The following is a 72089-nucleotide window of genomic DNA, read 5'->3' as shown; positions in this document are numbered from 1 at the left end:
TATATGGACTGTGAGAAAATTTTAGCTTTTGACCAACATTGTATCAATAAGTGTGTGCATTTGATATCTTTGTTATAGTAATTATGAAAAATGTTATCAAATCATTATTGGCCACAGCCCAAAACAATTTGTAAAATTTTTTTGTGGGGAGCATGGGGGCTACGTAAGTAGGCTGTTTAGGTTTTCTTATTGGTAACGCCGCTTAGCGCTCGGTATGAAAAATCACTGGCTGTGCTGTGCGCAGTGTATGTTTAGTTTGCATTGTTGTCTGCCATTGTAGTGTTGAGCAGAGGCAGCTGGATGCTAACAGCGCGTAGCGTTGCGCAGTTGGAGGTGAGCCGAAAGCAGTGGTGGACGTGGGGAGAGAGATGGTGGAGTTTTGAAATTTGTAAGAATTGGTGTCATGAACTGATATATATATTGTGACTATAAAGGTAAATACATTGTTTGTTCTCTATTAAAATCTTTCATTTGCTAACTGTGCCTATCATTAGTTAGCGACTTCCGTAGTTTGAAACTTTTAGTTAGCTGGCAGTAGTGGCGCTCGCTGTATTGCAGTAGTTCGAGTAACGAAGATTTTTGTGAGGTAAGTGATTTGTGAAAGGTATAGGTTATTGTTAGTCAGGGCCATTCTTTTGTAGGGATTTTTGAAAGTCAGATTGCGTTGCGCCAATAATATTGTGTGTCAGTTTAAGCACAGTCGTGTACAATTTTTCTAAGGGGACGTTTCATTACATCGCCTGCTTAGCATTTAATTTTAGCCACATTCATTTTGTAGACGTGGATGTAGCATTGGGCCACATAATTTCGAAGTCCACAGTTGTGCTTTAGGCGGCATGTATGTGTTAACCTGTAACTTAGATCTGTTGTGCCAATAAGTGAGTCACATGTATCTTTATGAACAGTAGACACATTTCAGTTGTAGAAATAGACCTATTTAAACTTGTGGTCAACCACATATTTCTCCATGTTCCGCACGAAGATACAACTTAAATCATTGATAAGAGGGAGTACAGAGAAAAAGACAGCTGACTCTGGTATACATACTGATTGGCTGTTTCATTTTAATGCCTGACAAAATACTGAACTGTGATTGGTTATTTTCTTTTAATAACTGGCAAAACTCTAAGCTGTGATTAGAGGAGAACAGAAGATGTATATTTGAGCTGTGATTGGTCTAATTCCAAGAGAAGGGCATGGCTTAAGAATGAGTTAAGCAATGTCTCTATTATTGGAGGGGAAAGGAAGGGTGGGGAGGGCACACGATGGCAGAAAGTGTGGTGATGCCATGTGTTCAAGGTTATTAATGTGGCTCCTGCATGTAAGCAATCTGGGACGGAAAGGTCAAGGTTGTTGATTACATAATGTCTTCAATGTTAATGACTGCATTCAGGGTTAACCGGCATCTAGAAAGAACTTTCCTCTTCTACTGTAAAATGCCGCTCATACATCTTGTAATGGTACTTGAATTACGCAACCATTCCGGCACCTCACCTGAACTAATCGATACCAGTAATATTTTACTGTGTTGCTGTTAACTACTTAACATATTTCGGAGACAACATTCAGATTTGATTTCATTTGTGATACATCGATATGTTTATATTGCAATGATATTGTTCTTATGTGTATTCTTTCTTTTGTCACTATGATCTTTGACGTACTTGAAACTCTGATTATCTGGAACCGCTCGACCGCAACGGTCGCAGCTTCGAATCCTGCCTCGTGCATCGATGTGTGTGATGTCCTTAGGTTAGTTAGGTTTAAGTAGTTCTAAGTTCTAGCGGACTTATGACCTCAGAAGTTGAGTCTCATAGTGCTCAGAGCCATTTGAACCATTTTTTTAACTCCGATTTTTGGACGCGTAAACGATTATTAGTTAGTTGTTGAGTTGTTAGAGAGAAGGTCAAGTGTTGGACGTCATGTAGGAAAGACGCGTATTGTAGGCCGCTTATAAAATGTGAACTTTACCAGTGACTGTGAGGAAGATGTTTTCAAGTATGTTTTGTATTGTGAAGTGACGTTTTGTGTTTACGTGATATTGCAGTTCAAAGGAAGTGTAACTTAAATTCGGAGTGCTGATTGATTTTTTTTACATCACCATTGTCCTGCAAAAGTGTAATCTTCAAGAATGATTTGTGAAGCGCATCTACAAAACTTTTGAATGTAGCAGAATAAAACCTAGGCCTCTTTGCCTCCGAGTTTGGAATCATAACCACCTAGATTTTCAACGATTGAGCCATGATAATACGAAACCAGAGTGGGAAACACAAAAAGGTTAGTGCCTAGTTTGGTCATTATTACATGAAATGACTATTAACTGTGCTCTAATGACACCTGCCACATAATATGACTGTTGTTGCCCGAAAACGCAGTATTTAGCAGCGTGAGCAACACCACAATCGCTATTAAATGATGACCTTTGTTGTGGTAGGGTTGTTAGACTCTGGAATTATATCATGAAACCAAACAGACTGCACTCATAGTGACTGTGTCACATACAGAAGGCAGTATCATCTTCTAATGAAACATCTTTCACTTTTCAGATTGTTTTACTGAATAGAAATTACTATATTATCAGGTGAACCTAAATACCTCAAAACTTATTAGTATTATCATCTGTGTCGTAATTAATGATGTGAAATAAATATAGTATAACTCAATTTATTGTCTACTGTTCAGCAAACACTTGAAACGGTTCCAGAGACGAATCGCAATACCGTGTCAGAAAACGGTGAAGAAGGTAGGTGTAACTTTAGGTAAGCACTTTAACTGGGCTGAAAATACTGGCACTAAGTGCGCAATATGTCCTCCAGAAATTTCGGAATATATTTCTTCAGGATGTGAAATGTACATACATCTATTCACTCATTCACCATAAAAACGAAGGGGAAGCCTAATGCACCGCTGAAACACGCACATCGGGAAGGAGTATGGCGCCAGAATAACTTTGACCGGTGAGTGCAGCACCTTCAAAGAATCTGAGATGCACTGCCCCCTGACTTCATTTTTATGGATTACAACGTACGAGCGAATCGAACACCACGGGAGGAAGAGCTGTGGCAACCAGAGGGTATTCGCCGAATGTACTGGCCTGCCCAAGCCCCTACGTAAATCCCACTGGGGACGAGTGGTACGTATTATAGCACGTCCATATGAACCAGCGTTCTTTCTGTGAATGTCAATCGCGCTTGTGGAGGAATATGAATCCTCACAGCAAGAACTCCTTACCAATGTGTGATGGGAGCGCGTCGGAGAGCATGTCTTGCCGTGCGTGCTGGCCACTAACCCTATTAAAGATAATGTTACGTTGCTTTTAATGTCCAGGGAACTATCATGGCTCGTGGTGACTTCAATGTAATTGTTGTCTTTGAATAAAAGTCCCAATTCTTATTTATTTCAGTTACCTTCTGTCCTATGATGTAGCACGTTTCCTATGTAAGATCCATGTTTTATTGGGGAATGTTTCTTAGCAGCTACTTGTCATGCAGATATTTCTAACGTTTTTTTTTTTTTTTTTTTTTTTTTTTTTTTTTTTTTGAGTTTTACACTGTTCCGGCACTAAAATCAGTAACGATGCAGCAGAAAGGGCTGTGAGATTATTTGCATGTCGCCAACTGCTTGTGATCCATCATGAAGAAACGAAAGTTAAGTATTGTCCAATTACTGTAATAAACTTCCTTAATATGATTTGCTTCCAAGTTGTCTAGTTATCCGAGAAAAATGCTTGCTAGGCACCCTATAAGAGATGATCAGGCAGCATAGCACATACACACCAGTGTATCTTCTGGTGTGTACGTCGTCTGTTTGTTAGTTGCAATTGTACTGTCTACACATTCCAGTGTACGTGAACAAAATGGTGAACAGTTGTGCTGAATTTTATTGGACGAGTAAATTGGAGAAACGAACCAACAGTATCTCTCAGAGGTTTGGACTATCGGTCATAGTACACACGTTTTCTGAAGGGATACATCACTAACCTTACATCATTTTCTTCAATAGTATCCTCCGTCTTTCACAATCCTGGCAGACATGAGACTCAAAACATTTCATTCTGTTGTGCCGTAAAGTCGCTCAAATGTTGTACGAACACCACACAGTCATATATCAGAACTCACCTACATATTGCACAAAATGGCATTGATTTCGTGCACCAGATGCCTCAAAAACCATTTGATGATATATACGTTTCACTTCAATAATTTGGAGGATTAAACAACGAAATGCCACAATTAGCGCTTATGTTAACATAATAAGCTGCATGTAGTTTTGAAGAAATAGGTATGGCAGTATTCTTCTGGTACGCCAAAGCTGTACGTTCATAAATTAAACTACTATCTCATAGTTACATAGTTAAATTAATGAAATAACTCAGAAGAAGATGTGCTATACCCATAGGCCCTTACGTTTTCCACCGGAATGACCGCCGAGGCGCCTTCAAAATTGTACGCTGTTCACTGAAGACCACATACGGGATTGCGGGCCATCGGTGTTCAAAAGCCTCGTAAAACGTTGTACCGCCATTTCTCGAAAACACGTAACGAGTGCGTAAAAGTAGAGCAGCATTTGTTACTCAAAGAACGTGCTGTAATGGTGTGAAAGATGAGCGAAATCGGTGATCTGCTGAGTGTAAACTACCATTGGTAGGATAAATACTGTAACTGGCAGGTTGAAGATAAAAAACAGTGATGTAGATGTCTCCTAGCTATCAACTTAACAATGACAACATCTAATATTCTAACGATTGATTTATCATTAACTTGAAGAAATCATGTTGCGATTTGGTCAAATAAACTTTCATGACCTACAAGGTACAGTTTTAGGCATCTAAAAAAGGCATGTGCAGGAGCCACAAACGCTTTCAGGAAAAGTATATAAATATAGAAGTACAACCTCACAAGTAGGCATAAATTACTGTGTTCTATTTTTATATCGTAACATACGTAATTGTACTTTAGTTTGAAAACAATTCATTAGTAGCTGGTAAAATCATAACAGGTTAATTCACAAATATTTTGACGTGTCGATATTTTGCCGAGTCGCTAGATAGTTAGATAGTTAATTATAATTACTATATTAAATTTTTGAAATGTGTTTGAAATCTGTACAGAATTATGTTGGCTCTACAGTTACCGAGCTACACGCTAAATGGACGGATATTAATAATACAGAATTCAAATAACCTGCTTGTGCGTAATATGTCCACATCAACCATGAACCATGCCAAAGTGTAATGGCTTTCGTGTCTTAATCATACGTCCGTAGGTGCAACCATAACGGAGGATCTGCGGAGAGGCCAGACTAAGTTCCTGAAGAGGTACAACAGCTTTTTCAATAGTTCCAGGAGCAAGTCTGGATGATCGACTGATCTGATCTTATAACTTTAGCCAACATATCCTTGTTGTGCTGCAACTGAGAACAGCTGAAAGCAAGAGGAAACTACAGCTGTGATTTTTTTCCCCCGAGGGCATGTTGCTCTACTGTGTGGCTACACGATAATGGCATCCTCTTGCGTATAATTATCGAGACGTAAAAAAGTCGCTCATCCGGACCTCTGGGCTTGGACCACTGAGAAGGAGGGCATCACCAGAACAAACAACATTGATTTTCTATGGGTCGGAGCATGAAATATTAGATCCCTTAATCGTAAGACACAAATTTGAGTGTTAGGAAGAATTTTTTGAGGGTATTTGGACTGTCACGTTGTTTAGCAGTCAAACGTAGATGATGAACAGTTTAGTCACGAAGACGCAGGAAGACTTGAAATGTGGTGCTACAGAAGAATGCTGTAGATTAGATGGGTAAGCCGAATAACGATCGTATTAATAATACTGCAAATTAGTTGTAGGAAATGCTCAGGTGGCCGCGAGTATACAGTGTTTTCCCGTCCCGTGCGGGCAAAAGTCGAAGACATATCGATTTAAGTTACGTACAGCCAGTTAAATCTGCAATAAAAGACACTTAATCCTTTCATTGTTGTTAAATCATTCATAATTTGTTTTCTTTTCATTTACTTTCTAATTAATGATGAATTCAATTGAGGAACACAAGCAGCTACAAATATTTTTCAAACAAACTTCATTTGAATGCCACAGCCGATTTTGGCCATCAAGCCCATCTTGAGATCGCTAGCGTATCTGCTTTTATGTCACTAGTATGTCGTCCTCACCTGCACTGCACAAGAATATTTGAAACTGTAGCGACACTTTCTAACTCGTTTCGATAGCAAAAACATGCTAATGTTCCTGTATTCGATTAGATATAACGTGAAATAGTTGTATGCACTTATATATGTTCCAATGGATGGCGTTTTATGTGGTTTTGGTTCTGATGTTTTTTCAGGACATGTTCAAAACGCTGCAATGCAAACAGTACAGATAATCTGCTTTACATTCGATGTTCGACTTGTTTCAAAACAGCTTTTTTTCCAACAAATCATTTCAGCGCTATCAGTCTCATAATAATTCATACTACAAGTTACAGATGTATGCACACACACACACACACACACACACACACACACACGCACACACACACGCACACTCACACACACACACACACACACACACACACACACACACACACACACATATATATATATATATATATATATATATATATATATATATATATATGTGTGTGTGTGTGTGTGTAGTAGTAGTAGTAGTAGTAGTAGTAGTAGTTACTTGAGGGCACACCAATTTCAAGCAGTGGAGGGGACAGCATCGCATTTGCTCTGTATTACAGTTTACATTTGATTAACTTTATACCGTCTACATAAATAGGTAGTTTCCAATATAAATATTTCGAAGTTAGAATTAAAGAATGTTTAACGAAAAATTTAAAAATGAATGGTTGTATTGTCATTGCTAGAATATCTGTTATTAGGCTATTCCGAGTGCCTATCTAGTGTCTGATTTTGGTCTCTGTCCCTTTCCTTCCATAGTTTTTATTAGCATGTTAAGTAATGTAGGAGCTGTCCTGTTTTAGTGAAGATCTTGTTCTCATTTCAGATTCTTGTGGGTCGATATTGTGGTTAATTTTATGTGAAGGGCCCAAGAAGAATATGTAGTAATTGTTTGTTAGCTAACTTCAGTTGCTCATTTAGCAAAAATTGGGGTGAAAAAAAAAGAGTTGAATGTACGTTTCAAGTTCTCCTATGAGATCCTTTCTGTTGCCTTTGTTGATATCTGTAACATATCTCTAATGTTAGAAACAGAGTCCACATTGATGGATGGGAGGTTCAATTGATGATACACTTAAATATTGTAGTCTTATTGTGTCTGTGTGTTTAAAGTATCTTATAGTACAGTATGTGACAGTCTGGCAAAGACGAAAGCTAGGGCAGTTTTTGGAAACATTATGTAAGTTCCTGTATTATGTCTAGGAAGGCAATGTACATGAAGATTTCCTTTGCTGCTGGGGTATGTGAATTTACTGAAGTTAATTTTATACTTTTAATTTTGTTGCAAAGATGATCAATTGTTTGTGGATTACATCCATTCCTTTTAGCTATTCTTTTGATAATATTGATTTATTTTCCTTTGACAGATATACTGAGCAGAGATTCATACATGTAATCTAACATAGATCTTAAATAGTGCATTGTGTTTATTTATTTCAGTGCTGTCACGGATACGAATATTTTTTACAGGTTCGCAATGTGCATGGATGCAAATCTGCCATTGTGTGGTATTTGCACTTCAGTGATGTCATTAATAATTTCTTGCAGAATTCTCTTGGAAAATTCATATGTGTCTGAGGAAGTCTTTAAGCTTCTTTGAGATGTAGTATGCATGTCTGTTTCTTGAATTAACATAGGGATGTGTTGCGCAATGAGGATTATAGATTTTTAGTTGAAGTCTTAGTTTAGGTGGTAAGAGTTTCGTGATTGTGCTATGTTCGACACCGACATCCGATAAAAGGTAAGTGGAATTTTCTAACATGGGTATTTAGATGTGTGGCCAGTCTTCACTTCCTTTATGTAACTTTGAAGAAAGAACTGCTATGTGTTTTTATGTAATTGTTTTTATACACAAATATAACAAGAGCTTCGTTATTGGCAAATATTTTGTATATTTAATACTAGTCAGAACTTTGAATCAGTTTTCCCTGGGATGTGTGTATATTGTAGATTTCTTAAAATGATTTTTTTTTGCTTTTGAACGTCGAGAATTTCGTCACTCGGGCCTAGTTCTGCTGTGTCATGTGCAGATTTTATGCTGACAACTAATTCTTTGACGCACTTGCGATTGAGTTTATGTATAATATTACGTTTGAGATGATAATTCAGTAAACCAAATTTAGCTGCCTCAAATAAATTTGAGATAGAGTTACTACTCTGCTGTAGAGTTCAATTTGTATTGTGAGTGTCAGTAGAACATTGTGTTAATTTTGAAGTAAGTGACTGAACTTCGGTTTACGCCTTGTGGAGATGACCAGCTGTTCTTTGATGATCTGTCTACTGAGGTTGTATAAGATGCGCGATAAATAGGTGGTTGCATCTGGTTGCTGAATTCGAGGTGCAGTTTATATATTTGCTTGTTTAGGCTGCCTCATTGCTGGTGGAGGAACTAGATCTAAGTTTCTAAACACATTTTTCGCACTTAGGCTTCGTACTCTGTGAAGATCTACTCTGCCTCTTAACTTTAACTTCAGTGCAATTAAGGATACAATGGAAGTGTAATATGTCTTGTCAAACATTACAGCCTGAATTACTATCATAATCTTCACTTTGCAGCTTTTAAATGTATTAACATTTCGGCATGATTGGCAAGGTAATTTTATTCATCCTTATCTCATGAACTCCACGGCGACATAGAATTGTATTTGAGGAACACAACGAGCAAAATATTTTTAAATAGATTTTGTTTCAATGCCATATCCTATATAAGGCTATCATGCTCATCTAAGATGGACTGCGCTTCTGATTACCTTAATGTTTTCGACTCCAGCTAATCGTCAGGTCCTGTACTGAACAAGAATTCTTGAATATTTAACGCCACTTTTATACGTAGCTTCGACAGCAAAAACATTAAAGGTATCTGCATTCGATTACGTACAAAGTGAAACAGCTGTTAGTCAGGTTTCCCAGAGCGAGGTACAAGCTTCTGCAGTGTAAAAAGCTCACATATTCTTAAAAAAAAACGCTTTGACGCATAGGAACTTCATAATATTCTTCGAACAGTGACCTTGTGTTACACGATGATGTCCAACATAGCGTAGTCTTGATCCCCCTACACATAAGCTAAGACTTCATTTAAAAATTCGTAGATCTCATTGTCCAAAACATCTAGTTGTAATTCGAGTTACAATTATTTTGTGTTGGCAGAAGAGCCAACACTGTGTTACTAGAGGAGGCCGAAATGAACGCGTTTTAGCTTAAGCAGGCTGGCGTGAGGAGGGAAGAACTATACTGACGTGAGGTCTGGAACATCACAAGGAATGAGATTTCAGAAAGCGGACGTAATTAGTTTGATAGTTAACTTTAATCCATTAATGATGAACGTCGCTCTTGACAGTACATGATTCACAATATTATCTGTTAGTAACTGAACATGGCACCTTGCTAGGTCGTAGCAAATGACGTAGCTAAAGGCTATGCTAAACTATCGTCTCTGCAAATGAGAGCGTATGTAGTCAGTGAACCATCGCTAGCAAAGTCGGCTGTACAACTGGCGCGAGTGCTAGGGAGTCTCTCTAGACCTGCCGTGTGGCGGCGCTCGGTGTGCAATCACTGATAGTGGCGACACGCGGGTCCGACGTATACTACCGGACCGCGGCCGATTTATAGGCTACCACCTAGCAAGTGTCGTGTCTGGCGGTGACACCACAAATTACATCTCAAACAAGCTTAAAAATAGCTTCTGCCAATTGTGTAAATTTAAAAACAACTTTTCCATTAGAAATCTGCAATTGAAATTCTTAAGTGTAATAAAGTAGAAAACAAACATCTTCAGTATGCAGAGATATACGAAATAATAAAAATTTCAGCATTAATGACAGTACTTTTCTACGTGTCACTGATCGTGGAAATCTATATGCAGCCGGATGGTCTAGCAATGGGAAGAATCTTGCTATATATACATATAGGGTGAATCACCTAAAACCTGCAGCGCAAATATCGAGGAAATGGAAAGTGGTATTGATGTGAGGTTTTCACACAGTAGATTGGTAGTCAGAGGATCGATGGTATTGTTACCAAATCTACCGATTGTAATAATACTCACAAAGAATATTTTTGTGCACACATACAGTGCTCTTAAATGGAACAATTTCTGTGGACATTAACAGATTAAAAATAGGGTAAATTAGAATTTAAGTGGTGTTTTTTGAGGATTCCAGTGCAAGTCGCTTACGAGATATAGTGTTTCGAAAATTTCCCATACCGACACTTGTACCGAACAACAGAAGTGCATACGCTAGTCATGTGGATCTAACCAGTTGCGAGACAACTGACCATCACAGTTTGTTTTCAAAATGACCACGGGCAGCGGCAGTACACGCATCCACTCTGGTATGGTTCAAATGGCTCTAAGCACTATGGGACTTAACATGTGAGGTGATCAGTCTTTCTGTTCTGTGACATCTGTGGTACAATACATGAAATTGAACCTTCCAAAGTTCCATGAATAACATGTATCCCAATATTAAATTAACCATTGAGCATCAGACAGATGAAAGCAATCATTTTGTTGATATTAGGATAGAGAAGTTGAATCCAGAGCATGGTTTTGAATTTCATAGACAACGTACCACCGCATATGTAAATGTAAATAATTCTCCATGGCACACTACACAGCACAGAATGGCTAATTTCAGATCCGTAGGTGCATAAAACGCTGCTTAGTACATCTTCCCAGGAGAAAGGAATCAATGTTATCAAAAGAGTAGATAAAAACAACAGATTTAACCCACAAATAATTGACCTGCTCTATAATAAAATTAAAAGTATAAAATGACCTTCAATAAACTCAGAGTGTGCTGCTGCGGTCGCAGGTTCGAATCCTGCCTCGGGCATGGATGTATGTAATGTTCTTAGGTTACTTAGGTTTAAATAATTCTAAGCCTAGGTGTCTGATGACCTCAGATGTTAAGTCTCATAGTGCTTAGAGCCAATTGAACCATTTTTGAAACTCAGTGTCTCGTGCAGAATAGAAAATATTTGCGTGGATTTCCTTCTTATGCTCAGTTTCATACCGAGTTAGAAAATTTTTCTGAATGACAGGTGTTCAAATACGTTTCCGCACTAACAACACTGTGCGACATAAAACAGTACATAATTTCAAAATCACCATCCTAGACCTTGAAAAATCAGGACTGTGTGTGACTGTTGCGCAGCGCAAGCATTATCATTGCCCGACCGTTAGGTGCTGTAATATACGATACCTTAAACACATGGACACCTTTAGATTACAGAATTTGAGTAATTATGCAGTCGCCACTCATGTGGATCAACTTCAACACTGTTTTCTTTGAGTCATCACTCTTCTAACTGGTTTAATGTGACCTGCCAAGAGTTACTCTGCTGTGTGAAACTTTTCCTTTCAGATTATCCCTTGAATGCAACCTAGTCCCTTAATTATCTGCTAGATGTATTCCATTCTCTTTCTTTCCCTACAGTTTTGGCTCCCTACAGTTCCATCTAGTACTATGAGTGTTATTCCATGATTCCTTAACATATTCCGTATTAAAGATGTCTTACGGATATTAGATTCCACAAATAAAGGAAAGAAATTGATCTCCTAGAAGAATTACAGATATACATTGACACTGTCAGTTCTTCCAACAAGAGCAACTAGCTATAACTAACAAACCATTTCTACATCCACAAATGAAACACAATATAGACCAGAATCTGAAAAAAAGATCGTCACTAAAACAGAAAAACAGTTGCACTTCTAAACATGCTAACAAGTGCTGTAGAAGTAAAGGAACAGCGGCCAAAATCAAACGTTAGATAGAATACCCTAATGACAAATACTCCAGAAATGACAAAAACTATTAATTTTTAAATTTTCGTAGAGAATTCTTTAAGTGTAATTCACGTTTATTTGTATTGGAAACAACCTGTCTATGAAGTCCGTATAAAGTTAATTAAAGCTAAACTGTAATATCCAGAAAATGTGTTGCTGTCCATTCCAATTTTTGAAATAGTTATGCCCTCAAGTAACTTCTAAACTACAAGAGTCGTTATCTGAAGCGCCAAACAAACTGGTATAGGCATGCATACTCAAATGCGTACTGAAATGTGTAAACAAGTAAAATACGGCGGTGCTGCGGTGGGCAATGTCTATATAAGAAAAGAGTCTAGCGCATTTATTATATCGGTTACTGCTACTAAAATTACAGGTTTTCAAGATTTAAATGAATTTGAACGTGGTCTTATAGTCGGCGCACTGGCGAAGGGACACAGCATTTCCGAGGTAACCATGACGTGGGGATTTTCCCGCACGACCATATGGCGAGTGTACCTTAAATATCAGCAGTCTGGTAAAACATCAAATCTCGCACATCGCTACGGCCCGAAAGAGCGAGACCAACGAAGACTGAAGAAAATAGTTCAACGTTACAGAAGCGCAACTCTTCCGCTTTCGGAGCAAAAAGCCCACCCTTGTACCCTCGATAAATACACGACACAAAGCTTTATAGCTCCCCTAGGCCCGTTAAAACCGACATTGAACTGTTCGGATGACTGGAAACATGTTTCATGGTCGTTTGAAATTGTATAGGGAGGATGGACGTGTACGGGTATGGAGATAACCTCATTAATCCATGGCCCTTCAAGTCAGCAGGGTGGAGGCTCTGTAATGGTATGGGGAGTGTTCAGTTAGAGTGATATGGGACCCCTCATGCGTCTAGATACGACTCTGACAGGTGACGCGTACGTAGGCGTCCTGTCTGATCACTTGCATACGTTCATATCCATTATGCATTTCGACGGACGTGGGCAATTCCAGCAGGGCAATGCGGCACCCCACATGTCCAGACTTGCTACAGAGTGCCTCCAGAAACACTCCCTGAACTTAAGCACTTCTGTTGTCCACCAAACTCCCCAGATATGAACATTATTGATTAAGGAATATGAGGTGATGGCCCTCAACTACGTACCCTCAGACTCAAAGTTGAAATATTAAAAGTTTTGGCTCGTTTCGTCGCCTAGGGGCTGGGATACGTAGTTGCCACATTACAAGTCAAATACTGCTGAGTCTACAGTATACAATATGAATATATACATGAATCGAATGGTCGAAGTTTCCTATCACTTGGCAATTGCGAATGTAACGTAGAAATTTATAAATGAAAGATTGCAATTGAATAAAATCTGCAGTTACTATCTTAACGACTTTAAGGGGGGTAGGGGGGCCGACTTGGAGCAGGAAAGGCACCACAGGACATTTTAATTTCCGCTGTCTATAATTTTACAAATAAATTCATAAAACTTTAACAAAATGACCAGGAAGGATTCAGGATTCATACTCATAGCAGTGGAAGCTCAAAAACGTAACAAAACACATTTTTTACATGTGAAATTTCATCATATTTTCACATACTACTGGCTCCATTTGTTGCTATAGGTACACTTCTCTTCCTAAGTAAGAGAGACTCTTCGATGACTTTTGTACAGCATACAAACCATAGTTACAGGTGTATGGAACTGTAGAAGTTATTTAATTTATGAAAAAATTAATGAACTGTTACTTTTTAAACTTAATGTTTGTGTGTAGTGTAAGCCATGAAATAGTGCGAAAGTTTTCAAATGGCTGCGAGTCGTGTAACTGAGACGGGACATGGTGACCAGCTCGGTATTCACCTAGTGGGATGTGGAAAACCGCCTAAAAACCACATCTCGTCGTTAATCCTCCAGGGCCGGCGTGCTTATCCAAGTCCAGGAAGCAATGCATTTGCGCCCTCGGCTAACCTGGTGGGTCGATGTAGAGATTTTTCTGCGTTATACGTTTACATTATGTACGGGTTTCTTTAGATTTATAGGAGAGAATGTAGCCAGAATGCAATAAGTAAGTATTTGAACATTGTTGTTTCAAAATTTAGTATTTACTCCATGAATAGAGCTTTTTGTTTGAAAAGAAATATTTAGAGAAGGTATATTTGTAGGGCGAGTGTCATTAAGGCGTATAGTGGAAGTTCAAACAGCTCTATCTCTTTGGCAATATGCAGCAAAAACAGTAACAAAATTACACAAAATTAACAACAATTAGTTTTATTTTTCATTAAGAGTACAAACACGAGCAGTCTTACTATCTGCAGTCGGTAAGTTGAAAAATTTTATTTTTTTAAAAAAGTTACAAAACAATCTTGCAGGGACACCCAAATAACCATCTGTAATCAATTCTAATGAATGTCTGCCAATACGACACGACTGAGAGGCAAGTTCATTAATCGCCTCTGGCCATACTATTACGGAATACAAACGGTGTCCGGTGTTCCACAATCACAACAGTCGGGCAATACTTTGATACCTCACTGTCTGATGTTGGAGTTCGGTGAAGCTGGACACGGCAGCGAACCTCATTCCTCGGAGACATTGAGCTCCTTCATGCTGCGATGGAAGATATTCGCGTGCTCTACGTGCGCGTTCGGCACGGTCTCGAGCTCCCACATGAAGAGCCTCCGGTCCATGGGGAAGAAGGGGTCTCGGTGGTCGGTGATCCTCTGGCCCTCCCAGCCGTTGCCCTTGGAGTCGGTCACGACGGCGACGAGCGTGACCGGCAGGCCGTTGCGGCGGCCCTGCGGCAGCAGCAGGCGGTGGGGGAAGCCGTCGTACTTCTCCTTGTCTGCCCCTGGCGACAGCTTCTCCCCGCCTTTCAGCGACGCCTCCACTTTCTTCAGCATCTGGCGGAAGCCCATTGCCTCTTCCGCAACGAGGAACATTTGGCGCGAGTTGCGCACGATACTGTTCTCACCACTATTCACTGTCGACAAAGAATGATCGGATTGGAGCCGAAACACTCACTAACAGCACATGAAGGTACGAGTCAACACACGCAATAGTGTTTTTCCGTAAGAGCGTGCAAAAATTTAAGAGGACATAGGGGATGGTCCACTGAACAATTTGAGGTAGGGAACCTGGGTTGGGACACGCCAGGGGGGATTAAAGAGGTACTTTTTTATTTACATTAGTTACACTTCACTTCACATACCATCATTGACACAATGAACGTACCATCTGTCCCCTATCTTACAAAAGTGCTGAAACTGACTGCCACACACTTCAATGCATGCATGACTTCGGCGAACAAGACTCTGATGCATCCTGTCAAATATCCTTGGTATGTTTCGAATCGCATCACAGGTAGCTATAATTGTAGCAACTACACTCCTGGAAATGGAAAAAAGAACACATTGACACCGGTGTGTCAGACCCACCACCATACTTACTCCGGACACTGCGAGAGGGCTGTACAAGCAATGATCACACGCACGGCACAGCGGACACACCAGGAACCGCGGTGTTGGCCTTCGAATGGCGCTAGCTGCGCAGCATTTGTGCACCGCCGCCGTCAGTGTCAGCCAGTTTGCCGTGGCATACGGAGCTCCATCGCAGTCTTTAACACTGGTACCATGCCGCGACAGCGTGGACGTGAGCCGTATGTGCAGTTGACGGACTTTGAGCGAGGGCGTATAGTGGGCATGCGGGAGGCCGGGTGGACGTACCGCCGAATTGCTCAACACGTGGGGCGTGAGGTCTCCACAGTACATCGATGTTGTCGCCAGTAGTCGGCGGAAGGTGCACGTGCCCGTCGACCTGGGACCGGACAGCAGCGACGCACGGATGCACGCCAAGACCGTAGGATCCTACGCAGTGCCGTAGGGGACCGCACCGCCACTTCCCAGCAAATTAGTGAAACTGTTGCTCCTGGGGTATCGGCGAGGACCATTCGCAACCGTCTCCATGAAGCTGGGCTACGGTCCCGCACACCGTTAGACCGTCTTCCGCTCACGCCCCAACATCGTGCAGCCTGCCTCCAGTGGTGTCGCGACAGGCGTGAATGGAGGGACGAATGGAGACGTGTCGTCTTCAGCGATGAGAGTCGCTTCTGCCTTGGTGCCAATGATGGTCGTATGCGTGTTTGGCGCCGTGCAGGTGAGCGCCACAATCAGGACTGCATACGACCGAGGCACACAGGGCCAACACCCGGCAACTTGGTGTGGGGAGCGATCTCCTACACTGGCCGTACACCTCTGGTGATCGTCGAGGGGACACTGAATAGTGCACGGTACATCCAAACCGTCATCGAACCAATCGTTCTACCATTCCTAGACCGGCAAGGGAACTTGCTGTTCCAACAGGACAATGCACGTCCGCATGTATCCCGTGCCACCCAACGTGCTCTAGAAGGTGTAAGTCAACTACCCTGGCCAGCAAGATCTCCGTATCTGTCCCCCATTGAGCATGTTTGGGACTAGATGAAGCGTCGTCTCACGCGGTCTTCACGTCCAGCACGAACGCTGGTCCAACTGAGGCGCCAGGTGAAATGGCATGGCAAGCCGTTCCACAGGACTACATCCAGCATCTCTACGATCGTCTCCATGGGAGAATAGCAGCCTGCATTGCTGTGAAAGGTGGATATACACTGTACTAGTGCCGACTTGTGCATGCTCTGTTGTCTGTGTCTATGTGCCTGTGGTTCTGTCAGTGTGATCATGTGATGTATCTGACCCCAGGAATGTGTCAATAAAGTTTCCCCTTCCTGGGACAATGAATTCACGGTGTTCTTATTTCAATTTCCAGGAGTGTAATTCTATGTCCACATCCACTGGAGACTCATACACAACTAACTTCAGGTATGCCCATAGGCAAGAATCAAGGAGATTCAGATCATGTGATCTTGTGGGCCATGCAATAGGACCTCCCTTTCCAATACAGCGACCAGGACATACAGCAACAAGATGGTTGCGGACATACAAAATGGGGTGAGGTCGTGAACCGTCATGTGGAATGGATCTGTGATTCATAGAACGTTCCGTAATGAGACATTGTAAATACGATTGAACGGAGCCACCTCATGGAAAAGTAAAGTAAACAAAACCTGAATCAGGAAATAAAGAATGTACCTTGTTTCCTTGCAGGAAATAAAGAATGTGCATGTAAATAAACAGCACAATATGTGTAATACTGTACTTATGTTAGTTGTAAGTAAGCTGGAAAACAGTAATACTAGACAAAACGGTATACAGGTTTACTTCCATATCTCATAAAGTTGCGTGACCCCAGGTTCCCTACGTCAAATTGTTCAGTGGAGCATTCTCTACGTCGTGCTACATTTTTGCATGCTCTTACGGAAACGCCATACATACAGGGTGAGGCATTTAAAGCTGTTTGTCGGAATATATGGCGATATAGGCATCGGATTAAAAAAAAGTGTGTTAATAAACGGTGATCACCTCGAAGAGAGAAGCTGAGAGGGGTGGTGACTTTGAAATCATAAATAAGAACCCCTATTTTTTACTCCAGATTTGGATTGGTGGTGACGTCCCCCACTCCTTGACAAAGCGTAGTGGAACGATGCGGGACACCTGCGCTGCCATATTAGGCAAGGTCCTAGTGGAGGTAGTTTGCCGTTGCCTTCCTCCGACCGCAATGAGGATGAATGATGATCGTGAATACGACACAATAACACCTAGTCATCTCGAGGCAGGTGAAAATCCCTGACCACGTCGGAAATCGAACCCGGAAGCCCGTGCTCGGGAAACGAGAACGCTACCGCGAGACCACGAGCTGCGGACAGATTTGGATTATCCGTGAAAAAATTTGTAACCCTTGTATAAAATATTTCTTTCGTTTCATGATAGATGGCCGTATAATTGGCACACATGCATATGCGATGACAATTGTTCCGAAACGGTAATATCTCACGAAAATACACATCCGATTACGAAAATCAAAGTACGCTATTTGATATTTGGGAAAATGCTATTATGTGACACCATCTACTCTCCCGCAATGCACTCTTATACTACATTTAGCATTATCCACGAAGAACGACGTGGATGTAGTTGTATTGTGTTCCCTTTGGGGTGCTTGATTTTGGTGAACCCTCTTGCCTCTCACCATCTCGGGGTGCTGGATACTGTGAGTCCCCTTGCCTCTCACTATCTCAGGGTGCTTGAGTACTGTGAGTCCCTTACCTCTCACTATCTCGGGGTGTTTGGTTACTGTGAGTCCCCTTGCCTCTCACTATCTCGGGGTGCTTGAGTACTGTGAGCCTCTTACCTCTCACTATCTCGGGGTGCTAGGTTACTGTGAGTCCCCTTGCCCCTCACTATCTTGGGGTGCTCGATTTCTCCACAGGAAAAAATCGGCGGAAATCAATCTCGGGTGAACGTGTGCGCAACGTCCAATCCATCGACCTGGATAGTTTCGATTCGAAAGTCCTCCAGCTAGTGGTGAATAATGCGCTGGGCATCCATCGTATTGAAACCGTGTATCCATTTTTGTTTGAAGTGGAACGTCGTCAAATGGGTAACACATTATCCACAATGACGCTGTACATTTGACCCATGAGATTACCTCGTATGAAGTACTGGCCAGTTACCAGCGTACCTGAAACACCACACTAAACGTTGACACTCCATGGACGTTGAAGTTCAACTTGTCTTACCCAGTGGGGATTCTCCACTGACCAATAATGGGTATTATGTCGGTCCACATGACCACGATTCGTAAAATTTGATTCATCGGGGAAAAGTATCTGTGAAACGAAGTTATCGTTGATTCCCGTTTATTCCAGAGTCCTACTGCAGAACTTCAGGTGACTGTGAAAATCGTCACCACGCAGTTCTTCATGCAGCGATAAATGAAATGGATGCCATTTGTGTATGCAGTATGCATAGGACACTTCTTTGCGAAATTCCATAACCTCGCACAATTTGCAGAGAACTAATGTGAGGATTTGCAGCAACCGCAACTAAAACATTCACTGTGTTATTTTTGTTTGTCATAAGCCATGGCCGGACTTTCTCTCTCTCTAGGTTTAACAATACCCGTTTCAGTAAACAGGTGGACGATACTGCGAACCGTCTTTGCAGACGGAACATTCTTATCGGGAAACAGAGTAGCGTACATTTGACGAGCCCCATCAAAATTTCGACCAGCCTCAAAATACGCGGAAATTATATAGACCCTCTCTGCAATCGTTAACATCGTGGAACAATTGCGACGAGATGTGTACAGTCCGAATCATTGAAGTAACATGCCCAGTCAGACCGCGGACTGAGTGCATGATCACGGTCTGTACTTCATTCGATTGTGGGAGGTGTCACATGATAGCATTACGAAAAATATCAAAAAAGTACTTCCACTGTCTTAATCGGACGTGTGTTCGATTGAAAGCGTCAAGACGCAATTTCTACCTACACCGTCCAGTTTAGAGATTATGCATTCGTGTTCATTATGTGAGCCCCTGACATAGACGCATTACTGGGCAACAGCATTTTCCGAATTTTGTTTCTTTTCGGAAACGTACGACGTTGTAGACTTACATGGTGTATAAAAGAATATACCGATTATAAACAGCCATATCTATTTAATGCATAGCCATACCAAAAATCTTAAAAGTTGCACAAGTCACAAAAATACTCAAGAAAGTGAATGGAAATAATCCGTTACATTACAGACCCATATCAGTGACAACGATTTCAGGATTGTTTTGGAACTTGTAATGTGTTAGAACATTACGTAATATCTCGAAGACAACGATCTGTTGACACATAACCAGTGATAATTAGGGAAATTTCGCCCTTGTTAAATATTTATAGCCATTGGTAATGGCTTTATACATTTTGCAGCTCGTCTACAGAACCTAAAGGGAAGTATAAGAACGAAAGACCAAGAAGGGAGTCCACGGGTTAGAAAGGGTGTAGCAGCGGGATACAGTCTTTATACTGTATTGGTCAACTTGTACATAGACGAAAGCATGAAGGAAACAAAAGGAAGGTGCAGGAGTGAGAGTAATATTCAGGACATCACCGATTCACTGATGACATTACTATCGTCACTGAAAGTGACGAGAAATTATAGGACGTCTCGAATGGAACGAATAGTCTAGCGAGCAGAGAATGTCGATTGCAAGCAACCAAAGAAAATGAATGTAACGAAGGAGACGAAATGAAGAAATTCTTTTACCTTGAAAGCAAAATAACAAATGACGAACGAAACAAGGAGGATATAAGCAGCAGATTAGCAGAGGCAAAGAGATTACTAATAGTTGGTATAGATCCAACAAAAAATTGGGGAAATAGAGTGTAGCTGCTACTCTGAGATGAAGAGATTGGCAGAAAAGAGGACCGATGATCCATCAAAAATCATCGACAAGGTCATCAGCGTCTTCTGCAAGCCCCAGTTTTGTTCTCTCATGGGATCTCCTGAAGTCATTAATTAAAGGTGAACACCAAGTATTGCGGTCATGGTAACGTATAGATTCAAGAGTATCTGAGCAGTTTATGGATTGTCGTTGTTGGAGGAAATAGAGAACACGCAAGTTTGTGATATAGTTGTCTCTTCGATGGCTTTAAGTGAATCAGAATTTTGAAAAAAAACATCGCCATCTTTTTGAGGAGACAATTCACGTGATACTATAAGTCACCTGTTTTATTCAGACAGTTTCATTTTACACCTATGAAGCCTTTACTACATGAATGAAAGGTCTTTAAACGGAACCAACAGAGTATAAATAAGAATAGAAAGCCAACAAAACTTATTATGCGGCTAACTTGGTTGGGAAATAAACAGCAGAAAATAGAAACATACAGACTCCTTCGGCAGACATAAAGGCATAAAACGCCTGAGGCAACTGAAGCATTAAAATAAAATAACTCAGAAGAATCCTCTTTTATAAGAGTGATTTGCAAGCGATAATGTCGGACTTACTGATGTACTGTTTTAGTCATCCTTGTAACATAGTCAAGAGCAAAGATAACCAATACGGCTCCTCACCACTACGAGTCTGAATGAAGCAGTGTTTGCACGTGCAGACACTACAAAGCCAAACACAATATCCAAATGCAGACATATTTCACAGACTGTCTCGCCATTATGTAATGAGCACCAGACAGCAGTCATTTCTGAGGTGTATAATAGTGGCCCGGCCGTTGTGGCCATGCGGTTCTAGGTGCTTCAGTCTGGAACCGCGTGACCGCTACGGTCGCAGGTTCGAGTCCTGCCTCGGGCATGGATGTGTGTGATGTCCTTAGGTTAGTTAGGTTTAAATAGTTCTAGGATCAAGGGGACTGATGACCACAGATGTTTGGTCCCATAGTGCTCAGAGCCATTTGTATAATAGTGGAATTCGTAAACAAGTTACCGTACTCGTAATCAAAAGGAGTGAAGGAAAACCAAGAGTAAGGAACGAATATAGAAGAAAACAAATCGCACAAAGTAACAAATGATCAAAACTGGTCCAAAAGAAAGCGGACACTTACGCTTCACCTCGAAGGCGTCCAGCAGGTAGAAGTGGTGCCTCATGTTGTCACCCGTCCAGATCTTGCCGGAGCCGTCACCCGGTCCCAGGAATAGGCGCACCACGGCATTCATCTCTTTCTCGCTGCTGATCTTCAATAGACACGTGAACGGTTTGTGGTTGAGCCTGTGTTGGCGCGCAACCACGTTCACCTTGCCAGCATCCTCGATCTTCTGCACGTCGATTGCGTTATCGACGTGAATATCGAAGTCGTCAAAATACGTCATGAGTTTGTCCATCTTCATGCTCTCAATCTTTACGCCGGGTACCATCAGCTACAAAAGTAGGAACAGTTTCTCTTATTCTCCCGTTTACTAGACATCGTTTTATACATTCGGTTAAACGGAATGGGTTAGCAACTTACGTCCTCCTTGTGATATGGTGGCAAAGTATTCTTGTACCCGTCCATTACCTTCCACATGCGCTTCAAGACTCTGTAGAACAGTGGGTCCCTCGTCATCGTTTCCGGAACCTCGAGAGCGGTTGGCGTCATCTGCAACAAGTTGAGAACCCTCGTTAGTCCATTCACACTTTGGGAATGAGAATCTTCATTGTCATTGTAATATACCGGTTAACTTACTCCATATTTATGATACGGATCCATCAGATGCCCGAAAATGGTGAACAGCCCATAGTATACGGAACCATAGTATTTTCTATTCGGCGAATCTTCGCCGCCTTTGAGCATGAGAGAAATCATTTTCATTGCGTTCTCTTCATTCAGTTGCTGGATTTGTACTTTATCCTAGTAATAAAAAGAAAACAGACCAGGTGAAACAGTTTTAGCCGTCTCCCATCCAAATAGCAATATGATACAAACTAATTTACGGAAAATTGTAAATAAAGTAACATAACGGCTGATTGTGAGGACGTAAAGTTATTCACTACCCTATATCTTGATGTTCCTTCTTAAGATTAAGTACTAATACGTTGCAAAATGTGTTACAGGACTGATCTCACTTGTTGTAATTATCTCTCAGTCACTGAAGGGTCCATGTTTTGAAATAGTTTAACGTAATCGCCTCTGAACCTTTCAGTCTTTGCATACTTTCTTTATCCCTAACTTTTAGTACTGGATGATTCAGATTCCAAAATTTCTCTTCGACATCTGCATCTACGTGGATACTCTGCAAACCACATTTAACTTCCTGGCAGAGGGTTCATCGAACCACCTTCACAATTCTCTATTTTTCCAATCCCGTATAGCGCGAGAAAAGAATGAACACCTATATCGTTCCGTACGAGCTCTGATTTCCCTTACTTTATCGTGTTCTTCCCTCTGTAGGTTAGTGCCAAAAAAATATTTTCGCATTTGGAGGAGAAAGTTGGTGATTGAAATTTTGTGACAAGAATCCGTCGCAACGAAAAACGCCTTTCTATTAATGATGTCCAGCCCAAATCCTCTATCATTTCTATGACGCTCTCTCCCATATTTCGCGATAATACAAAACGTGCTACCTTTTTTTTTAACTTTTTCGAGGTACTCCATCAGTCCTATCTGGTAAGGATCCCACACCGCGAAGCAGTATTCTAAAAGAGAACGGACATGCGTAGTGTAGGCAGTCTCCTTGGTAGGTCTGTTACATTTTCTAAGTGTCCTGCCAATAAAACGCAGTCTTTGGCTAGCGTTTACCACAACATTTTCTATGTGTTCCTTCCAATTTAAGCTGTTCGTAATTGTAACACCTAGGTATTTCGTTGAATTTACGGCTTTTAGACTAGACTGATTCATCGTGTAACCTAAATGTAACGAGTTCCTTTTGGCACTCATTTGGATGAACTCACACTTTTCGTTATTTAGGGTCAACTACCACTTTTTGCACCATTCAGATATCTTTTCTAAATCGTTTTGCAATTTCTTTTGATCTTCTGATGACTTTATTAGTCGATAAACGACAGCGTCATCTGCAAACAATCGAAGATGTCTGCACAGATTGTCTCCCAAATCGTTGTTGTCTACTATCCCGGCGATCACCGAAGGTAGATTATGAAAAGCACGGGAAACTTATAATTTTACAACTTGTCAGGAATTTGAACTTCAGGGGCTTAGGTTCGCCACGTCCGTGGCATTCGATAAGCCTCAAGTGACCTCTGTGTCGTGCAAAACGGTGAGCACCTGACGAACCTCAGCCGTCATTAGCTGGCTACGAATGGTTCGGCGAACCTGATTTCCTCAGCAGCAGACTGATATCTCTGTACCATCCTACTGCGTGAATTATTTTTTGAACGCGAAATTTAAAAATTCAGCTTCTCTTTTGCTATCTTCTATTACCATACCAGACTGGTCTACGAGTGGATAAACTGAGGCCTGCGACTCCCTTAAAGACTGAATGACACCTTGCTCTAAATGTGGAATAATGTAAGTTAATACCTTTGAGTAGGAAAATCAAGCATGTAATGTTCAAATGGTTCAAATGGCTCTCAGCAGTATGGGACTTAACATCTGAGGTCATCAGTCCCCTGCACTTAGAACTACTTAAACCTAACTAATCTAAGGACATCACACACATCCATGACCCAGGCAAGATTCGAATCTGCGACCGTGACGGTCGAGACTGAAGCGCCTAGAACCGCTCGGCCACAACGGCCAGATCATGTCATGTTCGAATACAGTATTACTGATGTATTGCTTTCATGGACAGGTCTATCAAATATTAAAGCACAAAGTTGGAAAGCGACTTGAAATTGCAATAAGCACGTAAGGTCGGTTGTAGGGAATGTGAGTGGTCGAGTTCGGTTTATTGGAACGATTATAGATAAATGTAGCTCATCTATAAAGGCTTGAGTACTCCTTGAGTGAAGAACATTATTACTGCCAAGAGCTGCTATAAAATTTCTTTCTTGAACAACAAGTTTAGATCCATCACCGGGTTCATAAAAGCATTTACAACATCATACTAGACTATATAAAATCAATAGTATAAGATAAAATAAAATCGATAAATTTGACTCATAATGATATAGATTACATCGTCTGTCACAAAATGTGCCAGACAGTAGTGTATCAACAGTCAGAATTCATGGTACGAATGGAGGCATTGTAGATGCTGTTTACTCGACAGCTGGTCACTTTGTACCAAAGAGTTACGCAGACCTTTCTTACGACCTGTGGGGCACTGACATCTGAAAATATCCTGCTCGAATGTTTGAGATACCCACCAGGTCGGATTAAAAGGAAGACTGGAGTTCAACGTCCCGTCAACAATGGTGTGGTTGCAAACGGAGTTGACGCTCCGAATGTGTAAGAACGGGGAAGGAAATCGGCCATGCATTTTCAAATGAACCATGCTGGCATTTGCGTCAAGTGGTTGAGAGAAGTCACAGAGAACCAAAACCAGGATGGCCTGACACGGAGATCAACCATCGTCCTCCCGAAAGTGAGCGCAATGGGCTAGCCACTGCGCCACGTATATCGGTAGATCGGATTGTAGGAAAACATCGAAGGAATTCAGTGGTGAGCTGCTAAATTTGTTACCAGTAGGTTCGATCGACACGCGAGTACTACAACAAATCAAACGGGAATCGTTGGATGGAAGAAGCTGTTCTTTTATCGACACACACTACTGAGAAATTGAGTGGTCAGCGTGACAGAATGTCAATCATCAGGGCTTGGGCTCGATTCCCAGCTGGGTTGGAGATTTTATCCACTCAGGAACTGGGTTTTGTGTTGTCCTAATCATCATCATTTCATCCGCATCGACGCACAAATCGCCGGAGTGGCGTCAAATCGGAAGACTTGCACCCGGTGAACGGTCTACCCGACGGGAGGCCCTAGTCACACGACATTGACATTTTTACTGAGAAATTTTAGAGAGCGGGAGTTTGCGGCCAACTGAAGAACTATGACACTGCCGCCTGACTTCCTACCAGGCATATGTACTATTTCACACCTAGAAAGCTAACATTTTACTTGTATTCATAATATCTTCGGACAGCTATATGAATGGGCCTTTCGAGGACATCTCCTCCTCCTCTAAACGGATCTTGCTATGCCCACGTTATTTAAAGCGACTTCTTGTCATTGACTGCTTCGAGCAAGAGTATGGCGACTCTCAAAATAGTGTAGCAAGCGTGACTGTATTTAATTGTAGAACATCGAAAGTGAAAAGTCCAGTCCAATGTTTTTGTTTGTGGACGACATTGCCGTCTTTTATTCCTCTTCCAGCCTTACAGTAACAAAGACTCAGTTGACGCTGATAAAAATGTTTAGAGGAACGGGCGGATAAGATATGTTTTAATTCTTCATCATTGAAGTCTGTTTGTATCCTTTTAACTGCTCGTGTCTCCTTTTAACTTTCCTGTGTTGAAGATAAGGGATACTATTCTCAAATTCAAAGAAATGGTGATGTTTGTGTGTCCCACATTTGATTTTCAGTGTAACTTATTGTGATACCAAAGGATCGTGTAAGCACAGTCCCTAAAAGCACTAAATGTTTCAAAATGTGTTATCCATATTTCGTTGGAAGCAGACCGAACCTGTGTGTTCCCGGTTTCCAGAGTCTATGTGCTACATTGGCTTGACTTGCGGGTGCACGGTGTATGGGTTAGCGAGACCCTCCTATTTAAAAATGTTGAATATTGTGCACAATGAAGAAATTAGGTTGTCCACCGGGGTCTTTACAGCCAGTTCTATACCAGGCATCTACTATGATGCTGGTGATCCACCGCGTAACATCAGAAGCCGACTGCCCACTGTGCGACGATGTTGTATGACAATATCCGATCCACAGACGCCTGCATACCATACCGTTCGTATCCCACTAAAGGGCAGTGGATAGTCTTTCTAATTACTGAACCCTATGGCATCTGCTCGGATCTCTGCCTTTTAGAGAAGAGTGCGGTTGATTTTAAAGTTTCACTTAACGTTTGAGGAGCTTTCCAATTTCTGACGCGGACCGGAAGTCCTTTAGATTTGACAGATTTTAAAAGAGAAATCACTCCAGCTGCAACCTTTAAATCTTTGGTTTATCCCATTTTAGACAGATATCATTTGTGTCGACTGAACAGTATAGACACGCTTACATGTTTCTTAGTGTCCTCGTACCGTTCCCATAATCTTTGCCTTTTCAGTGAATACAGCCTGTTTGTTGTAGAGATACGTACCGTCCTTAAGACAATGGAGCAGACAAGGAGTTTTCAAAGCCAAACTTTTCTCATCTCCTATAATTCCCTTAGTGCGCTACCGGCATTACAAGATATGTACCAAGTGGAGAAAAAGTCGCGAAGTCGCGGCTTCTTCAACAGGATGGAAACAGTGTCATTCTGATGGGATCCAAAACACTTGCAAATCTGAAGAAAGGAGCAAGCGGGCAAAGCAGCAAAGATGTCCTAAGGGGAATATAACGTGCCCCAATGCGCCACTCTCTGCAGCGTGTCATTTTGCTGTTGAATCGGAAAGTCATGCAACTCTGAATGGAGGAATAGCTGGTTAGGGAAAATAAAAGCTCTGTCGGTGAAACAACGTGTCCGGCCAGGGTGTACTTCGTAACAGCCACTGACGAGATGAAGTAACTCTTACCCACCTCTTAATATGACACCGTCCATTCACACATTCAGGATCATTCAGTCTGTGGTGTCTGTGAAGTACTAATCTCTGCAGGCCACATTTTAATTGAGCAAAATTTAAATACGAATTTGTCATCTACTTAATTGAATGACGAGGCTGGTATGCCGAGGCATTCAAAATATTGCATAGTCTGGACTTACGTTTGAGAAGTGCATATGTTGACCGATCCTTTTTATTCCGCAGACTAGTCAGCCACATTCAGGTGTTGTACTGTTTCAGTTACTTTTTTGAATTTATTTATTTTTATTATAAATTTTAGAATGGCCTAAAATTCTATTTTCGTATCTCTCACTCACACACACTCTCTCTCTCCCATTCTCCCCCCCCCCCCCCCTCTCTCTCTCTCTGTGTATGTGTGTGTGTGTGTGTGTGTGTGTGTGTGTGTGTGTGTGTGTGTGTGTTTTAAATTTTTGTCCAAGTTGCCACATTTATCTATACATGCTCAATAAAAACGTTTATAACAGGCTTTAAACAGCTCGCTGTCTTGCGTGCCAAACAACACCATGTAGTCGCGCCGACATCCGACTTGAAGCCCGATCACTGTGATGGATCACTGGTTGGATTAGCAGCGACTGATAGTCTTTGAGTAACACTGTTTGCGACAGCCGGATGCCATGTAGAGATACTGCACAGTTTTAGCAGTAAGATCTGTTATTTCATTTTCGAACGTTAAGAAATATAGGGCGAACATTTATCAGGGAACATCCCATTAAAAACAATCTTTCGTCTGATATATCTCCCGTGTGCATAGGGCTAGGAATCTCGTGTCATAGCTGTTGTTGCTCTTCTCTAAAGAAAGAACTTCAGTTTCTTAAAAAATAGTGGGCAAACTCTGGAGGATGGTTACTGACCTCTTACGCTGGACAGCATGAAAGGAAACGAGCTACACGCAGAGAAGACGAGGCAAAAATTAGCTGCCCGTGGAATGCGATCCAGGAGGTGTTAGATGCCTATTCATTTGCACAGTTTTCAAAATACGCTGGCAGCAATAAAAATTGCAACACCAAAAAATAATTAATGTAGAGTAATGAAATTTCGGGAATAAATTTGTCTAGGTAACATATTTAAGTGATTAACAGTGAAAGATCACTGGCTAATATAAGTGTGACATAAATCATTACAAATGCGAAATGCTTGCTCATTAATAACCGATATATCGGACTGAATGTTGAATGTAAACAAGCAAATGTGCACGGATTTTCTTGTTCAGGTGTCGGACTTCAGTTTGTGGGATAGAGTTTCAGTCCTGTTACACTTGGTCGGTCAATACGGGAACAATTAATGCAGCTTGAGAATGACGCTGGAGTTGTCGTCCAATGATGTCCCATATCAGACAGATCTGGTGGACGAGCAGTCAAAGGCAACATGTCGACACTGTGTAGAGCATGTTGGGTTACAATAGCGGTATGTGGACGAGCGCTATCCTGTTGGAAAACAGCCCCCAGAATGCTGTTCATGAACGAAAGGATAACAGGTCGAATCACCAGACAGACGCACAATTGGGACAACCAGGAGTGGGCTCCTGCTGTCATAAGAAATCTCAAACCAGACGATAACTTCTGCCACAGGTCCAGTTTTTTCTATCTCGCAGACAGGTTGGCTGCAGACCCTCAACTGCTCTACTTCTAACCAACACACAGCCGTAACTGGCACCGAGCCAGAAACAGCTTTGATCAGAAAACACAACAGATCCCCCCGCCCCACTGGCTTCCGATGAGCCCTCGCTTGACACCATTGAAGCCGCAGATTGCGATGGTTTGGGGTCAGTGGAATGCACACTACAAGGTATATGCCTTGGACCTGTCATTAAAGTAATCGATTTGTAACAGTCCGTTGTGTCACTGTGGTGCCAGCTACTGCTCATATTGCTGCTGCAAGTGCAGTCTGTTGCGACAGAGCCATACGCTAGTGCCACGTGGCCGCCTGGACTCCGATCTTCTGACGTCTGTACATTCTCGTGACATGCGCTGCCAGCAATCGTGCACATTGGCCACATTCCTGCCAAGTCTTTTTGCAGTGTCACAGAAGGAACGGACAGCTTCTCGTAGCCCTGTTACACGACGTCGTCCAAAATCAGTGAGAAATCAATAATGCCGCCTTGGCCACTTTAAAGGCATTCTTAACTAACATCAGCTCGTCACGTCTGATCTCAAAGGTCACCAACGCTCACGAACGTTGTAGTGTGGATTTAAATCAAACCTGATTTGCGGCCTCATATTAGCCCTACTGGCGCCACTCTTAGCGACTGGTGCGAAATTTGGGCAGCCATCATCATTCACCATTTTTATTTGCAGCTCCTTGTGTTGGCCGTGTTTTCAGTTAAAATTGTTGTACGTGAGGTCCACCAGTTATGCAAAACACCGTTTTCTCTCACTATCCAAACATGTTTCGGCACCACTGTGCTATCATCAGTGGGTTTAAGATTTTATTTATTCTGCAACGTGGACATTTTTCTTAAATGATTATAAAATTATGTGCATCTATTGTCTGAACTAAAGACGCACATAATTTTATAATCATTTAAGAAAAATGTCCACGTTGCCGAATAAATAAAAACGTAAACCCACTGATGATAGCACAGTGGTGCACGAAACATGTTTGGGTAGTGAGAGAAAAAGGTGTGTTGTATAACTGGCGGACCTCACATCCAACAATCATATTTCAGGTGTGCAAACACGCCTACCATCCTTCGTTTATGTCACACAGCTCCTTCCTGGTGCTGCGATTTTATTTACATCACTATATTATTTTGTGTTGCGCTAGTAATTAATGCGATGTGCTCGCCATATGCAGGAGTGTGAATTATATAACTTATTTTCGTCACTATACTATTACAGCTATTAATGTTCATTATTCGTATCTCGTTAAAAAGCTTCATAGCGCCACAAAACTGGACGTTATCTATGTAACATATTGATTTAAGTAGCTCGCAGCTACTGCTGCTGGGTACTTACGTCCAGGAAAATTGACATTGCAACGCCGTCGCGAATTCTCCTCTCCCAGTCCATGAGGTCTTCCATGGACAATACGTCAGTACTTCTCGGCTTGAGACCCTCCGGGCGGGCTGGAAACTCGTGTCCACTTTGGTGCCTGATCTCCGGATCGTAGCCCTGTAACAAGAACCATATCCACCTCATTCATCGCTCTGAAGGAATTGTTACGTATTTACTTCATGCAGGACTTGTTAATCACCTCAACGGGCTCCCACAGTTCGACCGGCCACACGGGTGGCATGGCTCTGGAGTACCTCTCCATGTCGTAGCGAGCCAGAAGGTTCCGGATCAGGATGTAGAAGAGCCGACCCCGATGCTGCAGCATGGGCTGGGAGCTCCCTGTGGTGCTTACCCAGAAGGGGAACTTGTACCCGAAGAAAGCCCAGTACGCAGCGAGCCCAACATCTTCCCGGAAGTATGACAGCACGGATTCCGTGTCCCGAGCCTCCATCCAGCCCGTGTAGTTGGCTTCGATGATGTACGGGGCATCTTCTTTAGTATCCAGGCCTGTGTGCATGATCTCAAATTAAAAAGTGTTTATAATTTCATTTAGCAATATTCTTTGTCACGATAGGTACACAAGTAAGGCACTGTAAGCAGAAAAAAGAAAAACGGAAAGTAATTGCAAGCCTTAGCATTTTTATGACATTTTGAGATGCTAGCTGAACTTATCCCCGATAACCTTCAGGGATGGAAAGGTCCCCATATGATCATGTATTTCAAATGAAACTAGACTGCACAACAGATAACGTCTTATTAAGTGAAAATCGCTAGTGATGGCGCAATTAAAGATGAAAATTTGGACACCGAACTTCACACGACCTTATTAATGATGTTATCCATCAAACTATGAAAGGAAACTAATGCTCCCTATAACAGACTAGTTTATTGCAAAAAAATTATTTGTCCATTGAATCAGAGATACTACCATTTAGGAATTGGAGAGGGCATTGCCAATACCAACTATATCCTTGGCACAGAAGGGTGGTTGCAAAAAATGACAGAAAGAAACTGTGTCATGAATATGGCCAATAACAGCGAAAAAGGTGATTTAAAGGAAGGCCCTAGAAAAGAATGAAGAAACATCAGTAATTGCAGTATGGTTGCAATTAGCTGGCTGTGAATATTATATATGCAGTATGAAACCATGATTCAGATTAAGTAACCTCACCTTGGTGAATGGAAGCAATGATAGTCCATGCTTTCCATTGTTAAGTTGTGCAAGGGCAGAAGACGGCAGTAGTAGTAGCTGAAAATTCTAAGTTCAGATCTACAGCTATAAGACCAAGTGCTCGGCCTAAAGCTGTAAAACCAGTGTCCTCTGCGGCAATCCCGAAGCATGAGTGCTCCATCTCCACGAAACGTAGCTAGTTCTGAGAACATCAGAATCTCGCCTGCTAAGTGCAAACAGACTTTGTGAGTTCTAAAGATAATTTAATAAACAAGTTTAACTAATTTTTACTCTTGTGGATTTTGCTGGGGGTTGTACACTGAGAGGGGTCTGATGCCCCTAATCTGATCACGTTAAGTAAATAAATAAATAACCGATCAAGCGGTAGTCGATATTGCGCGTGACGTCAGAATGACATCATGTTTACGGTAACTGTTGCGACTGTTGACGCTCATCCGTTCGATGACACCGAGCAGGATAGCGCAGTGGTTAGCACACATGACTAGGATGCGGGAGCAAGACGGTTCAAATACGCGACTGGATACCCTGATCTGGATTTTTTGTGATTTCCCTAAAAAGGGAAAGGGAGCGGCCGATATCCTTCTCCATAATTCCCTAGCTCGAGCTGCTGCTCCGTCTCTAATGACCATGTTGTCGACGGCACATTAAACACTAATCGCATCCTCCTCCTCCTTTCTTCGTTGCTAGGCAAGGGATGCCACTCTGAAGTTGAAAGACGTGCGCTATTTCGCAATCTTTTCAGACTTCTATAATATTTAATCCTGTGATCGTATCTTTATCATTTTCTTTATCTGGCAATCCCTCTGATACATGAGAGAGGGTGGGAACAAGGTATTTATATTCTTAGAAACTGGACTCTCTCAAGTAGCCAAAATGGAGTCCTTTCCCCGCCGAGACCATTTAGCTTGACAGTGTGGCTTGTTTGTAGGGTCCGAAGAAGTCCCCTTACTTACACTGATAAGCCAAAACATTATGACCACTGCAACCTTGACACTGGATGACGCTCGGTGACCTTTCGGGCACGTTACGTGATAACAAAAGTATCTAAGCGGAGCACACGCGTACGAGAGGTCACCATAGCGAAGATACGGGCTGCATATGGGAAAATCCGTTGAGATAAGCGACTTCGAAAGAGGGCAGATTATTATTACGCAGGGCCTGTGAACGAATATTTCGAAAACAGCGAAGCCGATCGAATGTTTAATGCTACTGCTTTGTGCATCTATGGAAAGAGATAGGACAGTGAAATTACCACTAGGCGCTACGTGGTTGGACGTCCACGACTCTTCACAGGAAGGAGTTCGGGAGCCTGTCTGCTCTGTAAAGTAGGACAGATGGTGATCTGTGACATCTCTGTGAAATTAACACAACGGCGGTGCACGCAGAATTGCTTCAGAGCACACCCTTCATCGTACGAGCTCCACAGAAGACCATCCATACGTGTCCACATGTTGACCCATCGACATCGTCAGTAAGGGATTGCAGTGGGCAAAGGACCATTGGGATTCGATCATCGATCAATGGAAACATGTCGGCTCTTCGGGTGAATCATATTTGTGCTAGACTATGTCGATTGTCGTCCCCACAAACATTCCCATCGAGGTGAACGGTGGCTCAAAAAGTGCCTCGCGAGACATACACAGGCTGGTGGGAGCAGTATTACACTGTGGGAAGCATCCTTCTGCGCATTCATGGGTAACTGAAGACACGCAGACAGCTGCGAATCACCTGCTTCCCTTCATGCTTGATTTATTCCCCGACGACGATGTCATCTTTCAGCAGTAAAATTCTCCATGTCTCGGAGTCAGAAATGCGCTACACTGGTTTGAGGATCATTATGGTGAACTCACGTTGATGTCTCGGAGACCAAATTCGCGTGATGTAGATCCTATGGAAACAATCTGGGTCGCTATCGGGCACCATCACAAACCATCGGCTCAAGATTTATGCAAATTACGTGATCTGTGTGAGGTCATCTAATACCACATACTTCCACAAACCTACCAACAAATTGTCGGATCCCTCATATGCAGAATCAGTGATGCATTTCGTTCCAAAGACGTACAAAGAAGCTATTAAGCAGGTGGTCATAATGTTTGGGTCATCAGTGTATTCTTCCAGGTTCAAACATTGGCTCTCCTACATGTTTCGTGACGCAAAGAGATTCCTCCCCCTACATTTTGGTGGATCACGAGCCATCTTACTGCATTCTGGCTACATGTCAGAACAGCATGTAGTTGACGCGGCAACTTGAAGTAGCTTCATTGGCCAGAATGGCGGGCGCCACTTTCCGCCCCCATGAAGTCCGGGAGAGAAGATGACTTCGGTAGACGAGTAGTAACTCTGCCGTTGATGAGTAAGCACGTGTTCCTAGCGAACTACATTTACACCAAGTCGTGATGCTGTGTTAAGTCAGGAATCCCGTAGATCTGAAAGTCTCAGCGCTTTCTTGTCTGCCTATATATTCTCTTACCTCTATTTTTCTTTATTCTTTTGTGTCTGAAATTCATTGAATATTGATCTGTGTTGGATTCAGCTCCTGAGTTTTTCTCCGGTAGTTAGCTCTCACGCACATGGAGACATTTGATAACCACGTTAAGTAAATTTACCCGCTTTCCATGCATTTGTTTCGCCTTCAGGAGTCTTATACTGGATACAGTATTTCGTAAGCAAAGTGCATATTTTTGAAACTGGTATGTTTTTGAAACTGCTAATTTTCGTGGCACATGAACTGGTTGCTTTGTTACTGATCTTAAGACCACGTGGAACACTTGATAACCGCATTAAATAAATTCATCCCATTCATCCGATTCAATATTTCGCGAGTGAAATGAATATTTCTACAACCGTCAGATTTTGTGAGACATGTTTTTGCTTTGTTCATGATCCTAGGACCAAGTGGCGAGCGATTAGCTGGAGCATTGCTTAACTGAACTGTTATTGATGAATTCTTCTTCGGTTATCAGCCGAGTGGTGGCGTAGTCTTGTCGCAACGTTTCAGTGAGTTTCGTTCCCTATCATCTTCTGGCGAAGAACTGTAATTATACTTGACTGTGGGATCCATCATGTGCACTGTAGTAAATTACAGATCATGTGATGAATGCTCTAGTGATTTACCTAACGTCCCCCATTGCTGTTTTCATCAGCTATAGCGAAATATTTCCCCCACTATCTATCCTCAGTGGTGCCTTCTTGGTAAACCTCTCCCATTTCTTTGTAACCACTAACGTAATTTTCTCGTAGTAACGGTCATGTTCCGCCATTCTCTCCTTTTTCGCAGACGACTCATTATTGAGAGACTTGACTATTGAAATAAGTGTTCATGCAGATATAAAGTTAATTATTCCGGTTGCAATCAATACTGAAATTTCCTGTGATAAACTACTACTGGATACTCCGTCTTTTAATAAGATACAACCCATAAAAAACCGTTGATGAAACGCATGAAATAGCGAAGAAGCTGTGATGCCCTCCGTAAGGGAACAAATAAATTCATAAAATTAACATGTAGTTTTCGTACGGTCGTCTCAGATCACGCGTTCGATTCGTGCTGATGTTGCTAAATTATATTGCAGATAGAACTAAGTACATCGCTCTTAAAGGAAAAAAATCGACAGATGCATAGGTAATTTCCGCAGTACCCCAAGGAAGTGTGACAGGAGCGTTACTATTTACAAGATATATAAATGATCTAGTAGAAAGCGTCTGATGATCTTTAAGGCTGTTCGCAAATGTTGCGCTCGTCTATAACAAAGTAGCAACGCCAGAGGACAGTAAAGATTTACAGAATGACCTCCAAAGGACTGATGAATCGTAGAAGCTTTGACAGCTGATTCTGAACGTAAATAAATGTACCATACTGCGGATACATAGGAAAAGAAATCCACTATTCTACAGCCACACTACTGATGACAAATCGCTGGAAACAGTATCTATCGTAAAATATCTAGGAGTACCTAGACCTGAGCGACTTTAAAAGGGAATGAACACATTAAATACATAGTGGGAAAAGCAGATGCCAGACTAAGATTAATAGGAAGAATCTTATGGTCATCAAACTCGTCCACGAAGGAAGTGGCATATAAGGCGCTTGTTGGACGGGTTCTTGAATATTTTTCATCTATCTGGGATCCCTACAAGCTCCGACTGATAGAAGTGATAGAGAAGATCCAGCGAAGAGCGGCGTGTTTCGTCACGGCATCGTTTAGCCAGAGGGAGAGAGCTACGGAAACCCTCAACAAACTCCGTTGGCAGACGTTACAACGCATTGTGCCATTACGGAGAGATTTACCATTGAAATTTCGTGATAGCACTTGCCGGGAAGAGCCGTACAACATATTACTTCCCTCCATATACGCCTCGCTCAATGAACACGAGGAGAAAATTTGAGAAATTAGAGCCAATACAGAGGTTTACTGACAATCATTCTTTCCACGCGCTGCTCGTGAGTGGCGTTGGGTTGGAGTACTCAGTTAGTGCTACAAACGTACCCTCCGCTAAACACTATTAGGTGACTTGCGGAGTATAATGTAGATGTAGATGTACATGTATACCTAGAGGTCAGGGATTTCGCTTCAAGGCCCGTTCTGACCATAGCACATACGAAAGACTAGCCAAATATTGTCCCTTCCAGTAAAGGAAGTGGCGTGCCTTATTGCTAGACACGGAATAAAACTCCACTTGATATGGTGAAAGAGGATGCCTTCTTTTGGAAGGTTATAATTATACATTTACTCCTTGAGATCATTCTATGAAGGCAGTCTTCCTTATCCGCCCCCTGAATGTCGACACTATTGTCAGACATAGCCTTCCCCTCATGCTCTGTTGAATTACGAATCCTGCAAAAATCCTACTACTACAGACCCAGCTCATGGTGCGCCATACATCGTCCGGGTGAATGCTGCCTTGCTGAAAACAAGCCAATTCCCGGACCAAAGTTAGGTGACATACGATTCTGCGGGGCTGAGCGAACAATGCATCGCCCTTCCAGATAGTTCAGAGGCTGATTTTATTCCAGGAGTATAGGTGACGTCGGCGCAGTGACTACTGTGGCAGCTTGAACCAACAACTGCAAGCAACACGTGTGTATTCGACCAACCAGTGGAGAGCAGGCAGTCTTAAGTAGTGAACGGGCCGCCGTAGTGCGTCAACGTTGGTGTATCACAAACTGCAATTGAGGAACGTATCTAAATCAAGTGTTCAAGAAACTCTCTAGTTTGCCTCGAAGAAGAGATAAGTGTGTGCAAAGTTTGTCCCGCACACCATGAATGGAAAAATATCGTCACGAGTGACGAACATACCATTAAACAGCAAAGTGCAGGAAATCAGATAAAGGGTCAACAGCTTGAAGACATGACTGACATTCAGATCAACGTTACGCACTAGTTGAACAACATTCCAAAGGAAGACTTCTCTGGCAGATTCACATGGCTGTACGAATATTCTGTGCCTCGTTTTCAAGTAGAGGTGTGGGGTGGGGGAGAGTATATAGAACACTTTAAACATGAAAATCACAATCTGACTCACCGATAACACGAATTAACACGATCTCCAACTGACAGGGTACGCCTGTCCTCTCCAGCGCTAGTCGCAAGGGGACATTGAGATCCTCCCTCTGTTGAATTCCTGCGAGTGGTGGTAGGCAGTATACTTTCTATACGAGGCGTAATATGAACTTCTCACAACCAACCAACATTCAAATGCGATTTCCACATAAGAACCCACGGAGTAATGTATAGACAAAATGTAGATGGCGTTTTTCTTACCAGCTTATGCTGAGATGCCGATAATTCACATAGCCATGAATGTAGCACAGTTCACGCCGATTTGGAGATTGTTTCATGTGTGGTGTTACAATTTTATTGATCATCAGGGCAGATTGTCAGTGTGGCTGAGCTAATTGGCCAGTAAGTGCCAGAGATGTACTGCAGCGGAGTGGACCCACCTCTGAGATGGGCCTGGTAGGCCATTTGCATGACGTCACTGGTGACGAAGTACTCGGGGAAGACCTCGTAGGGCGGCGGCAGCATCATATGGTGCGTGTCCTCGCGGTGCAGCAGGACGGTGTACAGCGCGTGCGCGAACATCCTCTCGTTCATGTGGTAGCGCATCCACACCGCCATCTGCAGCACGTGCAACAAGAGATCGCTGATCACTCTGCTAGCGGTACTGATCGGCACCCCAGTGGGCACTCAAATACCCACATGACAGAACGTATTGAGCACTGTCACTTGGAGCGCGTTGGGGATCCACAGCACAAGTTACCACTACCAGTCGCTCTGTGACATACGCAAGAGTAACGATGTGATCCTCACGATAAGCGGCTACTATAGCAGAATCTCGTCGGGAGGTTCCTCGCAAACCGCAAATAAATCCTGGCCGTAGGTAGACGATGACAGTGACAACAAAGATAGTGTCTAGACAGTGATTGCTGACACACGAACTGAAATTGAGGGCAGCATAGCGAAAGCAAAAGTACCGAATTCCGTTTTCAAGTGCTCCTTTGCTAAGGAAGATGCATTACTGTGCCAGTGTAGTTCTCGCTAAAATTAAACAACGCTCAAAGGCCCTATAGGATTCTGTCACATTCTACACGCAATTTTCAGCAGAGTTAGCTCATATTGTAAGAACAGGCCACACTCATCTACAAGATACAATCTAGAAAAGAAATCTCTATGGTGTGAAAATTGGAAACTAACCCTAAGTAATGAAAAGTGTGAGATCATCCCCATAAGTGCTAAAACGAATCATTTAAACTTCTGTTACACGATAAATCAATCAAATCTAAACGCAATAAATTCAACTAAATACCTAAGAATTACAATTACGAATTACTTAAATTGGACAGAACACGTGGCAAATGCTGTGGGGAAGGCGAACCAAAGACTGCAGTTTATTATCACAGAATTCAGAAGATGCTACAGATTTATTATGAAGACCGCGTACACTACTCTTCTCCGTCCTCTTTTGGAGTACTGTTGCGCGGTGTGCGATCCTTACGAGATAGGATTGTCGGAGTACATCGAGGAAGTTCAAAGAAGAGTAGCACTTTTTATAATATCGAGAAATACGGGAGAGAGTGTCACGGACATCATAGAGGATTTGGGATGGACATCATTGAATCAAAGGTGTTTCTCCTTGTGGCAGATCTTCCCGCAAATTTCAATCACCAACTTTCTCCTCCGAATGCTCGGCACAGCGTAAGTGTCGTGATATCATTAGTATATATTCCCTACCCAGGCAGTTGTTCGTAGTACTGTCTGGTATCACTTGCGCATTGACATAGGTTTCATAGCACCTAGCCCGACCGGCGGTTTCGAAATGTTTTTAAAAGTTTTTAAAACTTTTTGGGAAAAATTAACTCGGCGGCTTCCTCTTTCATTCCCTACCCCCCCCCCTCCCCCCAGTTCATATTCATCTACTACTTTTCCTTCTCTTCCTTTTCCTACTGTCGAATTCCAGTACCCCATGACTATTAAATTTTCGCCTCCGTTAACTATTTGAATAGGCAACGGCCTTGCTGCAGTGGATACATAGTCCGGCTTTCGCCGCCGTGCAGTGCGGACGTGTTGTTGTTTCCGCCTGCGGAGCGCGCGCGCTCGCTGTTGTTTACATTTCAGCGGCCGTCACTTACGTGTCGCTTACGTGCACTAGAGCCATGGCCAATCGTTTTCGAAAATCAACTTTACGATTCAACTTCTGCAACGATTACGCACGACCAAAGGCCTTGGAAGTGGAACGCTTCCTACGCGACGTTGCTAAGATCCCAGCTTCCGACATCTTGGGCATCCATTTGTCCATATTAAGCAGTACTGTGTACGTGAAAGTTGTCAACGACGCGGTGTGTGAAAGAATACTTCGTGACACCAACCATGGATTACGCTTTTGCCACGCCGACGGCAATGTCGGAGCGGTCACTGCCGACCATGCAGGCTTAGGCATGCGCACCATACGAGTTTTCGAACTCCCGTTCGAGCTACCGGCGGAAGACGTTATCGCGGCTTTCCGCCCCTATGGCACTGTACATGGCCACACTGCCGAACGCTGGGCGCAATTCCAAACGTACCCCGTTCTTAACGGTGTACGGCAGATCACCATCGACCTCCATCGCCACGTGCCATCTTACCTGCAAATTAGCGGGTGCCGAGCGGTTGTCATATACGACGGCCAACCCAAGACCTGTTCCGGGTGCGGAAAAGAAGGCCACCTCATATCTGAGTGTCTTCAGCGACGGATCACCCAATTGCCAGGCGCTACCGTGGCACCTACGGCTCCGACGACGATTTTACCGATCACCTACGCATCGGCGCTCTCTTCTCCTCCCACCGGCCGCCGCTCATCGGACCATGTACCGGTGACCCTTCCAGCTGCTATGGATACCGCCGGGGCCGACACGTCGCGCTCAAAGCCAGACGCTACTATGTCGCCACTACCAACAGCGACGACTTCCGACACCCACCAGCCTGAACATATGGACACCCCTTCATTTGACGTTCCCGCGACGGCCTTCCTCTCAGAGCGACGCGACTCCCTTCCGTCTTCCGACACAGAGGGACGAACCCGCAAACAACGTTCACCTAAGAGGCGCAAGAGGAGGCGTCGTACGGTCTCGGAACGACACGGATCACCTCCCCCTGATGCTCCAGAGGCCGTCCGACACGACGAGGCCTCAGAGAACCTACACGACGATACGAATGACGACAACATGACGCCGACTGTGGATGTTTCGATGCCAACTCTACTGGCTCGCTCAGGTGCTCCTGAACCAATGGACTCCACCGATGCGACTGCCGCCGAGACGTCCTCCGCCCCTACGACCGAAGTGGAACGTACGACCATCACAACGACAGCGCCCTCAATGGTGTGGAGTGAGGACGTCAATGAGGACCCGGACCACACGCTGGGGACAGAGTTACCCCAGACGGAAGCATCGTTACGCCGCTGATAACGTCGTCAGGTGGCGCACGGCACGACTCGCCGTTGCTTCGCCCCTCTTCATCCTCCGCCGGTGGAGTTCCCCTTCATGACGGGGAACGGCTCCAAACCTACCGAATAGCAACGATAAACACTAACACCATCAGCTCACCCGTGAAACTTCAACTGCTGCGAGAGATGATATGGGCGTCGGACGTCGATATAGCACTACTACAGGAAGTACACTTGGCTACACTTCCAGGCGTCGCGGGATATAACACTTATTCTTCTCCTGGTGACCACCTGGGACGCGGCGTAGCCATCTACGCCAGAGAAGGCATTCCAGTGACCGATATCACATACCTTCCATCTGCCAGAGGCATGGCCGTCGCCGTATCGTCAACATTTACGCTCCGTCAGACTCCACCCGCAGGCGCGACAGGGCCCTCTTCTATTCAGAAGAAATCGCTCCTTTGTTTCTTGGACGCTGCGACCATTACTTGTTTGGGGGTGATTTTAATTGTCTCTTGCACCCTAAAGATCAAGTGCCCCACTACAACACCTGTCAAGAACTGCATCTTGTCGTCCGAGATCTGTTGCTCCGCGACACTTGGGAAGTTCAGCACGGCGACGCCCCTGGACATACTTACCAGACGAGTCACTTCGCGAGCCGCCTGGACAGAATTTACGTCTCTCGGGAACTCACACCTGCAGCCCAAGGTGCAGAACTTTGGCCCCTGGCCTTTTCGGACCACTGTGCCTACATCTGCAACATTCTCTTCCCCAAGCAAGTGGTCTGGCGTAGTCGTGCACCGTGGAAGCTAAACACCTCCTATCTTCATGATCCCGAATGTCTTCAACGTGTTACCGAGACATGGGCCACCTGTGAACGTCGCTTACCTAAATACTGCACGACCTTGACCTGGTGGCTGGAATGTGCCAAACCTGCCATTCGACGTACTTTGATTCAGTATGGAAAGGAAGTTGCTATGTGGCGCCGGCACACTACCGACTATTTCTACGCCATTCTCCGCGACCTGGACGCCCAACCACCCACACCCGACACCCAGAGGGAACGCAGCAGGATTAAGGCCCAAATTGTAACTTTGACACGCCGTCGACTGCAGGGGGCTATGGTGCGAACCCGATATCCAGATTCGGCGGAACAGGAACATCCGACCATGCATCACATCGCCTCCGATAGGAAACATCGGCGACAACAACTCATCACCGAGATCAAAACCTGTCGCGCCCAGCACGTCACTTGCCAGGCCGAAATCGTCAGTGCCTTTGACGACCACTACCGAACAATGTACCAGGAGGAGACTACCGACAACCACGCCGAGGAGTCTGTGTTACCACACGTAACTCGCACCCTCACCAGCGATGAAGCGGATGAGCTGATGGAGCCCATTACGCGTGACGAAATCCACGATGCAATCAAAAAAGGTGCTCTGAATAAGTCACCTGGTGTCGACGGATTGCCGATAGAATTTTATCGCGCTTTCTTCACACTAATGGCGTCACGGTGGACAACGATGTTTCATGAACTGCTGACGATGGGGAACGCCGTCCCGCCGTCCTTCGTCACGGGAATTATTATACCCATCCACAAACCGACACCAGGTGTGACGACAACACATTACCGTCCCCTGACTCTGCTAAACGCAGACTGTAAAATTTTTACACGCCTCCTGGCAACGCGATGCCGCAAGGTCCTGCCTACCATTCTATCCCCGGAACAGACAACTCCGGGCGGCTCAGTTAATATACAAACGGCCACAGGAGAAAGTCGCGATTTAATTGCACTGGCAGCGGCGTGCAGACTCCGCGCCGCAGTGGTTGCCATTGATTTCGACGGCGCATTCGACAAAGTGCGGCATCCTTTCCTGTTCTCAGTGATGAACCGCATGGGTTTTCCACCAGCCTTTATCGACGTAATCCGGCGCCTGTACGGCACCGCCGAATCGCTGATTCTGGTTAATGGCCGTGTGGCGGGACCAGTGGCGATCCGACGTTCCGTACGGCAAGGCTGCGCACTTTCGACCCTATTCTATGCCATCAGCCTGGAGCCACTCATCGGGAGTCTGACGAGCTACCTTTCTGGTCTCACTTTGCGACAGCACAGTTTTCGATGTCGTGCGTATGCGGACGACCTCCTCCTCTTGATCCGCTCACGGGGTGAAACACACACGGTACTTGATTTGATATCAACGTACGGCACTGCAGCGGGCAGTAACATGAATGTGGCTAAATCCGCGGCGATGCCCATTGGACGCGACCTCTCACACGACGACTTAGCACGTCACCCGTGTGTACAAAAACTACGATACCTTGGTATCATTTTCACCTCCACCGTGCGCCGCTTCGCTGCCATCAATTTTCGGCGTGCGCTCCAAACCATCCGCACGACGGTGCGACAAAATCTTCTCCGACGACTCGATTCTTTACAACGTGTCCAATACCTCAATCAACATGTGGCGTCCAGAATGGTCCACATTGCACAGGTCCTCCCGCTGCCATCAACTATTGGACGCAGCCTCCAGGCTGCCTTCGGATACTTCCTTACGGCCGGTACGCTCTTTAAGGTACGCTACGACGCGAGCGGGTGGCCTCGGTCTTGTCAATGTGCGACTCCGCGCGGCATCCTTGTACATGTCCACCATGCACAAGCAGTGGCACGGGGGCACCTCCCTTACGCGCAGCTAGCTGGAAATTCTTGTGCCCGCGACCATAACACCACCAGTACCAGTCGGACACATCAAGCACCATCTGACGCACATTTCTGATTTCATCGTCGACTTCAGTTATGCTCACACTCACTTACCGACCACGCGTTCTCCACGACCTAAAGATTTTTACACCCCGCTCCTTCGTTCCATATCCAGCAACAATATCGAACTGCGACATCCGTCCACGCGGTGGCCCACGGTTTGGCGTCACATCCACCAGCCTTTTCTTCCCTCCAAAGTCCGGGCAACATGGTACCAGGTCGCAAATGAAAAATTCGCCACAAATCATCGTCTTCACGCCATCGGACTAAAGGACTCTCCACTCTGCTCCATCTGCCATCTCATGGATGACGATGTCCATCAACTGACTTGTGCTGCCACCAGTGACGTCTGGAAACTTGCCCGACAGTTCGTTGCCTGTTACCTCCGTGTTCCGCCGGACTCGATTGACCCATGGACTTTTATCCATCCTGAGAATACTTATTTCCCCGCCACCAAAAATCATGCGATTGTATGGGTCAAGGGATGGACCATCACCTACATGTATAATGATGGCGACAAATCACGCCTTGATTTCTGGCAGTACTTACAAACCGCCCACAGTGAAGTCGAACAGCGACCGCGCTACCGCGCCTTCTTCGCTAATTACCTCCACGCGATCTTTACGTCACCCCCGCTCAGTTGGATGGTACCACACGCCGACAGCACTCCCGCCCCGCCTGCTGACATCTGAGACCCCTCACGCTGCTTTCTACATTGTAACCCATAGTGGAGTAGGCGCATGGACACGCGCCTCCTTTCTTTTATGCACTACACCAGATAAACACTGGTTTTTCCCTCAATCCACTGTAAATTGCTTTACACCTCTTAGCTTCCATCAGTATTATTAGTTTTTTTTTCCTACACCTTGTTCATACTAAAAAACTTGCTCACCTTGTACGAGTATCATGTCTTGTGTTATTTTCGCCGGAAGGATGGCATTTTTCTTTTGTTCATTTACCCTGTTCCTGGTGAAAAAAAAACATAATAATAAAAAAAAGATACACCGGTTCCCGTGAGATCACCGAAGTTAAGCGCTGTCGGGCATGGCCGGCATTTTGATGGGTGACAATCCAGCCGCCATGCGCTGTTGCCATTTTTCGGGGCGCACTCAGCCTCGTGATGCCTACTGAGGAGCTACTAGACCGAACAGTAGAGTCTCCCGTCAAAGAAAATCATCATAACGACCGGGAGAGCGCTGTGCTGACCACACGCCCCTCCTATCCGCATCCTCAACTGAGGATGACACGGCGCTCGGATGGTCCCGTTGGGCTGCTTGTGGCCTGAAGACGGAGCGCACTTTTTAACTATTTGAATAATTTATTTTATCTCATCATACAGTTCTTCAATCTCTTCATCGTCTGTTGAGGTAGTTTATATATGATCTTGTACAACTAGTGATGATAGCTTATGGTATTTCCAAGGTAAAGGTAATGACTAATTTGTTGAATTGTTTTACTTCCTATTATGATCTTAATCTTGCCCCTTTGAAAGACATCACTTCTCTTTTTCAAATGGATATTTTCATGTTATAGACTTTACAAATTTGTTTTTCTATAGATCTATCTAGCTATCCTGAACAACTACAAGGTCGCCTACGAAAAGCGTAGTATCAAAAAAAAAATACGATATGCGGTAATTCCAGCCCCGGATCAATTTGTTGTTTCAATGTTCTTCGAGTTCTGATAACAAAAAGCTGCGAGAAGTCATGTGAAAAATTGGGGAGATATATTACGGCTGTTCATTTGTCGTTTTTATTAGAAATATCTTTTTATTAGCCTAGGGAGCAATTTTTTCCAGTGATATGGCCGGTTTTGATAGTGTTATCAGTAATCTTGAGATCTTAAAAATTATCGCCTAACTCGTCATAACGTATAGTCAAAAATTCCGTCCCTAAAACTCCTTATCCTTTTACAGACATGAGCTTCTATGGGTGTGCAGACCCTTCTCCACGGTCTCGCGATTTGCAACGCTGGTTACTAACGTTGAGGTTCTGCACTAGATTTATAATAACTGTGTCAGAAGTTATTGTAATGAGGAGGTCTGGGAAGGGACCGGCCCGTACGGGTGAGGCCTAATAAGAAGCAGCTTGATAAAAAAACAGTGTCGAAAAAGAAGAACGCACTTCCCAAGTGGTATCAAATCTGAACGCTTGCACCAGGCTGGCAGCGGAACGCCATTTTCTCTTCTGTGATGGCTGAGAACATGCGCCATCTCTCTACGAATAAAACGAATGGTCAATAAAGTCTGTTCGCGACGTTATTGACGCAAATTACTTTGATGGAGTTCGACTATTTTTCCGCTACTTGGACCAAATCTTCATCAGTGGTGTCTGGCAGTAGTTGGAGAAGGCGTGCGTGATGCTTAAAAGCCCCTCGTTCGTCAGTCTTAGCGCAGATGTCGTGAGGTGACCTGCAGAAACCTCTCCCTACTTGATCATAAGGCGACTACATCATTCGCAAGGGGCCTTTGAACTCATTCACTACCTCCAGTCACGGTACTTATTTTTTTTGCTCATATTTAGGTTCCAGCATTTCGTGCAGTTTCTAACATGGCATGATTCAGTCTGCAGATATAGAACGCGGTTGTTCTGGTCGCAGAGTATCACCAGAACGCCTGTGTTGCGATACACCATTTTCATACTACTTCTCTACCATTCCACTCTGCAATGGCGCGTGGGAAAAAGGAACTCCTAAACCTTTCCGTTCGATCTCTGATTTCTCTTATTTTATTATGATGATCATTTCTCCCAACGTAGGTGGGTGTGATCAAAATGTTGTCGCATTCAGAAGAGAAAGTTGGTGATTGACATTTCGTAAATACTTCTCGCCACAAAGAAGACCGCCTTTGTTTCAGTGACTGCCACCCCAACTCGCGTATCATATCAGTGTCACACTCACCCCTATTGCGCGATAATGCGAAACGAGCTGCCCTTCTTTGCACTTTTTCGATGCTCAAAAAAGTTCAATTGCTCTGAGCACTATGGGACTTAACATCTGAGGTCATCAATCCCCTAGGACTAAGAACTACTTAAACGTAACTAACGTAAGGACGCCACACACATACATGCCCGAGGCAGGATTCAAACCTGCGACCGTAGCGGTCGCGCGGTCCCAGAATGAAGCGCCTAGAACCGCGTGGCCACATGGGATGGACTTTTCGATGTCCTCCTTCAATCCTACCTGGTAAGGATCCCACACCGCGCAGCAGTATTCCAGCAGAGGACGGACAACTGTAATGTAGGCTGTCTCTTTAGTGGGTTTGTCGCATTTTCTAAGTGTTCTGCCAATAAAGCGCAGTCTTCGTATCGCCATCCCCACAATATTATCTATGTGGTCTTTCCAATTTAAGTTGCTCGTAATTGTAATTCCTAGGTAGTAAATTGACAGCCCCTAGACTTGTGAGATTTATCGTATACCCAAAATGTATCGGATTTCTTTTAGTACTCATGTGGATGACCTTGCACTTTTCTTTGTTTGGTGCCAATTGCCACTTTTCGCACCATACAGAAATTCTCTCTAGATAATTTAGTAATTGGAATTGATCGTCTGATGATTTTATTAGACGGTAAATTACAGCGTCATCTGCAAACAATCTAAGGGGGCTGCTCAGATTATCGCCTAGATCATTTATGTAAATCAGGAACTGCAGAGGGCCTATGACCCAATCTTCTGTTCTACTCAATGATTTACCGTCTATCACTACGAACTTCTCTGAGAGGAAATCGCGAATCCAGTCACACAATTGAGACTATATATGCACACAATATGATTAACAGTCGCTTGTGAGGAACGGTATCAAAAGTCTTCTGGAAATCTTCAAATATGAATCGATCTGTGATCCCTTGTCGACAGCACTCATTAGTTCATGAGAATAAAGAGCTAGCTGCGTAGCACAATCCGTGTTGGTTATGTATCAATAAGTCATTTTTTTCAAGGTGATTCATAATGTTCTAGTACAGTATATCCTCCAACATCCTACTGCAAATTGAGGTCAGTGATACGGGTCTGAAATTCAGTGGGTTATTCCTATTTTCTTTCTTGAATATTGGTGTGACCTGTGCTACTTTCCAGTCTTTAGGAGCAGACCTTTCGTCAAGTGAGTGATTGTATATGATCGCTATGAAAGGCGCTATTGTGTCCGCATACTCTAAGACTAACCTTATTGGTATAACATCTGGACCGGAGGACTTACCTTTCTTAAGTGATTTGAGTTGTTTTGTAACATGTAAGATATCTACTTTTATGTCACTCATGTTCTGGTTTCGAATTCTGGAATATTTACTTCGTCTTCTTTCGTGAAGGAATTACGGAAAACTGTATTTAGTAACTCCGCTTTAGTGCACAGTCATCGGTAATATTTTCATCGCTATCGCGCAGTGACGGTATTGACTGTTTTTTTTCCACTGGTGTACTTTATATGGGGCCAGAATCTCTTGGGGTTTTCTACCATATTTTGAGACAATGTTTGATTGTGGAACCTATGAAAAGCATCTCGCATTGGTGTCTCCACTAAATGTTACTCTGTTCATCCACGGGAGCAAGATGACAGGTGACGCTGGCGCCCAGGTGCATCCAGTGTTCCCTAACTTTCGGAAAACTTCCAATACATTTCCGCGCTGTAGGCTAATGAACAAAATGGAATGTAGCATGTTGTTCTTAAGGGAAAGATTACTGTGTGTAAAAGCAACTTCGTGTTTACACAAATGATAATGTTGGTAGGCTGTTCGCGGATAATGCTGTCTATACAGAGAAGATCTGCAGCGGATCAACTCTTATTAGAGGGATTGGCGTTTAATCTTCGACATTAGCTTCAATTTAAAGTATTACACAAAAATAGGCAGAATTACCAATTATTTTTCGATTATGCGTTTGTCAAAAAGTCACTAAAACAGTCACAGCTATTAAATAGCCAGGAGTACGTGTGCGGAGCGATTTAAAATGGAAGGAACACATAAAAACAATCGTAAGACAGATGCGAGGCTGAGATTCACGGTAAAAATCCTCAGGAAGTGGACTCTACTCATGAATCTATTTTCGATAAATACTTTTGCTCCTCAGAATGAGACTCATTGAGTGTGGAAGTGATAAGTGAAATAGACGAAATCCAAAGAATAGCAGCGTATTTTGTCGTGGGTTCGTTAAATAAGCGCGGAAGCGTGACGGAGGTTCACATCCAATCCCAGTGACAGCCGCTGTGCGAGAGGATATTGCCTCACGGCGTGATTTGATGTTAATATTGGGAGTGGTACCTTTGCTATAAGGGTCAACTAATATATTGTTTCATCTTATATGCACATGTCTTAGGAAAAGACCATGAACGTAAAATTAGAGAGATTTGGGGTCATACAGAAACTAACCAAATGTTGTTCTTCTCTCGCACTATTTACGACTGGAGCAAGAAAAGGGAACTTCTCATAGTGTTTAGACATCCATTTAGATGCAATTCTACATCGTGCTACAGAACTGAGTAGGTCTCTGAGATAAAGTCAGGAGTTCCGACATCTACGAAAATTCATTTCATATTATTGGATACACATCTAATGAAAGAAGATGCTAAACGTTGTGGACAATTGTTGACACCACATTGTTAGGGTACTCAGAACAAAGAACAGAAACATAGCTTTACACCGAACATAATTAAACACCCTCCACACATACTACCAGTTACGTGCTCAGTGAGTCCTGATTCCTTTCTCAGTCTCAGTTACACTACATTATTTCATAGTGTAGACTCTCCCCTTACCTTCCAAAAAGTTTCGAAGTCGGTGGCAGAATGAAGAACTTTGTATAGCTGCTTCATCTGCCAGAAGTGTGCCACATACGTCATGCTGAAGTCCTTGTTTCTCTCCAGGAACACATGGTGGTCGTACAAGTACATGAAGCGTTCCAGTATGGTGGGATCCTGAAACGGTCAGACCCGTAACCTTACACATTTCTGCTTTAGGTTTTCTCAGTAAGTAATGCGTTCCGTTATTGCTAAGTACAACTGACATGCGTACCTTGAATTTGTCCTTCATTGATTCCCATTTAAATTCCTTCAACACTTCATCGTGTTCTGGGATCAATACCGGCTGCTGAATCTTGGCAAAGAGCCTCAGAACTTCCAACTGATGATGGGCGAAGTCGGCACCTGTTGCAAATATAAGAACAGCAGATTTAAGATGGAGTTAGTGTTCTAATTATTAACGGGATATGTCTAATTATGTAGCAGTTCAGAGAAAAATTACGTATTTCGGTAGATTTAGTGTTGGGCATTTGATGAAACGTACTTAGGATTAAATTGAAACAAACGCATCTTTCTTTTAGAGGCTATCAAGGCTCCAGCATTATGATTAGAAACACTTTTAAATATTAATGCATTGTATGGAAATCTGTTTCAAATATTTTCCAGAAAAAGGAATCTGTTGTAAAGTTAATGGAGTATTTCAAAAATAATCGCCATAATCGTCAATATATGTGCCCATTGTGAGACAAAACGGTAATGAAGTATTTAGTATTTCAAAAATAATCGTCATAATCGTCAATATATATGCCCACTGTGAGACAAGAAGGTCATCGCGTTTATGGAAAAATGTTTTCGACTCCCTATTGAACCATGATAGTAACACAGCGCGTATTTCTTCTCCAAGGCTAATCGACGGCACGAATGTCTTTTTCAGAGCTACAAAAATATGGAAATCGATGATGAGAGATCGGGACCGTGTAGGAGACGTGTAAGAGCTCCCAGAATGTTGTCGTCCGTCAACCCACTGCTTACTTACAGGAACACGATACAGGCGTGAGTATAATCATCATTTCATACCATTCAGAATCATATTTCACGGTTTCGTTGACCGTCTTATTTCCTACAAGTATAGAGGTATTGACGGTTATGACCGTACCTTTTAGGTCAATCAACAACAACCATCCTCCACCATTACACCGGGAACTCAAGAGCGCATATAAATAATGTTCAAGAACGCGTCACGTGCGGCATTATATGCTTCACTGCCGCCGTAGGCGCCTGCGAGTCACAGACGCTGATCGGAAGACACGCTTACACACGCGCCATCTGTGGCGAAGGCAATACGCGGTTGCCTGTCCGAAATTTTCTAGCTTATTCATTACGCCACAAAAAGATGCAAATGCACATCAAGTCGACTTCTTTTTTTTCATCTGTCGCGTTTTCATTTGACTGTACTTTGTATAAAAAAGTAGTTACTCAGACGATGAATGCCACTCTAAAAAGGTAAATCCGCAGATATCATTCATCCGGTTTATTAGAGCACTTTATGTAGCGCGCAGAGCATAGGTTCCCAGAAACGGAGATAAAAAAATTGTAGGGGAACTATACTACTACAACATGAAACCATTCGATGTGGCTGGTGAATATATGAAAACTAATGAAAACGAGACGGATTAGTATTTAATTTCAGTAAAATTGTTCTGTGTGAGAAAGTCGCCGACTTACAGCTGCTGTCGCTGGGAGTTCATTAGGGATAATATCTCTGGTTTGAAGCTACTACTTTATGTATACGTTATTTCACATGGTTAGGTGAGGCGTTCAGGCGTGAGTGATATTACGTGCTTCTAGATAGATGGAAATATTTGATATTAATATTTATTGAATGTCGTTGGCAAATACGTTGGCAACACTACTTCACTATAGTAGGTTCCACCAGATTCGCCGGTGATAGGAACTATTCTTATCTATTTGGACAACTAAATGGTTTTGTTTTAAACGGTCCACCTAGGTTGGCTTCTATGAACGTAATATTTACATTTATCCATATCCATATTTCTTCCTGTAATGTTGGGACAAAGAAGGCAAGACTTTAATTGAGATATGTACATCTTCTCTGTGGAGTGAGAAAGCGTTTAACAGATCTAACTCGGACATTGTACCGAATACCTGAGAGGTGTTGTGCAGCCAGGAAGAACAGGAGACTGGTAAAGGAACTCTGTATAAGAAACAAATCGGTAGCAAGTACTGTGATTACGAAACAGATGAAACGAGTATTGGAAGAGTTGTTAAAGAAGTCGCCATCGTCGAGAAGCTTACAGACAAAGCATTGGGTAAAACAAGACGCATAGATGTAGGAGAACAGAAAATAAAATAGATGATAAATCGTGTTGACTGAATTAGATATAGAACTATATCTTATGATGGAAAGAATTGTAAAAGTCTGAAAAGAAGTTGGGGGGCAAATGAAGGAAAACATTATGTGACGAGAATCAGCAAACATTAAAAAGGTTCAAGGAAGGACTTTTTTAACAAGCAAAGCATTTCAGTTGTGACATAAAATGGAAGCTGTGTGGAGGAAATACGAGGAACAATAACTACGGTCGAAGGAGATTTTGAAAAGGTTAACGGTTTTTTTTATAGAAAACAGAATTGCCATAGAATTAAGGAAGAGAGATCTTTGTCTTGACTATAGCAATCAAATAACGACTTCTCGCAGGTTTCTACGTCAGGACCGTTGGCATAGCGGCAACTTTGTTTATGGGCCACTGCGTGGTGTTATGATTAAAATTCGGACAACAAGGTTAGGTAACTAAGGATTAACTGCACATTTTAGTGTATCTAAAAGTTAAACGATTTAATCAGCACAAGTCAGAAAAATCTGAGGACGAACGACTTGATCGACAAACATCACTGAATTTCAGCCAGTTTGCACTAAATATTTAAAAATTATATGTACATACCTCCCCTCGTGAATCAGTCTGCCTATTAGTGAAAATCGCATCAGTGTCTCTAGAATAGTTCTGACATTAGCCATCAGAAAAAAGCAGCGGGGTCCCTGATAGTATACTAGCGATTCGCCCCGGCTTCGCAAGGGCAGCACTAAGTAAGATGGTCGGACGGCTTATGGCGTACAGGCTATTTTGTTTGATGGGCACTGCGTAGAGTTCTGGTTAAAATCAGGGAGCAGCGTTAGGTAACTGAATTTCATCACGTTCATTAAAATTAAACGTTTCAGCAGCACAGGCCACTTGCTGCCGTACTGCAACGCCTAAAGGCGCGAGCGGACTGCTCGGCCGCGACCCGCTAACGAGGCAAGCTGTGCATCAAAGGCTCCGCTTCCGCTGCCTTTCCTTTGTCGACAGGGCGGCGGTGTTGGTGCGCCGCTAGTATCAAAGAACGTATAGCATTTTCTGAGAGTAGCCCTCACTTTTACACGCGACACATCTTCCGAATTTCGAAAACCGTTCGCGTGTTAAGGTCTGAAGTGGGTATGCTAGCCCAGGTAAATATGACGCCCGGAAAACAGCCGTTACAGTTTCTAATGTAGTCAGTGCAATTCCTATTTCCCTTCAATTATACGAGATGTGAACAGCTTCACTTTACATTTCTGCTTATCCTTCGCTGTACAAAAATCCACTCCGTCCATATTGGCAGAAAATTTTTAAAAGCAAGACGAAATCTGAGAGCCGAATCACGTTTCAAAACCGGTTGCGTTTACATAGGAGCGAAAATCGATTGCGGAATTGTACAACGGCCAACTAGAAGCGAATTTCGAGAATCGATCTTCAAGTGTTTACATGACCACTCAGCAGCGCTGGTGGGAAATCGATTTAAGAAATCCGGTTTTCGGAGCCCCGTGTAAGCGGTGTTACACAGACAGAAAAACGCGGTGGGGAATTATAGTCCATCATAGTTCCGCCAATTTGCACCAGATATTTTAAAGTTACACACACAGATCTTCAGTGAAAGAAGCCTTATCAAAATCTTTACAGTACTTCCTTCGATTAGCCGTCATATGTAGATGGATGTAGGGTTAGCGCCTTTGATTAGTAAACAAAACGTTCTCGGTCCCGAGTCTGAATCCCGCCACTGCTTAAATTCTGATTAATAATCAGCATCGGCGGCCGAAGACTTCCGGCATAAGAAGTCTCCCTCGTTCTGCCAAAGGCATTGTCAAAGAGGGCGGAGGAGCGCACAGAGGTTCAGGGCAGTCTCTTGTTCGAGGGCTGGGAAACTGTGCCGGAAGGTGGAATATCAGCAGCGATCAGCGGCATGAGGATGCAGAAGGCTGTGGAAACCACGGCATTAAAGACACGTAACGTGTATCCACAGGACATGCGGCTTGTAGAAGAAGTGTCATGATGATCTCGCCACTGGCAAAAGATTCCGGAATAGTCCCCCATTCAGATCTCCGGGAGGGGACTGCCAAGGGGGAGGTTACCATGAGAAAAAGACTGAATAATCAACGAAAGGATAACTTTATATGAATCGGGCCGTGGTATATCAGAAGCGTGAAACTGGAAAGGAATCTCTAAAATCTGAAAAGGGAAATGCAAAGGCTCAATCTAGATATAATCCCAAAGAAAGCAGCTGTTGACAGATGTGAAAGTTACCGAACTATCACTTCAATAAGTCACAGCTGCAAAATACTAACGCGAATGCTTTACAGACGAATGGAAAAGCTGGTAGAAACCGACCTCAGGGAAGATCAGTTTAGATTCCGTAGAAACGTTGGAACACGCGAGGCAATACTGACCCTACGACTTATCTTAGAAGAAAGATTAAGGATAGGCAAACCTACGTTACTAGCATTTGTAGCTTTTGACAATGTTGACAGGAATACTCTCTTTCAAATTCTGAAGGTGGCAGGGGTAAAATACAGGGAGCGAAAGGCTATTTACAATTTGTACAGAAATCAGATGGCAGTTATAAGAGTTGAGGGGCATGAAAGGGAAGCCATGGTTGGGAAGGGAGTAAGACAGGGTTGTAGCGTCCCTCGATGTTCTTCAATCTGTATATTGAGCAAGCAGTAAAGGAAACAAAAGAAAAATTTGGAGTAGATATTAAAATCCATGGAGAACAAATAAAACTTTGAGGTTCGCCGATGACATTGTAATTCTGTCTGAGACAGCAAAGGACTTGGAAGAGCAGTTGAACGGAATCGACAGTGTCTTGAAAGGAGGGTATAAGATCAACATTAACAAAAGTAAAACGAGAATAATGGAATGTAGTCGAATTGAGTCGGGTGATGCTGAGGGAATTAGATTAGGAAATGAGACACTTAATGTAGTAAAAGAATTTTGCTACTTGAGGAGCAAATTAACTGATGATGGTCCAAGTAGAGAGGATATAAAATGTATACTGGCAATGGCAAGGAAAGCGTTTCTGAACAAGAGAAATTTGTTAACATCGAGTATAGATTTAAATGTCAGGAAGTCGTTTCTGAAAGTATTTGTATGGAGTGTAGCCATGTATGGAAGTGAAACATGGACGATAAATAGTTTGGACAAGAAGAGAATAGAAGCTTTCGAAATGTGGTACTACAGAAGAACGCTGAAGATTGGATGGGTAGATCACATAACTAATGATGAGGTATTGGGGAGAAGAGGAGTTTGTGGCACAACTTGACTAGAAGAAGGGATCGGTTTGTAGGACATGGTCTGAGGCATCAAGGGATCACCAATTTAGTCCTGGAGGGTAGCGTGGAGGGTAAAAATTGTAGAGCGAGACCAAGAGATGGATAAACTAAGCAGATTCAGAAGGATGTAGGCTGCAGTAGATACTGAGAGATGAAGAAGTTTGCACAGGATAGAGTAGCATGGAGAGCTGAATCAAACCAGTCTGAGGACTGAAGACCACAACAACAACAACCTGTTACTGTCCTTCAAAGTAGTCACCAGCGTTGTGTAGAACTTGTTGTCAGCCATGTGGCAGGTGTATTATACCGTTAGCAGAGCCTGTTCTGGTCATGGTGCGAATGGAGCGGTCTACTGCTTGTCGAATCTCTGGTACAGTTCTGAAGCGAATGCCATCTTGGGAATCAAATCAAAGTCACAAAGACTTAAGTGGTATTACTGTTGGTTTTTGGAGCATCACCTGCGACCATCTTCGCGAAAGAAGCGGCGACACTTTCTGCGCAACCCACCCATCATATTAAACGACAATGCGCGGGCGCATACAGCGCAAGCTGTGGCTGCTCTGTTCGGTCGATGGGTGCTGTACCATCCACGATACACCCAGGACTTAAGTCCTTGTGACTTTGATTTGATTCCGAAGATGAAGGAACCACTTCGTGGCATTCGCTTCAGTACTGTTGCAGAAATTCGACAGGCAGTAGACCGCTCCATTCGCACCATGAACAGAACAGGCTCTGCTAACGGTATATTACGCCTTCTACATCGCTGACAACGGGTTCTACACAACGCTGGTGACTACTCTGAAGGACAGTAACAGGTGGAAACATGTAATTCTTCTGTATGGATTGTGAATAAATAGTTGTGACTATTTAAGTTCCAGCCCTCGTTCATTAACTTTCTGTCGAATAGGATAAGCCGCAGTTTACTGCTGTTTGCTGATAGTGTACAGGGAGGTATCGTTCCTAGTTAGTGTTATGAAAGGCAATTTCTTCTAAATGTACAAAAAAAGTAAGCTGATGCAAATGAGTATGAAAAACAGTCCCGCAATGTTGGAAAACAGCATTAGCAATGTGCTGCTTGAGAAATTTACGTCAATCAAATATGAAGGCGTAGCACTGCAAAGCGATATTAAATAAAATGAGCATGAGAGGATTGTGGTAGGAAAGGCAAATGGTCGACCTCGGTATATTGGGAGAATTTCGTCCGTGAAGGAGACCGGACATAGGAGACTAGTGCGGCACATTCTTGAGTACTGCTAGAGTGTTAGGGATTCGCAACAGGTCGGATTAAAGGAAGACATCGAAGCAGTTCGGAGGCGGGGTGCTAGATTCATTACCAGTAGACTCGAATTACACGCAAGTTTTAGGAGATGCTTCGGAAACTCAAATGGAGGGAAGATAGCTTTCTTTTCGAGAAACATTATTGAAAAAATTTAGAGAACCGGAATTCTAAGCTGACTACAGACCATTTCTACTGCCGCCAACGTACAATTCGCTTAAGTATTACTAAGATGCCAAAGCTATTCTGAAAGAATGGTCCGATTTGTCGAGAAATGATAACTCCTGCGAAAACCAAAAAAGTTTTCAGAAGTGCTAGTTCTGCAAGTTTCGCAGGAGAGCTTCTGTAAAGTTTGGAAGGTAGGAGACGGATACTGGCAGAAGTAAAGCTGTGAGTACCGGGCGTGAGTCGTGCTTCGGTAGCTCAGATGGTAGAGCACTTGCCCGCGAAAGGCAAAGGTCCCGAGTTCGGGTCTCGGTCGGGCACACAGTTTTAATCTGACAGGAAGTTTCAAAAAAGTTTTGTTTGCAACAGCTACCTTCCAGCTACTTCTCTATACAGTGGGCGCTCCGACTTAGAAATCTGTCGTAACGTTGTACCAACTTTCCAATATCCTCGTCATAGAAGGCAGCAGCCTGTGCTTTCCTCCAATTCAATAAACTAGTCTACTAATCTACAGATGGCTAAGCCAAAATGTTCTCTTCATAGCCAGCGGTTCACGTCAGCAATGATGAAACTCATGGGGAGCCAATTACGAGCTGTATTGTAGGTGATCAAACACTTTCCCCCGAAAACTCTGCAGGGACATCATCATTGCCCATGCCGAGTGCGGCAGAGAATAATCATGAAGAAGGAAACACATGAGAGTTATGTTATGTGGGCTGTATAACATCAGCCTCACACTTTTGGGGAGACATGATGCGATCGAAAGGGATACTCAGGTACCGCCCAACACATCTGTGTAAAGCTTTCTGTGGGTAAATTTGAAGGACATTTGCTATCGTGATCCACCGACAACGCCTGACACCTGAGCGCATTGTCATTGGATGTGCGAATATTACAGAAGGCGAACTACTCGTTGTTGAGAGGAATATCATTACACGTATTGCCAAATGCATTGAGGTTGACGGAAATAATTTTGAGCATTTATGGCATTAATGTGGTATTTACAGGTAATCACGCTGTAACAGCATGCGTTCTCTGAAATGATAAATTCGCAAAGGTACATGTATCACATTGGAACAACCAAAATAAAATGTTCAAACGTACCTACGTTTTGTATTTTTATTTAAAAAACCTACCTGTTCCCAACTGTTCGTCTAAAATTGTGAGCCATATGTTTGTGACTATTACAGCGCCATCTATCACAATGCGAAAAAAGTGGTCGAACTAAACTATTTATATTTCTTTACGTGCTACACGAATATGTAATAAAAAAAGGGGGTTCCTATTTTTAAAAACGCAGTTGATGTCCGTTTGGCCTATGGCAGCGCCATCTAGCGGGCCAACCATAGCGCCATCTGATTTCCCCCTTCAAGCTAAACGAGTTTTGTTCTTTGTAGTGTTTTCGTTTGATGCTTATTTCGTGAGATATTTGGCCCGGTCACGATAAAAGGATCACCCTGTATACAGTCGTATTCCGTCACTGTGTTTGCGAGTGGAATACGGAAGGAAATAATTAGTAGTGGTACAAGGTACCCTCCGCCGCGCACCATACGGTGGCATCCGGAGATTGTATGTAGGTTTAAAATAAGCGAAACCTAGACTGCAGAGCCCTCCGCGGCGCAAGCTGTTCACCCTGGCGGACGGGTGCGGCCGGCCGGTCCGTTGGACCAGTGGAGTTGTGAGTGTGAGCCTTCAGAGGCAGTGACCGCGAGAGAGGCGGCACTCACCATCCGTGGAGCCGCCGAGGGCGGCGGCGGAGACGCCGGCGAAGAGCGCAGACAGCAGGAGCACCGACCACATGGCGGCGGCTGGCAGCGGGTGCTGGGCCTGCAGCGGGCTCCCTCGCCCCGCCTTAAGTACTCTGTGAGTCCCCGCAGATAACCGTCGGCGCGTCATCGCCAGGCCTGCCGTGGACCCGTGCGCGCGCACCGCTCCTGGAAACCGGTCCCTGCCGCTCGTGCCCTGACCTTCATCCCCTCCCCCCTCCCCCCCCCCCCCCCCGCACCTACGCTGTGAGAGGCCATCACTAGAGAAGGTGGCTGGCAGGCACAGCCCTATACTTCGAGAAGTACGGCAACTATTCACACTTTATATTGGGCGTTCGGAAATTTCCGTTACCGATATCTAAGACGTGTATAGGGGAGCGAGTATATAACATTTTGCATATGGACCCACATCCGGAAACTACCATTCTCTATCTACAACGGTTTCAATTCAGACGAACAACGTCTGCTGTTGGAAGATGGATAGGCCGAGGCGTCAAAGGGTGTGGCCGCGATCGCAAGATGTTGATCCTATTGACAACTTCTTGTGGGGTTGTGTGCAAAAGCCACGTTACGAGAAGACAGAAGTGCCAGTAGTTGGTTAATCTTCTTTAAGCTGCTACCGACTACAGCAGCAAGTTTCAGCGCTCTGCATCGTCAGTTAATGAAGTTGGGGTTTGTCTCCCTCAAGTCTGCAGTGAACAACAGCAGATCCACTGTCAAGGTTCAGCAACTGTGTGTTTTTATTAATTCATTCACGTCCTATCTATCCTGAACTAATCCAGCTTGTCAAAAGACTGTTTATGGAATGTTACCTCTTGCAGGATTAATACAGTCCTGGAAATTAAAATAAGAACACCGTGAATTCATTGTCCCAGGAAGGGGAAACTTTATTGACACATTCCTGGGGTCAGATACATCACATGATCACACTGACAGAACCACAGGCACATAGACACAGGCAACAGAGCATGGACAATGTCGGCACTAGTACAGTGTATATCCACCTTTCGCAGCAATGCAAGCTGTTATTCTCCCATGGAGACGATCGTAGAGATGCTGGATGTAGTCCTGTGGAACGGCTTGCCATGCCATTTCCACCTGGCGCCTCAGTTGGACCAGCGTTCGTGCTGGACGTGCAGACCGCGTGAGACGACGCTTTATCCAGTCCCAAACATGCTCAATGGGGGACAGATCCGGGGATCTTGCTGGCCAGGGTAGTTGACTTACACCTTCTAGAGCACGTTGGGTGGCACGGGATACATGCGGACGTGCATTGTCCTGTTGGAACAGCAAGTTACCTTGCCGCTCTAGGAATGGTAGAACAATGGGATCGATGACGGTTTGGATGTACCGTGCACTATTCAGTGTCCCCTCGACGATCACCAGAGGTGTACGGCCAGTGTAGGAGATCGCTCCCCACACCATGATGCCGGGTGTTGGCCCTGTGTGCCTCGGTCGTATGCAGTCCTGATTGTGGCGCTCACCTGCACGGCGCCAAACACGCATACGACCATCATTGGCACCAAGGCAGTAGCGACTCTCATCGCTGAAGACGACACGTCTCCATTCGTCCCTCCATTCACGCCTGTCGCGACACCACTGGAGGCGGGCTGCACGATGTTGGGGTGTGAGCGGAAGACGGCCTAACGGTGTGCGGGACCGTAGCCCAGCTTCATGGAGACGGTTGCAAATGGTCCTCGCCGATACCGCAGGAGCAACAGTGTCCCTAATCTGCTGGGAAGTGGTGATGCGGTCCCCTACGGCACTGCGTAGGATCCTACGGTCTTGGCGTGCATCCGTGCGTCGCTGCGGTCCGGTCCCAGGTCGACGGGCACGTGCACCTTCCGCCGACCATTGGCGACAACATCGATGTACTGTGGAGACCTCGCGCCCCATGTGTTGAGCAATTCGGCGGTACGTCCACCCGGCCTCCCGCATGCCCACTATACGCCCTCGCTCAAAGTCCGTCAACTGCACATACGGTTCACGTCCACGCTGTCGCGGCATGCTACCAGTGTTAAAGACTGCGATGGAGCTCCGTATGCCACGGCAAACTGGCTGACACTGACGGCGGCGGTGCACAAATGCCGCGCAGCTAGCGCCATTCGACGGCCAACACCGCGGTTCCTGGTGTGTCCGCTGTGCCGTGCGTGTGATCATTGCTTGTACAGCCCTCTCGCAGTGTCCGGAGCAAGTATGGTGGGTCTGACACACCGGTGTCAATGTGTTCTTTTTTCCATTTCCAGGAGTGTATTTTATACCCCTCGTTATATCGTAAAAATGTACCGTTTATCAACGGAAAATTTATCGGCGAACCGGTCTACAAACATATGGGCTGTACATTGTAAATACGTTGCCGGTTTTAGATATGTATTTTTAAGTATTGATTTATGATTACATGTCTTGTACGTCAACAAGCTAGTAGCCTGCTTAGCCCCATTAAAGCAAGAATTGAAAAGAAAGCGAATCACGTTCACTCTTGGCGATAATCACTTTCTTAAAAATGGTAACTGCATGTAAGTGCCACAATAAAAGGTGTCCGATGGGTCGTCCCTCGTTCTGTTTCGTCACACATAGGATTTGTCCGGAACATTTCGTGACGGCTTCCTCGTTTTTTATTCACTTCTGCGCGCGCAAGCGATCTAGTAGTGTCAAAATTGCATGGTGAGGCTAAACGTTGCAGTTTCTGTTGGAAGTACCAAGCGCCGATTGCGCCGATATTTTCCCTCACACATCTCCGCCTACCGCAAAGGCCGGTCTTGTCATTTAGATTTTTGTTCGTCATTTTCAGCAACTGTTTTTGACGAGTGCCGATGTGAAGAAACAGCGCACGAGTTGCGTTAAAAAATATTTTTAACGATCTGGTCTGCTATTTCTCCACATCTTAAATCTTGTTATTCCATTCACACCGCGACCCCCCAGTGCAATCGCACATCTTCTTTGTGACCACTATACTTGCTACACCGCCGAGGAGAAAGACTGGACGTGATGAAAGCTCAAAAAGTAGTAACACTACCTTCACTCAGTGAGAGTAAAATTGTGTTCTACTACAATGCTAAAAGAAGACTTTCGAATATTTACCGGAAATTAAGAAAGAAATATTATATAAAATAAAAATATCGGCACTCGATATCGATATCGATATATCCGGGATGTAACAATACCAAGATGTCGATATGTTTTGGAAATAATATCGAAATATCGACGTTTTATCAACAGCCCTAGCGTATACCGCGCTGGTACCCATGTTCGAACTCAGTTACACGCTACGCAATCGTTTAGAAAACGTCGTCACACTTGCACATGTGATTTATTCAATGGTCGACCCTCAAGAGAAAGAGGGACAATGCAACGAAGAAGCGGAAGTGTAATCGGACAACAATAACTGGTCTATACGCTCATTGAAGAGCAATACGTCAAATTTGGTTACGTAGATTGCCAACAGCCAGTCACTATACCAAGCGTCGATGCTCGTCAGAATTTCCTGCGTTTCGCTACAATTTTCCGATGTCTGCGACTATAGGCGTCAGCAGAAATTTTTCCACGGGAGAAAGTGAGGTGGAGGAATAAGACTGTAAAAGTGTCAATTTTTATATAAATGAGTTGGTCAGTTTCGAGATGTGCCATGACATAAAAACTAAATCTTATAGATGACAGAAAAAATTATTATGACCCACAGAATTGATGCTTATCCACCCAGTTCTAGAGGTTGTTAGAAATCTGTAATGAATTAATACTCTGTATTCCAGATCGTAGCGGGAGGGGTGGAGTTTCTCCTCTTACCCCTCCTCCAGCTGCCCCTCCCCTCTTGCGGACGCCTATACTCTTCAAAAATGGCTCTGAGCACTATGGAACTTTACATCTGAGGGCATCAGTCCCCTAGACTTAGAACTACTTAAACATAACCAACCGAAGGACATCACACACATCCATGCCCGAGGCAGGATTCGAATCTGCGACCGTAGCAGCAGCGCAGTTCCAGACTCAAGCGCCTAGAACCGCTCGGCCATAGAGGCCGGCGTCTATACTCCTATACGATGGTATAATCCGTGAAAGACTTCTCGGAACTCGAGATATTTTCTATCATCTAACTTACGTAAACTGTTCAAAATTTTTAACCACGCAAATATATATTGTCTTAATTGTTTTGTTGTTGTTGGAAATAGGACTAATACATCCGATCATTTCAGTCCGTATCAATGTAACACAGACCAATAACGGATATTCTTCTTCTTTGGTATAAACGACTTAAAGCACGAATCGAATGAAGCTCTCCACTTACCTTCTCTTCTTTAATCTTCGGATAATATATTGATTTCGTGGCCTCCAGCACTCCAGATCTTCGTCTTTTCTCTACCTTCCTTCCACTCAATCTCACCTTTATTGATCCTTCTTTTAAGACAATTTTTTTTCGCAGCTTATGCTCAAGCCAGTACTTTTTATTAGAAACCTCTTTCTCAATATTTGCTCTAGAAGAAGATCTCGCTAAGTACCTCTCCACCTGTGCAATAGAGTTAAAAGAAAAGGGAAATGTGAGTGCTTTTCAGCAAAAAGATGGTTCAAATGGCTATGAGCACTATACGACTTAACTTCTGAGGTCATCAGTCGCCTAGAACTTAGAACTAATTAAACCTAACTAACCTAAGGACATCACACACATCCACGCCGGGGGCAGGATTCGAACCTGCGACCGTAGCGGTCGCTAGGTTCCAGACTGTAGTGCCCAGAACGGCACGGCCACTCCGGCCGGTGCTTTTCAGCAGAGTGCCGTGTGTCTCCAGTCATGAAAGGGTCATTGCACGGTTCAGTCTGTCAGTGTGTCCTGAAAGGTCATTTCAGTCTTACTTACCCGTGCGTGCGGGCATTGTCAGTCTGTAGCGAGACAGGTTGTCAACACGGGAAGTTGACCGCCGACTAGGGCACATCATAGCATCATTATTCCGCAGTACCTTTTTGGACGCCTGTGGGAGCGTTGTGTCGACCCAGACTCCACGTGTCAAAATCAATATTTTGGCTCTAAAAGTTTCTTACGCACAATTATACATACACCTAGCACCGTTCCACGCGAATTTTACCTGAATATCTTCTTCCGACCTCGCGTGTTGTATACAACATATGGACATGGTAACTTTAGTCTGCATATTACGCGAAATACAGAAGTGCCCATTCTAGAGATTGTTAGAAATCTGTAATGAATTAAAATTCTGCACTCCATAGTGTATGGGGAGGGGTGGAGTTTCTCCTCTTACCCCTCCTCCACCCGCCCCTCTTCCGGACGCCTATACTCTTCAAAAATGGCTCTAAGTACTATGGGACTGAGGTCATCAGTCCCCTAGAACTTAGAACTACTTAAACCTAACTAACCGAAGGACATCACACACACCCATGCCCGAGGCAGGATTCGAAAATGCAACCGTAGCAGTCAAGCGGTTCCAGATTGAAGCGCCTAGAACCGCACGGCCACCATGGCCGGCTGCACGGTTATCAGCGCCCGTACAAAGTTCCAAACTTTGCTCAGTCCAATCTACCCACTGTCAGGAATGAAGATGAAATGATGAGGACAACACAAACACCCAGTCATCTCGAGGCAGGTGAAAATCCCAGACCCTGCTGGGAATCAAACACGGGACCCCGTCCTCGGGAAGCGAGAATGCGACCGCAAGACTACGAACTGCGGACATTAAGACAATACACTACTGGCCATATAAATTGCTACACCACGAAGATGACGTACTACAGACGCGAAATTTAACTGACAGGAAGAAGATGCTGTCATATAAAAATGATTAGCTTTTCAGAGCATTCACACAAGATTGGCGCAGGTGGCGACACATACATCGTGCTGACATGAGCAAAGTTTCCAACCGATTACTCATACACAAACAGCAGTTGATCGGCGTTGCCTAGTGAAGCGTTGTTGTGATGCCTTGTGTAAGGAGGAGAAATGCGTAGCATCACGTTTCCGACTTTGATAAAGAATGGATTGTAGCCAATCGCGATTGCGATTTATCGTATCGCGACAATGCTGCTCGCGTTGGCAGAACATGGAATCGTTGAGTTCAGGAGGGTAATACGGAACGCCGTGCTGGATCCCGACGGGCTCGTATCACTAGCAGTCGAGATGACAGGCATCTTATCCGCATGGCTGTAACGAATCGTGCAGCCACGTCTCGATCCCTGAGTCAACAGATGAGGACGTTTGCAAGACAACAACCATTTACACGAACAGTTCGACGACGTTTGCAGCAGCATAGACTATCAGCTTGGAGACAATGGCTGCGGTTACCCTTGACGCTGCATCACAGACTGGAGCACCTGTGATGGTGTACTCAATGACGAACCTGGGTGCGCAAATGGCAAAACGTCATTTTTTCGGATGAATCCAGGTTCTGTTTACAGCATCATGATGGTCGCATCCGTGTTTGGCGACATCGCAGTGAACGCACATTGGAAGCGTGTATTCGTCGTCGCCATACTGGCGTATCCCTCGGCGTGATGGTATTGGGTGCCATTGGTTACACGTCTCGGTCACCTCTTGTTCGCATTGACGGCACTTTGAACAGTGGACGTTACATTTCAGATGTGTTACGACCCGTGGCTCTACCCTTCCTACGATCCCTGCGAAACCCTACATTTCAGCAGGATAATGCACGACCGCATGTTGCAGGTCCAGTACGGGCCTTTCTGGATACAGAAAATGTTCGACTGCTGCCCTGGCCAGCACATTCTCCAGAGCTCTCACCAACTGAAAACGTCTGGTCAATGGTGGCCGAGCAACTGGCTCGTCACAATCCGCCAGTCACTGCTCTTGATGAACTGTGGTATCGTGTTGAAGCTGCATGGGCAGCTGTACCTGTACACGCCATTTATGCTCTGTGCCTAGGCGTATCAAGGCCGTTATTACGGCCAGAGGTGGTTGTTCTGGGTACTGATTTCTCAGTAGCTATGCACCCAAATTGCGTGAAAATGTAATCACATGCCAGTTCTAGTATAATATATTTGTCCAATGAATACCCGTTCATCATCTGCATTTCTTCTTGGTGTAGCAATTTTAATGGCCAGTAGTGTAGTTTCTACTGTTTTGTAGTATGAGTCTCACGTGTGTGTGTGGTGCACAATACATAGCTTTTAGGAAAATCTAGTCAATAATTACAAGAAGTAATTACATTTTATTAACCTTGTTAGTAATTTGATTACATATATCAGAAGTGTTTAATGAATAAACATACTTTTCGACTAGTGTTACCGAAGAGGTTTTAACAATGTTACTTATAATCCGTCTTCATTGCATAATGTTTATTCAAATGACCGGTTTCGGTTCCTGTAGAACCATCTTCAGATCTGATATTTCGGTTACAGGAGTAACCCGTCTAAATACAGCAACATCTGAAGATGGTTCTACAGGAACCGAAACCGGTCATTTGAATAAACATTTTGCAATCAAGACGGATTCTAAGCAACATTGTAAAATCACTGATTGCGGCTATCCTATCAGACATTATGTCTGTTTTTGCGAAATGCCAGGTTTTAAGGTGTAGGTTTCTCTTTCCCGACGAGTTCAGGATTTGTTTGACACCCGATGACTGTCGTAGAGGAGTATGGAGGCTGTAATGCACCAATGCACATCTCAGTCAGGCAGCCCCATAAGTCGATTAGTGCGGTGAGACATGATTTGGGCGACATCACGTAAAGCAGCCTGGCGTGTCTCATTATCATTACTATTGAGAGTAATTTGAAGTCAGTGCAGTAACAGGACATGGTCCTCCGCCTGTTGTCCAGTCCTGCAGATAACATGTCAGGGACGGCTTCCTGTATGAAGACGGAAATGCACGAATACATCGTGCATTCAATATGAACACTTTCGTTCAGCAGGCAAGGTTCAGCCGAATTATGCGCCTGGCCGAACCTGCTGACATGAACTGGACTGATCACGCTTGGTAACAGATGAAATCCTGCTGAGCTTCATCGGAGGAACCCTCCTCGGATACTGGATGATCCCAGGACTACCGCAGTTGTAGGGTTGTGCTGGCATGAATATCAGTGTCTCGATCTCCTAGAGCACATCATGTCACGGAGAAAGTAAGCAATTTACAATTCGGGGGAGGAGAGGGGGTTGGATAACAGTGACACAGCTCCAAACGTGTTAAGCTAATTAAATCTTGAAAAATAAAGGACTAGTGACTTTTGATCATATCGAAAGAGGACCGCCCGATTAGACGTGTGGTCTAACGCACAGCTTTCCGGATTGGGAAGGAGCGCCTTGTCCCCGGCACGAATCCGCGGACTTGTGTCGAGGTCCGGTGAGCCTGCCAGTCTGTGGATGGTTTTTAGGTGGTTTTCCATCTGCCTCGACGAATGCGGGCTGGTTCCCCTTATTCCGCCCCAGCTGCACTATGTCGGCGATTGCTGCTCAAACAAGTTCTCCACGTACATGAACATCACCATTACTATACCACGCAAACATTGTGGTTACACTCGTCTGGTGTGAGACGTTCCCTGGCGAGGGGTTGGGGGGGGGGGTCCATCGGGGGCCGAAACGCACAATAACCCTGAAAGAGTGGTTCGGTGTGGGGCGGCACAGAGGTGAAGTGGACTGCGGTAGTCGTCGTGGGGTTGTGGACCACTGCGGCTGCGGCGAGGACGGAGCGACTCCATCGTTTCTAGACATACAATACAATGCATACAATATCGAAGGAGGGGACGGATCTAAAAACATCATACATGTCCGATATAAGCGAATATACTCATTGTGTAAAATATAATCTTTCTTAGAACAGCTCCTCGTATTAATTCACTTACTTCGTATACGATAACTCTAGTATATTTATGTTACGACAAACTTCTTGTTTCTGAAGTTTAAGCACGAGAAAAAAGTAATAACGGAAATATAATACACTTTAGAGAAAGTTCATAGCCTTTCCATTACCTTACAGTCTGCAATTCGCTAGATCTGAAGTTCACCGTGTATATGCTCAAAATTAAAAGTTCAAAATGGCACTGCAGATTTGAATCCCACTGCACGCAAAGTTTGTTTTCATTCTGACGGGTCTCAGAATATTCAAGCGTAAAGGAAGCACTTGCAGCGGAGTAAAAGTATCCCACCTCCACTATTCGTCCAACAGTTTCGATAAGAAACGAAAGCTGTTTAAAATAAAAGGCGCGAGGAACCTTGGCTTTGATTTCCTTTAGTATACAAAAATGACCTTACAACAAAACATTTCATACAAAAATGACCATACGACAACAACACGTTTCTAATATGTCCTTCTGCAGTCCTTCGACGCATTTTTATCTCTGGTATCAAGAGGTTTCTTAGTTCGTGCCAGATCTAAAGGGAAACCTTCGTGGAAAGATTTTGGCAGACGGTGACGAGACTAAATGGCAGTGATAAACAAACCTGTTTCGCGGTACTCTAATAAAAACTAAAAGTTTGCGTTCTGTCTGAAAACTTTTATGGACACCATTGTTCGTTATAAGAAAAATTAAAATGCTATGTTCTACGCAGGGGTATCAGAAAAATGTTTTCTGTTGTTCGAATCTCTTGTCCTTACGGCCAGAACGACCGTAGCAATTCGAATATTAATGCTACAACTTTTTTTAAAACTAAATTTCACCTCTGACCTTTCAGATTCCTCAAATAAACCTCATCCGCTACTGTCTCCTCTTGGTAGCTCAAAGAAATAAACTGGTTTAGCAAGTTGTTCAGCACAGCCTCGTGAAATTTTGTTGTATTCAAATCAGGTGTTGAACTCAGGATGGTTCCATATTTTCCTTTAGGGCAGACTCGACACACAAGCCGTTTTTGACCAGCAATTTCAGTACGACCTGTCCTAGCAAGTCTTGAACCCTGCGCTCATAGTAAATCGATTTGAAGTACTGCTTGGAAGGCACAAAAGTCAATAGACACAGAAAGAAGAAATTGCAAATAACTATTCTTTTCGTCGGCGTTGGTGTGGAGCAACTGTTCAGGTAGATGAAAGAAAAGCCAACGGACTTGGATAGATGAGGCGTTTGCCTGAAGTCATTTGAAGCAGAACTAGGACATATTCAAATGAAGATTTCAACTTTAATCCTCCCGAATACGTAACCACTCCACTGGACAGCAGACCTTAGAGGAGGATCGTTAAAATTCTCAGAGGGTATATCTTATTTAGATAGTTGGTGATTTCTGTGATGCAGATAGCTTGATGAAAGCGGAAGGGGCCTATCCCCATTTTACTTTCATTATTTTTATCTCTTGTCAACAATCTGTTACAATGTGATCGACCTATATCATATAGGCATAAAGAAGCACATTCAGCAGGGACAATATTAACATCTAGATGAACGTAAACAACCTCAATAACGAAGTATGTCTGGGTAAAATAATATTTTCCAACTGCTGATAGTCACTGCAGCATTTCCTTCTTGCTGCTTCCAGATCAGAAGAGCTGAAACTGGATCATTCCCAGAGATATGGCGCTCAAAACAAGTAAAATCGTATGGCATGAATGGGTGGGAAACTCCGAAGGGCAGGTTCGGCCGCTTAATCGGAAAGGTTTTCTGTATCCTTCGCGCCCGCAGGCACCTTTCCTTCGCGAGGTATGATGGGTGTGTGTGAAAGTGCATGTGTTAATTGGAGATGATTGGTTCAAATGACTCTGAGCACTATGGGACCTAACTTCTGAGGTCATCAGTCGCGTAGAACTTAGAACTACTCAAACCTAACTAACCTAAGGACACCACACACATCCACGCCAGAGGCGGTCACGCGGTTCCAGACGGTAGCGCCTAGAACCGCTCGGCCACTCCGGCTGGCAAGTGTAGATGACTGTAACGATGTGCGTTTAGTGCAGTGTAGTGTTCGTGTTGGAGATGAGGAAAGAAAGGAGAGGTTGAAACCAGGTGCCGGCACACAGCCCTCTCCTCTCGAGTTCGTCAGGCTCAATATCCCAACCCTATGGACGCACCACCAAAGTTTCACTTGCCCTCACTTCATGAGACACTGCGGTGTGATTTGGAGGTCAATCGAGGACATTGGCGCAACGACTGCTGATCAGTGACTTCATGCCACTTTCCTTCATGATCTTTTACCGCAAAGGCAAAGGGAAGGTTGGATACAGCACGGGCGTACCAGGACGGTAGCCTATCCGAGTACTGGTCGTACACGACGGCCATTAACTTCGGTGATCTGACGGGAAAAGGTGTATCCACACCGGCATAGCTGTTGCCTCGAATTATTGCAACAGACTGAAAAGGGAAATAAATGCGTAGGTTGGTGTAACATAAATCTGAACCGCACCGCTCTGTAAATAACGAAATGAAGTTCGTGTGTGCTGCATTGATCCTCAAAAAACGGTTCAAATGGCTCTGAGCACTATGGGACTTAACATCTGAGGCCATCAGTCCCCTAGAACTTAGAAATACTTAAACCTAACTAACCTAAGGACATCACACACATCCATGCCCGAGGCAGCATTCGAACCTGCGACCGTAGCAGTCCCGTGGTTCCGGACTGAAGCGCCTAGAACCGCTCGGCTACAACGGCCAGCCAATGGTCCTCTGTTAGACGTTTAGTATACAGGGTGTTACAGCAAGATAGTGCAAACATTTAAGAGGAGATAGAGAATGCTCCACCGAGCAACTTGAGGCAGGGAACCTAGGGTCGGAGAAGCCAGCTTAAGGAGATAATAGGATTAAAATCAGATTACTGTGTGGTTTTTGTTTATATTATTTAACTGTAAACACCATTATTGACACAATGAACGTACCATCTGTACTGTATCATACACATACATGTACTGAAATTGTCAACCTCGACGCAAGCATGACATTGGCGAACAAGATTCTGACGCACCCTGACAAATATCCCTGGTGTGTTCCGAATCACATCAAAGGGAGCTACAACTCCGGCAACTAACTTCATCTCCGTATCCACTGCGGACTCATGCACAGGTGAGGGGATTCAGGTCAGGTCACCTAGCAGGTCACGGAAAAGGACCTCCCCTTCCAAGCCAGTGATCAGGAAATACAGTATTGAGATGGTTGCCGACATCCATACTTAAGTGAGGCCAAGCACCGCATATTGTTTCCACATCCTCTCACGAACAGCGAAGGGTATGCTTCCATGAATTAAGTAGAACTCTTTGCACGAACCTCAAGTAGAGGTGGCCATTCAGACGGCCAGGTAGAAGATATGGCCCAATGAGATTGTCATCTACAATGCCGGATGATGCCTCTTAGGAAATCGTTCCCTGTACAGCCTTTCAACAGCGGGAGCGTTGCAACCTACTTCCGCATACACAAGGTGCATAGCAGTGAGTTGTGCGAAACTGTACCGATACTGTTTTATGGTATTGTACTGTACGTCTCCGAATATCACTGAGTACTGAATAGGTCTGACGTTCATTCATAGCACGTTCTGTCATGAGACAATGTAAATTAGATACAACAGAGCCACCTTGTGGCCAAGTAAAGTAAACAAAACTGTGTCATGACTCCCTAGTAATCAGGCTCGTCCGCTTCGTTTCCTTGCAGGACATAAAGAATGAACATGTAAATAAACAGCACAGTACATGTAAACTTGTACACGTGTTACTTGTAAATAAGCTGGAAAACAGTAATGCTAGAGGTTATGAGGGATCCAAGGTAACCCCTGATGGCCGGCAACCCATATTACGCCACAAGGGACGGGGTTGTCTATGTCCAAGGCGTACCAAACGCACCATGGTAAACACCAGCTATTTACATATATGATAATGGAATCAGACATTCCGAGCACGTCTCTGAATTTGACTTTCACTAGTGTGTGTGTGTGTGTGTGTGTGTGTGTGTGTGTGTGTGTGTGTGTGTGTGTGTTACCAATAACCTTTGTGGAAAATTACGAGTAGAAGTGAACTTTTGTTAGCCTCAATTAGGAGACTTTTGCTGGCATCGTTATTGTTACCTTTCTTTCGTTGTTCAGTCATCAACCTTGTAAACTTACATAAATAAAAGTCGTGTTTGTGAAAAATTGCGAATTGTCAGTCACAACACTAGACAAAGCGGTTGACAAGTTTACTCCCGTATCTCCTTATGCTGGCTTCTCCAACTCCAAGTTCTCTACCTCAAATTATTCAATGAAGCTTCCTCTATGTCCTGCTAAATTTTTGTACGTTCTTACGGAAACACCCTGTAAATCCTCCATGTGTGGCACATCGACCAATGTTCCCACTTCCTAGTAGCAGCACAATTGCCGGTACCATACGGAAAGAACAGAGGTGCCGGCAATGGTTGACAAAGCAGGAAACTAACCCCTTCACCAAGAAATCATCTATTTTAGATTATACTAGAATAACGAAGCTTTTCTTTCTTGATAGTGACAAATACATACATGATGTCAAGAAAGAACAGGCAACCCATTTGCAAAATGGTTATTTATTTATTTAATTTGTGGTGCTTTAGACTCTTACATGACCGTCATCTGAAATCTGAGGGAAAATCAAGTTTCCCCAGTACACATTTACGAGCCAAGAATCAGCTATAAAGTTACATTATCAGTTAAGTAAAGCAACTGGAAAACCGCGATCCGAGATCTGAAAAGAGCGCAACCAAAGATAAACTCACCGGGTAAAAAGACTCGAGGACCACTGCCAAGTGTACAGAAAGTCCCGCAACCACCGAAAATGGCACGTCAGTCAATATAATTTGCAGGAGACATCCACCGGGCAAAAACTCTCTAGGAGCACTAGCGACAGTACAGAACGTCCTGAAATCACCAAGAAGTGGCACGTCATCCAATAAAATATACAGGACACATCCACCTTCCGAAATAAATATGTTTCAAGGCGAAGAGCGGTAAGCGGAACAAACATGAGAAACCACATAAATAAGGATGGAGCTAAAGGAACAAATATTGAGTGCTATGAGACTTTCGCTCACAGAGTGTGTGATAATATAAGAAACAAACCGTACAAGGATTACACGTTACCTGTGTTTACGCGTACTCGGTCTTAACACGATGAGGGGCGTGTATACAACATAGGCCATGTGTATAAAGCGTTCTTATGGCACCCGTTTACGGCTTCTACTACATAGCTATAAATCAAAGTGACCGATATCGTACTCGGTGCCCTCGCTTCCCACGCTCGGGTTCCCGGGTTCCTTTCCCGGCTGGGTCAGGGATTTTCTCTGCCTCGTGATGGCTGGGTGTTGTGTGATGTCCTTAGGTTAGTTATGTTTAAGTAGTTCTAAGTTCTAGGGGACTGATGACCATAGATGTTAAGTCCCACAGTGCTCAGAGCCATTTGAACCATTTGAATCGTACTCGGTGCCGCCGCCAGACGGAAATACAGAGAATGTGTTCACAGAATAATGGTAAGTTTAGATCCATTGTCTAAGATAAGGTAGCGTGTGACCCTGTACGATTTTATCCCTTCTATTACTCTCTGTGTGCCAAGATCTCTTACCACTCAATATTTGTTCCTTTATCTCCACCCTTATTTACGTCCTTTCTTATGTTTGTTCCGCTTACCGCTCTTCGCCTTGGAACCTACTCTTATTTATTTCCGTAGGGGGATGTGACCCGCATATTTTATTGGATGATATGTCAGTTTTGGTGATTGCGGGACTTTCTTTACACTTGC

General features: G+C 43.9%; 1 protein-coding gene across 1 annotated transcript; it reads right to left on the bottom strand.

Moving 5' to 3' along the window:
• Positions 1-14205: 14205 nt before the first annotated feature.
• Positions 14206-57597, bottom strand: LOC126336415 (allergen Cr-PI-like). Its single transcript, XM_050000106.1, has 10 exons — positions 57448-57597; positions 48916-49046; positions 48660-48818; positions 37175-37352; positions 30238-30545; positions 30000-30155; positions 22060-22224; positions 21844-21972; positions 21442-21754; positions 14206-14933 (listed from the first exon to the last, which is right to left on the bottom strand). The coding sequence occupies exons 1-10, from the start codon at positions 57518-57520 to the stop codon at positions 14530-14532; spliced, it is 2016 nt and encodes a 671-aa protein (XP_049856063.1). The 5' UTR covers positions 57521-57597; the 3' UTR covers positions 14206-14529.
• Positions 57598-72089: the final 14492 nt, after the last annotated feature.

Source organism: Schistocerca gregaria, chromosome 2 (genome assembly GCF_023897955.1).
Source record: "Schistocerca gregaria isolate iqSchGreg1 chromosome 2, iqSchGreg1.2, whole genome shotgun sequence".
NCBI classification, from domain to species: Eukaryota; Metazoa; Arthropoda; class Insecta; order Orthoptera; family Acrididae; genus Schistocerca; species Schistocerca gregaria.
The sequence above is the reverse complement of the archived record's forward strand: the minus strand, read 5'-3'. Positions and strand labels throughout refer to the sequence as shown.

Coding starts and splice junctions, on each gene's coding strand:
- LOC126336415 (XM_050000106.1), bottom strand. CDS start 57,520: ATGTGGTCGGTGCTCCTGCTGTCTGCGCTCTTCGCCGGCGTCTCCGCC. Junction 30,546..37,174: donor CTACCAGGCCCATCTCAGAG/GTGGGTCCACTC, acceptor TCATGCACACAG/GCCTGGATACTAAAGAAGAT. Junction 22,225..29,999: donor CAATGTCAATTTTCCTGGAC/GTAAGTACCCAG, acceptor TTTTATTACTAG/GATAAAGTACAAATCCAGCA.